The sequence below is a fragment of the Toxorhynchites rutilus genome, chromosome 3 (genome assembly GCF_029784135.1).
Source record: "Toxorhynchites rutilus septentrionalis strain SRP chromosome 3, ASM2978413v1, whole genome shotgun sequence".
Lineage (NCBI taxonomy): Eukaryota > Metazoa > Arthropoda > Insecta > Diptera > Culicidae > Toxorhynchites > Toxorhynchites rutilus.
In genome coordinates, this window is record NC_073746.1 from 136482478 (window position 1) to 136554566 (window position 72089).

The 72089-nt window shown below is 38.6% G+C and overlaps 5 protein-coding genes and 1 non-coding gene across 9 annotated transcripts in view; 3 read left to right on the forward strand and 3 right to left on the reverse strand.

Moving 5' to 3' along the window:
* The first annotated feature begins 2475 nt into the window (after positions 1-2475).
* On the forward strand, positions 2476-26979 carry LOC129779168 (uncharacterized). Of its 4 annotated transcripts, XM_055786458.1 has the most exons (16): positions 2476-2612; positions 2909-3129; positions 3217-3998; positions 4084-4161; positions 4238-4351; positions 4412-4516; positions 4580-4816; positions 22993-23160; positions 23233-23340; positions 23404-23613; positions 25266-25472; positions 25526-25618; positions 25679-25831; positions 25894-26166; positions 26229-26582; positions 26831-26979. In XM_055786458.1, exons 1-16 carry the CDS (start codon positions 2602-2604, stop codon positions 26846-26848), a joined length of 3132 nt encoding a protein of 1043 aa, XP_055642433.1. In that variant the 5' UTR covers positions 2476-2601; the 3' UTR covers positions 26849-26979. The 4 variants fall into 4 exon arrangements, with proteins under 4 accessions (XP_055642433.1, XP_055642430.1, XP_055642431.1 ...); XM_055786455.1 differs by having other exon boundaries at positions 2909-3998; XM_055786456.1 differs by having other exon boundaries at positions 2909-3998; positions 25266-25469.
* A 6620-nt stretch (positions 26980-33599) lies between these two features.
* Positions 33600-34328, forward strand: LOC129773509 (uncharacterized). Its single transcript, XM_055777123.1, has one exon. It carries the CDS (start codon positions 33600-33602, stop codon positions 34326-34328), a length of 729 nt encoding a protein of 242 aa, XP_055633098.1.
* A 5175-nt stretch (positions 34329-39503) lies between these two features.
* Positions 39504-46354, reverse strand: LOC129778037 (fibroblast growth factor receptor substrate 2). Its single transcript, XM_055784673.1, has one exon. The coding sequence runs from the start codon at positions 45958-45960 to the stop codon at positions 44233-44235; it is 1728 nt and encodes a 575-aa protein (XP_055640648.1). The 5' UTR covers positions 45961-46354; the 3' UTR covers positions 39504-44232.
* A 553-nt stretch (positions 46355-46907) lies between these two features.
* Positions 46908-47047, reverse strand: LOC129780936 (U4 spliceosomal RNA). The gene has a single exon (XR_008744043.1). It is a non-coding gene; the product is annotated as a U4 spliceosomal RNA (small nuclear RNA).
* A 1679-nt stretch (positions 47048-48726) lies between these two features.
* On the forward strand, positions 48727-60641 carry LOC129778718 (TBC1 domain family member 20). Its single transcript, XM_055785794.1, has 7 exons — positions 48727-49215; positions 49330-49449; positions 58950-59194; positions 59249-59442; positions 59504-59720; positions 59778-59887; positions 59959-60641. The coding sequence occupies exons 1-7, from the start codon at positions 48951-48953 to the stop codon at positions 60161-60163; spliced, it is 1356 nt and encodes a 451-aa protein (XP_055641769.1). The 5' UTR covers positions 48727-48950; the 3' UTR covers positions 60164-60641.
* A 6416-nt stretch (positions 60642-67057) lies between these two features.
* LOC129778452 (acylphosphatase-2-like) overlaps positions 67058-72089 on the reverse strand; it is a 16871-nt gene continuing 11839 nt past the window's right edge. Inside the window, exon 3 of the mRNA XM_055785347.1 lies at positions 67058-67590. Coding sequence (XP_055641322.1) covers positions 67476-67590 — 115 coding nt within the window. The 3' untranslated portion in view covers positions 67058-67475. The remainder of the gene's footprint in view (positions 67591-72089) is intronic.

Here is a 72089-nt window from a genome sequence, read left to right on the forward strand (position 1 = left end):
TGTGTGTCGTATAAGCGTATAATTTAAATCGATTCAGTACTGTAGAAAATCGTGTTGCATGCTGAAAAAAATCATGAAACAGTAAATCATATTAGATCCTAATAAAGGACATATTACATCATATTGAAATGTCAATGAAATGCTGATGCACTCGGAAGTTTTAACCGCTGTTGAATTAAATTGCAGATAGCCGCGCGAGATAGCTGGTGGATGATAATCCAGACGACCGGAGTTCGAACCCATATCGGAGCAGTTTTCACCAAACATCAATCTGTGTCATTTTAAACATTCATATTCCACTCCCAACACAAGTCAATCAAACAATTATTATTTCTACAAACATAAATACTCATATATAAAAATGGCGATTCGTGAGGCTATAATAAACATTTCACGAAAGTATTTTGCGCCATTTGTTTTTTTTTCTATGTCTGTAATAAATCGTATATGAGTATGGTAAAAGTCGCTATTACAGCCGGTCAAAGTTGCATACTCATCCAAACAAATTCGGTAAGCATTTGCCATGTATGTATATGGCCTCCACTTTTGCATGCATATGCCAGTTAGGCGCATTAGGCGGCTCGCACACCGCAGCAATGAGCAACTAGCAAACTGCAATACGCAATATACAACAGGCAACATATTTTGTTGTTCTTCGCATACCAGAGCAATAAAAACCCCTGACATTATGCAAACAATCGGCTAATGTACGAAACTTGTCAAAATATGGGCGATAAGTTGCTCTTCAACCGACACGCTTTGTTGCTAGCGACATGTGTTGCTCTGTAAAGGCGACAGCAATATCGTATTGCGTCGGTGTGCGAGATCAACAAAAATTAAATGGAATAATCCATTGGCGATAATATTGCGTATTGCATGTTAACAGTTGCTAGTTGCTTATTGCTCCTGTGTGCGAGCCGCCTTATATGCCAACCAAATTTTAGGGCATATGATGTTATATATACGCTTGTTATGCGATTTAATGTTTGCTGGGTAGTGATATGTTATATTTTCTTACTATTTTGTTTTTCTCGGTATTTTCATAGCCGTTTATATCATGTCCTGACTACAGGAACTTCAAATTACGAAAACCAGCATCTTCACCAAGAAACTTGCTCGGAATATCATCCGTCTTCTGGAATGCTATAAATATTTTTTATTACCAAAAAAATACGGGAAAATTATTGTAGTCCAACCGCAAAATTACATATCGAACCTTTTTTTAACACTATTTCACCAGTTAATTTATTTATAGTTTGTTTTAATTTTCGTTTTGACATTTGGAACAAAGTTGAGGGGTGATCAGTATGGATTTTCCATGGATTTAATCACCTCTCGTGAAAAGCGACGATTTTAACAGGTAGCTGAAATGACCTCAGAATCCAACAGTCAAGTAAATTCAAATTTGCTAAAAAATGACTTTCCAATTTTTCATCTTTCCCTATGGTTTTTATAACTTTTTTGACATATAAGCCTGACGCAGACTAAGACGAATCAAATCTGATACTGACTGTTCAAATCTATTACACCTTTCTCAAGTTAAATTGTGAGGAACGGACACCAAATCATCTTCATTTATATACACCCATACCTAACTTTACGGCCTAGATACGTTCTTCGAAACTTGGCCGTAAAGCGAAAAGCCGTATAAGGAATCAGTTGTACATCGACGTCGAAAATAGCTTTTTTGCCGTTATAGCGAAACATTTTAGACCGTAAATCGAAAAAATGCCTTAATGGAAGAGGGCCGTTATAGCGAAATTCCGTATAAAGAGCGGCCGTATAGCGAGGTATGAGTGTAGATATAACTTTTCCGCACTAGACATGATCGGTGTTAAGTCAGATCGGACCATGTGACATTTTTATGATTTCGAGAAAAACTTGAAGTTTGGTGCTTTAAGGGTATTTCATTGAGCATTCGAAACAATTTCGATACGTTATTCCTGCTGTACGCGTGACTTTCCAAATCGGATTAATGTGATATGTAGCTTACGAAATGTTTAACCTGGCGCTATCAATAACTCGAAATTTTCATTTTTGCGACTTGGTCCCCTCTGTCTTAATACCGACCACATGTAATGGATCAGAAATTTCGACCAATGTCAGGAATGAGGATGAGCATTTTCAATTCACAAATGGTCGGTGTTAAGTCAGAGCGAACCAAGTCGCAAAATTAGAAATTTCGAGATATTGATCACATTCGATCGTAAGCTACATTACACATTTATCAGATTTGGAAAATCACGCGTACAGCAGGAATAACTTATCGAAGTAGTTTTGAATGCTCAATGAAAACCCCTTATAGCACCAAACTTTAAACTCGTTTTTCTCGAAATCATAAAAATGTCATATGGTCTGGCTTAACACCGACCAAATGCAAATATTTTACACGGTCAATGGCTTCATCATTTTCATCTTGTCCTTATCAAAATCCAAGGAAATAATTTGGCACCCCTGTAATGAAATCGCGCAAAACAGATTCTTTCGCAAAACAACAAACAATGTTTAAATTTTACTTCGCAAAATGTGAATACATTCCGGTGCGATTTTCTTAGAACATATTGCTTCATTGAAATATTTGAATAACTGACTGTGATCGCGATGGTTTGTAGGTAAAGCATAGTTCATCACATAAATAGTAATGTTTGTACATACTTATTGTGAATTCCGTTACAAAAATTTCCTATTTGAAAGTGTTTTCAGTAGCTAGAATGAATTGTTTGTTTTTATTCGGCATATTTGTTGTTTTTTCAATATTTGTTTTTTTTAATTTAATGTTATCAAGACATTCTCAGTCAAGAATTCATTGTTGCAATAGAACAATTGAATGAAGAAATCCTTTTTAAATAACTATTTTTTCAATGATAGTTTTCTTAACAGACATTTCTAATTTTGGCAAACTTTGTAGAGCTCTGAAATGCAGTACAGCTTTCAACAATAGTATTGTGAAGAAATTGGCAGAGTATTACACGGACTACTGTCGAGATGAAATAACCACATGGAAACGGATCACTTTGGAATTATTAAATGAGCACGAAGACCAACAATACAACAAACTCTCTTGGCAGGATCTCAGAAACTATTTCAAGCGCAGTCTTGTATATCATCTTTCCCAACTGGAGATAGCAGGTAACTCGGAACTTGTTGATCGACTGCAATATCCCTATCTCAGGAAGGTTTACGTCGTGACGATAATGCTTCTTGATCATTACCCAGCAAACACCTCTAATCACAAAATCAATAATTCAATTGTACGTGATAACAAACTTTTTATAAAATACATAACTAACGGGAACTATGATCCATTGGTCGTGGATGCATTTAAGCGCCACGGCAAAAAAGGAGTTCGCGTATACGTCCCCATAAACGTTGAAGATCCAATTTATCAGTTAACCAAGGATGAGATACAATTTCTCTTTCGGGTGGAACAGATCCGCACCGATTACAATAAACGGGGCAAGGAACGTTCGCAGGTTCCCCCCACTGCTTCTGCGACAGCTGGATCTCCCGTAGTTTTGGATGGCGTTCCAGTGCAAATTCAAAATGCAAGCCAGTCAAGAAACTGTTTTTCAGTTCGTAATTTGCTTGAAGAGGAATCATTGACAGTGAACACTCAGGAATATGCTGATATTATAAAAGAATCTTTAGAACAAGAGCTACCACCCCTAGTTCAAAGCGTGATGAATGATGACACGGAAGGTAGCTTGACTTTTGCGAACAGATCGAATTTCAGTTGCAGAAATGAAGTTGTATATTTGGATCAAGATGAAATATTAAATGCAACCGGAATGTTGGTCGTCAATCAGGATCCACTCTATTTGTCCTGCCAATCGAATAATATCAGCAGAAGAACATCTTCGGTTTGTGGCAACGAATCGGTTAATTTGAGTGCTATGTTGACACCGTGCAGCGGAAACAGTTCCAGAATAGACATGCCGGTGTCAGAGGAAGATCCGAATCAAACAACGCCAGTCATCAAACAAGAGGAACAATCATCGGTCAGTATAGTGGAAGATGAATTGTTATATCAACATATAACAAATAATGAATGTAATTTTTTATTTATTTTTTCTATCTGAACAGTCCTCGGACAATTCTCCTTCTGAACTACAAAATCTTCAAAACAATGTACCATCTGAATCGTTCATAGCTGAACAACGCGTATGTAATCATGCGAAAGATTTATTCATTTATTTGATTAATTTGACTCGTTTGACTCGAAAAATCATTGTTCTAGAATAAAGGAAATTTCATCGCGATTAGAGACAGCAGCCAAATATCCGTCTCGCGAAACAATGAGGAAAATGTGTTCCAAACGTCTATTGTTGGTGTGGAACAGTCATGCTCAACGGTAACCTTATAAAACTTGAGCATTTTGATTGAATTAATGTTTTTTTTTAATTTCATGTAGCAATCCCATAATATCATTGTGACATCCGAGAAAGCTGACAATGAACAAAGCGTTCCATGTCTGGAACGCTTGCAACAAAGATCATCCCGAGACTATTTTCCAGACGTAAAACACGAAATTATACTAGTCAAAAATAATTTTTTTAATCAAACATTTTCTTCGAAACAGGACTTTTTCACCGATGATGAGGATGCAGAAAAGGATAAGGAAAGTAACGAGGAGCAAATGGACAACCTGGATAACATTGCAGACGAAAAGATCGTCGAACCATTGATGCTGAAATCGTTTTCTGACCGAACCTTTGATTCGTCGTCGGAAGAAAGCCGTACCGATGACTCGATTGATTCAACATCGAGCGTCGCTGGAAATATTTCGATGTGTAGCCTGTCCTCACCAAATCAATCGGTAACTAGTAACAATAGCTACACCTACACAGAGTTTGTTATTTCCGTATTTCTCGTTCTTGTTTTTGAGTCAATATTGAAATTCCGATGTGCTTAATTTCGTTCTTGTATTCATGTCAAATAACACATACGGATAAATGTTCGATTCAAATAATATCCAAATTCACTGTAGCTCTCTTAGTGATTGGTTCTTAGTTTGTTCACATTGTGAACAATCAGGAAAAATTTTTCGGATTTCCAAATCGACGTTCAATGAAAAACTTGCAAATGTTTTTTTTAGATTCGTTTATTTTTACAGGCTTAGAGCCGAACTCTTAACTATATTTTTACTAGTGTATGCACTCAACAAAAAAAAATAGAGGAACGGAATGCGAAGTCGAAAATTTTAAGTGATTTTTGACATCCTGTAACTTCGAGAAAAATCAACACATACAGATGGTATATACATCATTTTAAAGCTCCAACTTAGAGTTATTAGATACAAGGATTGCAAAGGGTGATGTTACTTACACGTATACATAGGCATTCCCACATATATGCACTCTACAAATAATTTTCTAAAACACCACAACAAACCCGTTTTTGACACTTTTTTTAAATCGATTCGAAAAATTTAATTAATTTGTTTTCGTCAAAGCAATAAATTAACTTTATATATAATTTTGAATTATTCGTCATCAAAGACGAAGGGGTAATTTTTCATTCAAACAGAAATATCAATGTATGGGAAGGAACAGGAACGTTCTAGGAACCAAACGAAAGCAAGTTGATAAGGTTAGTTGGATTTGCTATTGAGTTGTTCAGCAAAAAAAATTGTTAGTCCACAAAATATTTGAAAGAAAAGAAAAAAAAGATTTTTTATTTTTTTCCGATATTGTTGCCCACTACACCTACAAAAACCTAGCTAAACATAAGTACCTACGTAAAATATTCCAATAGCTTAAAGTTGTAGCTTTGAAATTATTTATATCCCATTTGTATGCGTCGATTTTTCACGGTGTTACAGCATGTCATAAATCACTTAAAATTTTCGACTTCGCATTCTGCTCTTCTATCTTTTTGTTGAGTTTATAAACATTTTTGTTCTTAATTCTAAGGTTAATGAAGTAAGGAAACCGATTCGACCTGGTTTATAATCGGGGTTTTACTGTATTTGGGGTATGTAATCAAGCTCTAACCGAATCAACAATCTCTCACCGGCACATTGGGCTGTCTTTCTCTGGCCTGAAAGGAGTTTTCTAAATTCGATCCGGTGACCAGATACACCGCGCACGACCAAGCAACATGTTCGATGTAGTGGTGACCTTGGCCACAAACGCAGAGATAGTTGCCGGCAAGATCGATACAAAAAAGTAGCGCGTCTAAGGAACAGGAATTGGACATGAGTCGGGAGAAGCCCGAAATCCCGACTCTACTGCCCATGTTTGTATAGGAGACATAAGCGACAAAATGAACAAAATCGACTTATTCGCCGTTATGCATTCTACGCAATGCAATACGTTTGCTCAACATGCAAACAAACATTTTTTGTTCGTAAACATTTGTGCAATTCTCAAAAAATGTTTTCTAAAAATCACTGTTTCTACGCATAACGGACGTAGTTCCATACAACTTTCATACATCGTTCGAAAATCAACAATTATCAGTATTATGTGCTATAAGCTAAATCAACATTTGAATCACATTCTCCGTAGAGTACGAACATACGCATTTCATTACGCATTTCGGTGATCTCAATTCTGATCATGAGTTATCCAATTCACTAATGTTGTTTTGTTCACATGATTTCTATGGCAACCGCTTGGCGCGCTGCGGTTTGTTTATTGTGTCCTTCGTGCATAGCAGAAATAAAGTTTCTCTGTGTTGAGTGTGTTGATGTGAACATTAACCCTTTCGCCACGAGTGTCGTCTATAGACGACATCCGCGCGATGAGTTGCGTGTACGAGCGTCGTCTTTAAACGACATGAAAGTGATACCGCACGTCTATCACACCAGCGCGATGTGCATACTTTTCGACGCAGTGCTCCGTACAGCGGTAGCACTCCGGCAGAGCACACTGCCGTATTGAAAGGGTTAAAATGCCCAAGAAAAGGCAATATTCTGAAGAAAACCTAAATTATGAATGGATCAATACGATGACAGTAAACTCAAACAATGATAAATGCAACGGGCCCTATTATAGAAATCGAATCGAGGATTCGATACAATCACTATTACTATCACACCGAGTAAAATCTGGAATTGTAGAAATCGAGGAAAACTGCTCGATTCGTTAGCAAGCTCGAATGTCAGCGGTTGCGATAAAATATTTTGAAACAAGCTTGAAATGTTTCATGAAGCACTATAGAAAGGATGCCAAATCTTTTTTTGAGGCATCTGCTATGAAAATGTATTTCCAAAAGTGTTAATATGGTTATGTTTTGGAGAAAACTGATATTCCCTCAACGAATGAAGCTTAATAGGCGTAATGCATGCATGGATGTGTAATAAAAACGATATAATGGAACAATTTGCTTTACAAAAATATAATTATTAGAAAATGAAACTTTTCATTTATTTTCACAACAGCAATCTATGGAACTCCGTAAGGAGTCACACATAAATTCCACTTTTTTAAGGAAAACATTTTTTTATGTAATTCTCTTTTAACGTGGATTTCTTGTTGTAGCGGCGTCAATAGCTTTATTGTGTTGGGCCACCACCTTTGGCCCTGAATTCTCGCTTGTTGTGTGCTAATGTTTATTTACTTTTCACCTCATGTCAATCCAAATCTGTAATTTAAAAAAATCATATTGTTTTGCAAGACATTTCAGCTTTAGCATATGGTATAGAAAGTTTGGTATAGTATAGCAAGAAAAAAGAAAATTGCTGACAAAAGTAACACGTACTAACATTCTCTGAAGATATGCAACAAGTGAACCAAACAACTCGAAAAGTTCTGACACTTGCATCGATAGCTATCACTCGCTCGGTGCTATCGAATTGCTCGATTTCTATAATAGTAAAATAGGTCTAACGAGCAAAATTCTTATCGCCTCGATTTCTATAATAGGGCCCAACATCTACTTGAAAATTCGATTTTTTTCATTAAAAAATGATGATTTCTGAAACCGAACAAACCGTGATCAGAGGTGGTCAAACTATGATCATAATTTTTCTTTAAGGAAAATCGTTAAAAAACATAAACATTTGAATAATTACAACGCCTTAGGGTATTATTGGCAATTAGAGACTTGGGCCTTTTTTACAAAAAATTAAACTCGTATCGATTATATGTGTTATATTATATGCAAACATGGGCAGTCTAGTCCAGACTTTTGAACAATGGTATTTTTACGAACTGAAGAATAAAATTTATTGAAGACGATTTGACGCTGATAAATATTGCCTTCAATAGCACCTACCTTTGCTAATGAGCCAGCCTTCTCATTACCCTGAATTGAGCAACGTAAGGTACTCTGACAAAGGTGATGACATAACATCATCTGGATAAAGCACTTAAAATTTCTCGTATTTTCATGAGGAAGTACGGCGAGTGTGTTTCCAGCCTCACCAGGGTTGCCACATTTAATTCTGTAAAATTTTCTGAAAAAATCTCTGTCTGTATTCTTAGCAAAAAAAATCTGTATCAAGAAATTAAGGGAAAAAATTAAAATGAAGGTTTATTTTCATTTTGAATTTATTTTTCTCAATGTTTCAAATCAATGTTCAATGAAAAACGAATTTTCAAAAAAAAATTCTACGATCAAAAACATCAGAAAGATCCAAAGAAAAGATCGATTTTCGCGATTTTTCGGAGATCGATTCAAAAAATCGGAAAGGAAAATATCGATCTTCTAAATATCGATTCAAGATCGCCCAATTCTAGTGTGGATTATATATCGAATGAGTATGAGCGTATAATAGGATGCCAATGAAAACGGTCATCTTGAATTTCAAAAAGTTACCCCATAAAAAATGTTCACCACCTCGAAAAAACACCCTATGCAAAATATCAGCTCAATCAGATTTAAGGGAGAGTGTCGCAAAGCGGTCAAAGTTTAAGTTTGTTGAAAATCGAAAAATCAAGGGATTTTTATTATGCCAAATGTCTGAAAATTACGCGAAACGTCGAGGTCTAGTGTCATCTCGATTTTTTTTTGTCAAAAATCAACACTGGGTTTTGACGTAGGATTACGTCTTTCGGGAACATATTGGGGTACTAATTGAAAATCGAAAATCGAGCGCACCGTGAAAATTGTCCAATTTCAAATGCTTATTTCTCAGTCATTTCATGATGGATTGATGAGATTTTTGCGTCAATCAATTTCGGCACTCCATAACAATCTTTTACATTGAATAAAATAATATATGTCATGAAACTTACTATCGAACAATTGAAAAATTTCAACCCCTATCCTAACTTCAACCCCTATCCTAACTTCTGATTGGTCGAAATTGACGACATATGCGGCGGGTCCCTAACAGAGACATCAAAACCAAGCTGCCTGAGGGAAATCGGCATTGCAAACACATGAAAGTAGGGGGAGCTTTTGTTCCCATCGAAATTTGTTCCCTAACAGAGACATCAAAACCAAGCTGCCTGGGGGAAATCGGCATTGCAAATACATGAAAGAAGGGCGAGCTTTTTTTCCCACCGACATGTATTCCTTAACAGAAATTTCGAATCCAAGGTGTCTGGGGGAAATCAGCATGTAAATACCCTCGTGGTCGATAGTTTAACTAAGGACGCGCACAAATGGATAGTGCTAATTGTAACTAGCGTGGACATTGCTGATTGCATACGTGCTGGCGAATAAGTTGGGAGTGATGAACGAGTATTGTTTTTTATTATTTTCGTTCCAATAAGAATCTTTCGATGGGTTGATTGAAGAATGATATTTCAATGAACTGAATAGAACTTATGCTTGATAGAATATAAATAAAATTTAAATTTGGAACTTTTATGTTGGTTGCTTCGTGAAATTTCATTTCAATGACCGATCATGTATTGTGAAACTGTGAATTGTGAAGCACAACTGTAAGTGTAAAATTGTATATGGTAGCTATTGTGTTAACATGATTTGAAATATCAAACGATTTTTTCCCCCAAGGAAAGTTCATGCGACAACCAAAATTGGAAAAATGAAGGAGTATTCGAAAAAGTGATTTCACATATGATCTACATATCGTATTGGGTGCTGTGAGCCCAATTGAAATTCGCATTGAGGCATGTAGCATCGTGTTCCGTTAGGGTTGAAGCGAAAAGGAAATGGGTTGAATAAACAGTCAGAAAATAAAAAAATATAAATTAAATTACCTTTTCCAATTCAAATATATTTTCTCCATACTAAAGTAACTCTTTTTTTTTGGTGAGAAAACTTGTGTTCGATAATGATTATGACCAGACAAAACAGACCCAAATCATTATCGAAGAGTTTAACAATATAATTCTTCAAACATATCCAAAATCAGCATGCAGCAGATAGCCTAACGAAATCCTACGTCAATTATGCGGTCGTGTCTTGGACACAACCCTCCTGTGACTTTTTTTTTCGGTATACGAAACGAAACTTATGGTTTTGGGTGCCAATAAAAATAGTTATCTCGATTTTTCATTCGGAACTTGTTGCGAAATGGTGATTTGCATGATAATATACCCTATACTAAATATTAGCTCATTCGGACTTCACTTACTACACCCAAACTAGCGTTGGCTGAAAACATTTCATCTTTGGCAGAAATGATGCCATTTCGTGTGCTGGACGGTCAAATGCACAAATAATGAGCTGTTTTAAAAGCTTTAAAATGGTTTGTATGTATGCGAGCAGACATATCTTTCTGTTTTCTTTTCTCATTTCATTTGGGATTGTTGGGAAGTGTTTTCTAAGAGGATAAAGAAGAACATGAACGAGAATATATCTTTCTCTGTCTGGGTCGTGTATTTGGCAAACTATACGAAAAGCTTTCATATGCTTTCATTTAAATGTGTCTCCTGTTTCGCTCGCTCATATTGGCTCTAACATATATATTATTCAAATATATATATACATGTATTGGAGAGTAGAACATTTTCTGTTATTTTTCAGCTCATTTATTGTAATTAATCGGGATGTCATAACATGCGCTAAAATTAACTTTGGATGTAGTGTCGCAGACGTTAAAATTAGAGTTTTTTGGAAAAAACGAAAGATCACCGAAAATCGGGGTTTTCAAATTTTTTTGATGCCAAATGACGTAAAATTGCATTACTCGTCGTGATTTATTTATCATAAGTCCCAGATTGTCGATTTTTGACAAAAAAAATTTTTTGAGAAGGCACTAGATCTCGACGTTTTATGCAATTTTATGATATTTGACACTAACATTTTTTTTTTCGAAAACCTCGATTTCGATTTTCAAAAAACTCAAATTTTGACCGCTTTGTGCCACTCTCCCTTAAGTCCGATTAAGCTGAAATTTTGCATAGGGTGTTTTTTCGAGGTGGTGAACATTTTGTTTAGGGTAACTTTTTGAAAATTTAGGGTCGATTTCTTCCCATACATTCATTGGCACCCTAGTGTATATGATATTCGGCTTGAGATGCGTTTCGATGATGGTGGTAATATCGATTTTACGAAAATTACGGAACTCAACGAGCTCAAAATGTTTTATTTATTCAGATGAGCAAGGTTCCAGTTGCCAATTTTCAACACCTCATCGGCCGTATTAGACTACGAAAAGGCCCAGATTGTAGATCTGGTCACCTCAAAATTGAGTGCTCAGTTTTGTCTTACACTATGCGTTTGTTCTGGAACCAATTTCGGAAGATTTATTCGAACGATAGTAGTCAACTCGTCGAGATCGAAAAGGGTTTTTTGTTGCAAACCAAAAACATGCTATCCTATTTGACACAAGAATTCCGTAATATATCAATTATTTTTCCGCGAATACCTAACTCATATCTTCAGGCGAAAAAGAGGGCTCGTTCTAAATAACGGTTCTTTCATTAAAAACTAATATTAAGTTTTTTTTTTTATATAACAGGTTTTTTAAGATATTGAGTTCAAATTTATTCTGGTTCACCACTTACATTTTGAGAATGAAATTCGATATCGGTCATATGACCACTACGGACCCGTTTACAGCGATCGATCCGTTGGACCCATTTTTCCACTACTTAGTGTTGAGCGTTGTCTCTGAGCTCTTCTAAAGTTGCTGGCCAGTGACAGTTGCCAGTAAACATAAATCTAACGGCGTCAAATCGCATGAACGAGACGGCCAATCGACAGATCCATTTCTCGAAATAACCCGTTCACCAAACTTACTTTTCATTAAATCTACGTGCGCTGTGTGACAAATGGCACCGTCATGTTGAAACCACACATCATTGATGTTAAGATCTTCCAATTCTGGCCAAAAACAGTGTTCCAATGTGTCGCGATAGTGCCATTGACGGGAACATGACGGTCGTTTTTTTTTATCCAAAATATATATTTTTATTAAGGCTCATATGGCGTCAGCCTAACGGGGCCGGGAGTTCAATATTTCGACAATGTTTGCTTACAACTATGTTAGTAATATGTAACCGATTACTCGCGGTTGACTCGAGGTTAGTATTTCAAGTGTTCTCATAATTGGTATGTTGCAGTCTTCGATGCTCTGTACGTGTGCCCGACACGGGATACCTCCTATTGGGATGCAGCTGACCATTAATCAGCAACGCCCCCCTAGTCTGTACCCCATATCTAGCGTGGTGCGTCTTTCTCGACTCGAGGAATCCAGGATAGAATGGTCACTAGCCGGCGCAATCATCAGCTCGTGTAGAGTTGTCATAAGCGGTACAACCTTTGGCTCTTGTTGAATGATCAGTGGACTGCACAACCTTTGGCCCGTGTATCTATAAAGAGTGTGTGTATGTATTGCCGCGACTAAGTAAAAGTTTATCGTTTGGATAGGAGGGATATGAAACGGGGACACAACGAAGGAAACATCATTAAACGTTGACATCGGCGTTTCTGAGGAACAGGTATAGATGAAGCAGAAGATCAGGATCACGGCTACCTAAGATAGCCCGGACGGGGATATCCGATTGTCTGCCTTGTGCTCTCAGTGCTCTAGAGAGCTGAGAGCGAGCAGCATGGAACCGGATACACGACCAGACAACATGCTCGATGTCGTGGTAGCCATCGCCACAATCACAAAGATTGTTTGCTGCGAGCCCAATGCGATAGAGATGCGCGTTTAGGTTGTAGTGATTGGACATAAGCCGAGATATCACGCGAATGAAATCACGACCTACATTCAATCCCTTGAACCATGCACTCGTCGAGATCTTAGGGATAATTGTGTGTAACCAACGACCGAACTCATCTTCACTCCACATGCGCTGCCAACTTACGAGCGTATACTGACGAGGAATGTGGAAAAATTCATTATAAGCAATTTGCCTTTCAAAAAGTGTGCCTTCTAAAGCGCCCACCTTAGCTAGCGAGTCCGCTTTCTCATTCCCCGGAATCGAGCAATGAGAGGGAACCCATGCTAAGGTAATCTTGAATAATTTTTCGACCAAAACACTCAATAGTTGTCTTATTCTTGTTAGGAAATAAGATGAGCATTTATCAACTTTCTTTGAGCGGATTGCCTCTATTGAGCTGAGACTGTCTGAAAAAATAAAATAGTGGTCGATGGGCAATGTTTCAATGATCCCTAATGCGTAATATATCGCACCCAGTTCAGCGACATACACGGAACAAGGATCTTTGAGTTTGACAGAGGTACTGGAATTTTCATTGAAGATGCCGAAGCCAGTGGACCCGTTTATGAATGAACCGTCAGTAAAGAACATTTTATCAGATCTAACTTTCCCATATTCTGCCGAAAATATCGGCGGAATAGAATCGGAGCGTAGGTGATCTGGGATTCCATGGATTTTTTGTCGCATGGACAGATCAAAAATGACAGAGGAATTGTAGAAGTATGGGAAGCAAACTTGGTTGGAGATGCCTGGTGAAGGGTGCACGTCGTGGGTAAGGTACTCATGGTATAAAGACATAAAACTTGACTCAGGAGTCAGTTGGAGTAGATTTTCGAAGTTATCAATCACCAATGGATTCATGATCTTGCAACGGATGAGAAATCTGTAGGATAATTCTGTGAACCGAAGAGTAAGCGGGGGTACTCCTGCCAAGACTTCGAGACTCATCGTATGTGTCGAATGCAAACACCCCATGGCTATACGCAAGCAACGATATTGTATTCTCTCCAGCTTGAGAATATGAATCCTGGCAGCTGATCGGAAGCAAAAACTGCCATATTCTAACACTGATAATATCGTTGTTTTGTACAACTGAATGAGGTCTCCTGGATGGGCACCCCACCATGTTCCGGTAATTGTTTGGAGAAAATTGATTCTTTGCTGGCATTTCTGTTTCAAATACGCAATGTGTCTCCCCCAGGTACACTTAGAATCAAAATATACACCCAGGTATTTGAAAAACATAGAGTGTTGGATCGTTTTGCCGGATAGGTGAAGCTGGAATTGGGCGGGTTCGTGCTTCCTAGAAAAAACGACCATTTCAGTTTTCTCCGTAGAAAATTCGATACCCAGCTTGAGGGCCCACGTGAACAGATTGTTCAGGGTATCTTGCAACGACTTTTGCAGAACGACGGGATTAGTACCCGTGATGGAAATAACTCCATCGTCTGCAAGTTGTCTCAACGTGCAGTCTCTAGTTAGACAATCATCCATATCATTGACGTAAAAACTGTACAAGAGGGGGCTTAGGCAGGAGCCTTGTGGTAGGCCCATAAAACTGTAACGAGAAGATTTCGAGCTGCCATGAGAGAAAATCATGTGCTTTTCTGACAGTAAATTGTACAGGAAATTATTGAGAATTGGTGAAAGTCCACGATTATGAAGCTTCTCTGAGAGAATTTCCATGGAAACTGAATCAAATGCCCCTTTGATATCGAGAAAAACGGAAGCCATTTGTTCTTTGCGAGCAAATGCGATTTGGATTTCAGAAGATAGCAGCGCGAGACAATCATTTGTCCCTTTACCTCGGCGGAAGCCAAACTGCGTATTTGACAGCAAATTGTTCGTTTCGACCCACTTGTCCAAACGAAGTAGAATCATTTTCTCTAACAATTTACGAATACAGGATAACATTGCAATCGGCCTATACGAGTTGTGATCGCAAGCCGATCATGACGGTCGTTCTCATCGACGAAAAATACGGCCCAATCATTCGCCCGGCATGAAAACCACGCCGAACAGTAATTTTGTGCGGTAGTGTTTCTTGAAGCAAATGTGGGTTTGCATCTGACCAATAACTCAAATTTTGCTTGTTGACAGAGTCATTTTACCAGAAAGGAGCCTCATCGCTGAAGATGATTTTGCGATGAAATTCATCATTTTTCATTTCTTCAAGATTTGCCAGAGCCCAATCGAAAAATTTCGGCGCTTCACATGGTCAAGTGCCATCTTTGTGTGTTATTCTAGCTACTACGTCCATGCATCAATGATCATGTGATGGTGATCCCAGCCTCTCACTCCACATACGATCGATCTGCTGCATCGGTTATTGGTGCTATTTATAAACACAACAATGAAAGCCTCATATCAACAGTCCCGCTGTGTCCAACTGTGAACATTCGAACAATAGGAAAATCTTACGCAGAAAAAAGACGGGTGGGTAATGTCGGGGACATAACCGGAGTGACGTAGGACTATACAATGGGGACAGCTTTTGTTAAATATATATTTTAAATATATTGTTTTATTTTCTTCTCCTACGTGAATACCCACCTATCTACCTGGAAAATGGATTAGTTTACTGTTTACTCTTTATGAATATGTTGATGGTTCTGGAAAGAACCTTTGGTGTTGTGTTTTTGTTATCACTCGATATTCCCATCTTGTTCGGTTAAACCTTCCTGTTTAGCTATTGCGTTTGCCACTTGCCACAGCTTTCACAGTTGGAAAATTTTTTCCCATCCAGCTTGTGACATATTGTTCAGTAAATTACATTTAATGCGACGTGCCGGAGAAACACTTTGCCACTCACTGAAACTAATTGTTGCCTTGATGAGCGCCGAACCGAAGCTGCTCTGTTCTTGATGCGGGTTTTCTGATTGTTGTGAGCAGCTTTGCAAGCCAACTCGAGCACTCCGACGGCCGAAACTCTATAATCGGTGTTAAGTATACTGGTGCTCCTGTTAGAGATGAACCAGCCTTTGGCTGAAAATCTCTTTAATAAAGAAAGAAAAAAAAAATACTGGTGCTCCGGCACCAATCCGTTCGGCCTAGTTACCCTTGCGGAGCAATCAGTGAATGCGACCAACAGGGAACTGGAGACCTGCACGGTTCGAGTGAGACTTTGCCTTTCCCTTAACTTGTCCTCCTTTGTTACGTCCACGATGCCGATGCCGTACAACCACACGGGTTTACGGTTTGAAAGAAAATAAGATATTTTTTGGGGTCCGCGTGTTTCATACTCTAGCGGTACACACTCACAGGATAGAGACAAATCGGCAGACTAAGCCAGAGGGGCGAGTCCAACGAGACGAACGAATGAGCGTTAAAAGGGAGCGATGGCAAAAAAATACATTCATTATGATTTGTTCGCTCGTTGGATTCACATGCAGGCTAAAAAGGGTACTTTTCAGGATCACAAAATTATCTTCAATCTAAAGAGTTTATTGTTTTGTTATCACTCGATATCCCCATCTTGTTCGGCTAAACCTTTCTGTTTAGCGATTGCATTTGCCACTCGCCACAGCTTTCACAGTTGGAAAATTTCTTCCCATCCAGCTTGTGACACATTTTACAGTAAATTACATTCAATGGCACGTCGCATTACCACCACTTAGTATCGGATTGGAGGTAATTTTAACCTGTAATTGAACATTTGCGATGACAGTGGTACAGTGTCGACTTTCAATGTGGGGTCATAATTTGGACCCCGAACTCTATGTTTACAAAAATGTCCAACTAAATATGTCGCATTACAGGTCCGTCCAATTGGCTAAATGTCGAGATAAGTGTAAATTACTGTACTTTCAATCTAGAAGCAATTTAAGAATTGGTGAAAATCAATAAGCTCAGAACAACTGCCAAATTCACATACTCATCATATCCTGGCAAACAAATTATGAAAAAATCAATTTGTGTTTTATTATTATTTTGGATATTGTTTTAGAAAGCATTGAACTGTATTTCCTAAACTCTTTTTTGGAAGATTTAATGGCCCTGAAAAGCGCCAATTTAGAAAAATTAGTAATCGTGGTTTTGAAAAAAAACATTTCGAACGCCCTCGATGCCGCCTTGTTCTGGATTTGCCACCAAAGCAGTTTGTATAAAGAACAAACTTTTTTATTCTGCTACCTGATGCCGTTTTGCGATTGCGTTTGCCACTCGCCACTCGCTGCAACTGCCTGTTGTCTTGATGTCCATCGAACCGAATGTGTTCTGTTCCGAATGCGGGTTTTCTTATCGTCGCGAGCAGCTTTGCCAGCTAACTCGATCACTTCGGCGGCCGAAACTATATAACGCCGGCTAGGTGGACTGGTGCACTAGTACTAACGCGCTCGGCCTAGCTACCCTTACGGGGAACTCCAGATCAACACGGTTCGAGCGGGATTTTGCCTTTCCCTTCACTTTTCCTCCTTTACCATGTCCAGACATGGCTGCTTGGGTTGGTTTGTTGATGTGTTGTGATGCGAACCGATGTGGTGTACGGTTTGAATGAGAATGATCGTTACAGCAGCGAAGCGGAGATTTTTAAGCTTACTGGCTGGCTCAAGAATTACGCATGTATGAGACTGCGACCGATGTTTCGTTCATTTTTTCCTTTTTCCTTTCCAATCGTGCTTCATTCTATTTCGCTGCTGCTCTGGTTGCCCGTTTTGGTCGGTACGATTTGAGGAGCACAAAATGGACCAATCAAAAATGGGCACATAGTGCATTTTGACAATGCTTGATATTTCACAATTATTCAATTATTTATCTCAAGAAAAATTAAATGTTATTCGTTATGATAGATGCGTAGATATATTTCCTATCAATTGATGCAAAAACCTTTGCGATCTATTGAGAAATGCTCGAGTTATAAGCGTTCCAAATCTTGCATTTTTTCCTACTTGTTCAGTGCCTAGATTTCCATTTCACCCCCTATATCTTCCGGTTAGACGTAGTCCTACGTCAAAATGCGACATGTGTTGTGTATCGATAGAATAGGAATGAATACTCTTACGCCTAAATGGCTTATGTGTTATGGATAAAAAATGTGTATCGATGAGATAGGAATACTTTTACGTTTATATGGCTACTGTGTAATATACAACATGAGAAAAAAAAATATGCACGATATATTCGGCTGTGTTACAGCTGAATTGCTAGATGAGCTTAATAATAAAAAATAAACAGATGAGATAAAAAAAATGGTCAAGTGCCTTTAAGTTCTTCAGTCAATTTGATCTTATAAGGATGTAGCCTAAGGGTGGGTTTAGACTAGTGATATATTCATGTGAAGAAATATGATGAGATTTATAGAAATCGCATCAACCGTTTACACTAGCGTGAACTTCTATGATGAATATATTCATATTTTCGGTGAATTTATTCACCTAAAGTAGAACTGCATCCAACTTTAGTGATTTCTCACCAGTGAGAAATTCACAAGCGTTTACATATTTAATTTATTCAAGTTATCTTCTTCTTCTTCTTCTTCTTCAATGGCACTAACGTTCCTAGAGGAACTTCGCCGTCTCAACGTAGTATTACTTGCGTCATTTTTATTAGTACTTAGTTGAGATTTCTATGCCAAATAACACGCCTTGAATGCATTCTGAGTGGCAAGCTCTAGAATACGCGTGATCACAGTGCAAGTCGGAGGAAATTTCTTTGACGAAAAATTCCCCCGACCAGAACGGGAATCGAACCCGAACACCCGGCATGTTAGTTATGACGCTAACCACTCGGCCACGGGAGCACACTATTCAAGTTATATATACCTCGAATAAGTGTATCATATTTATTCTCACCCGTTTACACCTATTTTCACGTGAATAAATCCATCTATAGCTATAGATCTCCCTAATGTAAACCCGCCATAAGATCTATTCGCAAAATACACCTTCTTGAGAACATCATGCAATTGACTGATTTGGGCAATTTCGGATGGATTCACTTTGCGGCTGCGATATTTTTTTTTCGTTGCTTCGTGCGAAACGGCTTCTCGTTGGCACGGGAACACTCAACAGGGAAAATGTGGACTCAAGTTTGGTCACTAAATTATGCACAGCACAGCACAGCACAGGGAAGATTTTTACGGCCGTAAATTGGAGTAAGCGCTTTTGAAGTTGCAACTACTGACTCCGAATTTCGGTATTACTTTTTGACGTAGAACTACGTCGTTCAGGAAGGGTGCCAAATCAGAAAACAGGTCACGTTTTTGCGAAATAATGTTAACGTTAATAACTATTTTCACAGCGAACAAATTATGATACTTTATACGCCAATGGAATCGGAAATTCTCTAAGATTCGTTTGATATACCATACAGTACAATCCACTAATGCCTTAACAGTTTAAATCATGAAAACAGGAAGCATTTTCATTTTCCCATACATTTGTTCTGTCGATTTGTGTGCATTCCCGAACAGAGCTGTCAATAACGAGCAACATATTTGGTTTAAAAAAGCCATCCGCTATTTGAAGCCACACCACTCCTCGTTTCTTGGTCGAAGCGACATGGTTGCCGCAGAGCGTCGAGCGGGAGAAGATTGTTTTCTTGCCGGGTGAAGGAGGAGTATGGAATAGAGTTTCCTTCCACAAAGGCCCTTCTCAGGGCTAGAGTCGGAAACCAAAAATAGAATAAAATGAAAACACAGATGCGAGTGAGCTAGCATAACACAACGAGCGGATATCATTCATGCCTAATGCTGATTTCACACACATACACATACAGCTCGATACAAGGAGGGGAAGCCCTCTGTATCGAGGTGTGCTACGACAAAGAAAAGCAGCATACGAGAATTTTGACGTAGGACTACGTCTTTCATTTCTATACCGGGGTGTAAAATCAAAGTTTCGAAAACGAAAGCGTTACGTCGGAGACCGAGATTTTGAGTGTGAATAGCTCCTAAACAACTAAACGAAATGGTATGATAAACACTTCATTCGAAAGATAAAATGTCTACGCGTTCTATACTTGTTACTTTCTGATCCAAAAACTTGTTTCAATAGTCTTAAATTTGCTTTCAAAACAGGCTATTGAAATCACCAATCGGTATATAAGCGAGCGAATCCACTCAGTTCTAATTGAACAGCGATTGGAGCATGTTGTCGCTGTTGTGGTGAAGCTCTTCATTTATCATGAAAGCGCGGATGAACGGTGTCACCAAGAGCCTGTTTGTGCACCTTAGGCAAGAAGGGAATCCATCAGGAGGAGAGTGATGGCACAAACGGTTCCCTGGGAAGATCTCCAATCAGCCGCTACACACACACACACACACACACACACATACACGCGCGGAATTCTTTCCGTTTGGATGCCATTCAGCATCGAGAAAGATCCGGAAAATAATCTGCCAGTTCCTTTGGGAATTTAAAAATACATTCACGTGAAAGAGTTTATTTGAATGTTTTCTATCCATGTAACACTGTGACCAAATATGTTTCAATCAAGTGCTATTAACAGGTGGTTATCGAGTTAGCATAAACCACTGGTGGGCTTCCAGTATCGAGGAAAATGTGGAAATATCCAATCGTTACTGAAAATAATCTGCCAGTTCCTCTGGGAATTTAAAATTACATTCATGTGAAAGAATTTATTTTAATGTTTTCTATCCATGTAACACTGTGACCAAATACATTTGGTTTTGTGATTTTTCAATCAATCGCAATCAACAGGATAGCTTCTGAAGATTATTCTTCTCCATCAGTAGGATATTTCCGTATCCAATATTGTATGCGCCCGCAATCGATTATTGCTCAGTCGCCGAAAGTTCCGAGCTCTGAGAGTTCATTCCCCTCTAGTTTGCCTTCCAAATTGCCATCGTAAACCACGCCTTCTCTCGATTCAATCACGCACAAAAAGCATACTTAAGCGATATTCTGGTGGTGAGACGCATTCATTTTTCGTGAGGACATCGACAAGACAACATCGTTGCTGAGGATGCTGGACGGCGAAGGATCGAGATCTGCCCTGAAACGCAAGCAGTTTGTTTGAAACTGTAAGGGAGCACAGAGAAGCCGATCCTTCAGGAGAAGAGAAGGTGACCATCGAAGCAGCCGCTACACATACACATACACGCACGGAATTCTTTCCGTTTGGATGCCGTTCAGCATCGAGAAAGATCCGGAAAATAATCGGCCAGTTCCTCTGGGAATTTAAAATTACATTCATGTGAAAGAGTTTACTTTAATGTTTTCTATCCATGTAACACTGTGACCAAATACATTTGGTTTTGTGATTTTTCAATCCATCGCAATTAACAGGATAGCTTCTGAAGATTATTCTTCCCCATCAGTAGGATATTTCCGTATCCAATATTGGATGCATAAAACCTTGTGCCTCCAACGTAACGCTCTCGTTTTCGAAGTTCTCCAAATATTCATTCATTCAGAATGAATTCAGTTTCAACTTCAAACAAATCATCTCTAAATCAACGATAGTCCTACGTCACCCTTGCGGTTATACTATAGATATAACCCACTTCCTGTTTTTTGTGTTAGTGAGGATATGGAAAAGTATCCAGAATTTCGGAATAAAGATATACACTGCATTTATTTAGATAAACGTATATTTCATGAAAGTATGCTTTCAAATACCAACAGGGTAACATTACTGTTGCATGTTGTGGGGTTCGATCACATCTCAAGCGGAATATAGGAGCAAAAGGGTTCATAGTTTGTGATCGATATCTGAGTGGGAAGGAGAATATCTGATGCGAATAGAACAAAATGAACGAGAAGTAATTATATCTTTCGACTCTACTCCACTCTGTCGAGTGTACTGAAGTAATAAAAAATTAAATAGCTAAAAAGATATTACAAAAATTTCGATGAATTCTAAAATAATATCCGAAGCAGAGCTGCAATTTGTCATTGTCACTGCATATATTTGGGCTATAAGGCGACCATTGCAACATTACCACCAAACGACATGCAACAAAATATAAACCGACAAAACAAATTCCTCACTCTTCAATGCTAAATAGTTTGCCAGAGTGTGTTGACGAACAAAGCATGTAGCAAGTCAGTGCCCTATGATCATCAAGACGGGAAATACCATGTCACCTGATGTAATGGAAGTTTACACGTTTACCAGGGTGCATTTGTTTACGTTGGGATAACTGAATACCGTTATTATATAGAATGCTAAAACTTCGAGGACTAAAACTAAACGGACTTTTAGATACGTGAATTTGGATCTCGGGCAGAAATTTCAACGAAGAGATAAATTTCTTCATTATTTCAGCATGTAGAGATTTTTCAAGCTTCGGTCAATTATATATTTCGTTGCCTAAATGATTTGGTATCGCTCACACGTTATCCCGTGTTCGACATAGTATTTACTTCAATAAATACAAGAAACAAGAACCGGACCGAAAATCGAACCTTTGCTCGATGAAGATAAAATGCAATCTGCGACAATCATCAATTCGTTGCTTACAATTGTACCGCCTACTTGGTCGGTCAAAACGTATTGACGAAGCTCATTAACAGGCATAGTGTTGCATCGTACTCCGTCAGTCACCGTTTGACCAAGATTTTTGTCAGTAAGAAGTGACTAAAGTGGCTCGTCAGTTGTTAGTGACATTGATGAAAAAATGCAGCTCTGATCCGAAGTTATAAACAAGTGAATTGAATATAATAATTCCGTAGTTCTACGTCGAAAACTGCGGTCGTGTCCTAGATACAAACCATTACATTTTTTAATAATTATTAGGCATTGCTCGTTCGTGTACTTCACCATGATGAAAATGTAGATTTTGACTAACGTTTTGACATTGACAGATCATGAAAATGTTTCAAGGGTTCATTCACGCAAAGACACAAAACTGTCAAGTCCCTAATGGATGGCAATTTACTTACCAATTTCACGTAGTAATTTCTAAGTCTATCAGAACCTTTCTTGAACATATTCAGTTTTTTAAAATAATAAAATTTCAATCCTTAATGTCTGTATAATTCATTTTTATTACTCACAGAATAAATCAGCTTCCGTAGATGAAGGGTATTCGTACAATTCGTCTATCTCAAGAGCAAACAATCCTATTTTACAAGAGTCATCTTCAAATGAAACTCAAACTTGCAGAGAACAATTCACCTCAGAAAATAGTAACAGTGAAGAGGCACTGGAAACACCGGAACCACAGGTTTGTATAGAACTGTCCAGTTTCAAGATACACGAAATGTGATTACATGATATAATTCGGGTCCAATTGCAGAAACATTTAGAGGATGAACCAATAACGATTTCGGATGATGATGAAGAATCTGTTGCTCCCTGTACGAAACCTTGCCAACCGAATTCGTCGCGAGATTATTTACCAGACGTATTACATAGAGTTTAGCTGATCTCAACATTGTGTTTAATAATCTTTATATGATTTTAACAGGATTTTTTCACCGATGATGAAGAATCAGAGAAGGATGTAAAACGTGAATCTTCGAATAGTATCGCGGAGGAAAAATATACCAATATAAACATAGATGGCTGCCATATATTGGATTGTGAAGAGCGCAACGATAGCAACTCGGTCAGTTCAACTTGCTTGGACGTTTATAGAATAATATCAGAAAGTAGTTCAAGTTCCCTTGAAGAGTCTGTGAGTATGCTTCTAAAGTGGTATTGCTTTGATCTAATGACAGAACTAGATATTTAAGTCATTTTCATTGATACTTGTTTGAACTATTGATGTTGAATAACACACTGATGCATTCAGGACAAAGGCTTGACCTATCGGGGAATTACTTACATTCTTCATCTAATGCTGATATTGACGTGGGACTACATTTAACCGGAGTATAAGGGGGTGAAATGAAAACCTAAACACAGAACATGCAGGAAAAAATGGAAGATTCCGATTGCTTATAACTTAAGGACCGCACGTTTTGGGGCAAACTTGAACGCTTCATTTGTTCGCATTCCATGAATGAGGTCGTTTCCTTCTATGTGGATGAGACGAAGGCGAGCCGTCGGTAGGTCTTGTTAGATTCTTGGCGAACCAAGGATTTAACCTTCAAGTGTAGAAAACACGGGTTATTTCGTGATCCATTCGTAACAGACGGAACGCGAAACACGAGAAAACTCGTGAGCGGTTCGCAATGTGTTAATAGATCAGAAAGAAGGTTGCATCAATTGTTAGGAAATATTTCTACGCGTCTATCACAATTAATAAAATATTATTTTTCATGAGATAAACAATTGAATAACTGTAAAATGTCAATCGTTATCTAAACGCCCTAACTGTCAAGTTTTGATTGGCCCGATTTACGGTTTCTCCAACACAGACTTAAAAATCAATGTACCTATGAGAATCCGCTTTGTAAATATACATGCAAGTAGGGGATATTTTTGTTCCCACCTAGCTGGGTTTCCCTAACACGGACATCAAAATCATGTGCTTGGGAGAATCCACTTTGAAATAATGCAAGTTGAGGGTGTTTTTGGTCACACCAAAATGTGTTTCCCCAACACTAACTTCAAAATCAATGTATCTGTGGGAACCCGCTTTGTAAATATACATACAAGTAGGGGGTATTTTTGTTCCCACCGAAATGTGTTTCCCCAACACAGACTTCAAAACAATGTGCCTGGGTGAATCCGCTTTGCCAATACATGCAAGTCGGGGGTATTTTTGTTCCCACCGAAATGTGTTTCTTTAAGACGGACTTCAAAACAAAGATGCCTGGAGGAATTCGCTTTGCAAATATATCCAAGCTGCGAGTACTTTTGAACTCGCTTGTCTTCTTTCTTTCTTTCTTTGTTTTTAAGAGGCTTTAAACTTTGCAGTTCATTCGCCTCTATCGCTTGTCTTTGTGCAGACCGGAATATGTATCCCTAAAACGAACTTCTAAACTGAACAGCTTGGAAAAATCGCCATTTCAGTTACTAGAGGTGAATGAACTACGTTCGAAAATTACGTTAACATGAGAGATGCAATAATTTCAGAGGAAATGTAAAATACAATGATCGTTTGACAATTCTTCCGTTCACATATTTTGGAAGTCCTAGGCATTATATCAAACGTAACAGGACGATCATCAAAATTTACTTGTAACGAAGAACATAACTTTTACAATGCATGAATTGATCTTACATGGCAACTGTTCAATATGTTGAATTCAATTGAATTCGGAAATTGTTTCATTCAATCGATAATATAATGAATACAATACAAATGCTTCCTAAGACAACGGTAGTCCCACGTCAACCTTTCGATTATATCATAGATATAACCCACCCATTTTATTACAGGAAACATCATCGCTGGATGAGAACAATGTTGGCTCCGATGAGAGACAACATTGTCCTACTCGCGATGTAGGAACGAATAGAAATGTGGAACCCTCTTCAACTCACACACTGAATCAACCAGGAGCAGTTGAGTTGAATAGCAATGATAAGGACGTAACAACAGATGCTCAAACGTCTAATGCGGTTCTCGAAGAATGTCAATCGGTGGTAAATCCATTTGCGTTGAGCGTTCTTCAATTGTATATATGGATACGTTTTAGGTCTGCTCCACTACCACCGATACGGTTGGGTCTACATTAATCGCTCTAAATCCTCATCCGGTACATGTTGACGGCAAAGATGTTCTACCCGACGTGAGGAATAAATTTGTGATTGTAATCACACCCTTTTAACGTATTGTTTCATTCAAACAGGACTTCTTCAGTGAGGACGAGGGTGGTGATGTAAATGTAGAAGGTAAAAGCAAGCAATCAGACGCGAGCGTATCAAATTCTTCCAATTCGTTTGATACAGTTGTCACTCGTAATACTCCAGATACGACTTCAATTAATCAGGAGAAGCCAATCGTATGCTTTTAATTACTGAAATTACGCTGGAAATTTAAAAACCGAACGGTTTCCTCTTCCAGAGAGACTACCCAAGCGGGGAAATCAAAAGCGATCAACCAAAGCAGGCCCCCAATTGTGGAAACTCCTCTTCGACTGTAGTTGCAGAAACGATTATCGACAATTCAGTGGAGAAATCAAACGGTGTTGACGAAAATATTGAACCATATATGGATACACCGCATTCAACCAGTGAATTAGGTACGCAACTGATATCGGATGCACCATCAGCGGACAGCATCGAACAACTGGATAGCAACGTCCCAATAGATCTTTCAACATGCAAACATAATAATGTAAGCCCTGGACATGGTCATAATAAATCCCATTGATAACTCATTACATTTCTGATTTACAGAGATACATCTCGTCCAATCAGTCGATCTGCTGGAGGTCGACACAAAAACTGCTGATACCAGTCGTTCAGAGTCGTCTTAACATGTACGGGGCAATGCGATACCGATGGCCAGAGTTGTTCTCCAGAGACAAACCCTTTACGAACATTATGGAACTGTGCTCCACTATGACAACAATGTTGTTCTATAATCTGAAACCCGATAATTTCCAAAGGAGCAACGTGTTTATTCAAATGATTAATGCAATCGCTTCTCGAGTGGCGTTTGGAATCGCTACCGATGGTCCCGCACAAGGGTTTAATAGGACGGTCATCCCGTCATCCACTGATAATGATCAGTTGATTCCCGTACGGAAGGTGAGTTGGTTTCAGTTCATCACTGATGTTTTCAAATGAAGTCATTCGTGCAATATGGTGTACTTTCTTATGGCACTCATACAATTGAAAACCATAGTCCTTAGAGACAACCAAATAATTCATTTCATCAGAATGTGCTAATACAATTAATGAAAAAGGGAAAAAATACTCCTTTTGCATGAATGGTTCAAGATACTACCGTTGATCGAACAGCATAGTAACTTTTTTTTATTCCTGTTTATTCGTAGAAACCCAGACTGAGATGAGCAATTGTGTAAAAAACAGCCATTCCATCGATTCGGAACGAACTGCCAAATTCAAATGTGATATTTCGAGTGCCTTTGCACTAAACTATGATGTAGAGCAAATAAACAATTGTTGATTTGTGTTTCAATAATGAATCTTTTTTTCAGAATTGAAAATCTGTATATCCTTGAATTGTATATAACGAAACGAATTTTATATTACCTTGTATACATTTCATTTTGGTTTCACCGTGAAGTGACGTTCGTGATCAAGCCCTTAGTGAGAAGCTGCTTCTTTTGGGAGAAGTTACAGACAGATCGGTTTGTTTTTTTCGTGTTTGGTATTCGTTTGAATCTAGGAAGTCTAGTGGTTATTTTTTCCATCACGATAATGCACCAGTTCACGCCTCAGCAGTTTTGGTCGCAAAGTTAATGGAAATAGGGATTCAACTCGTTTCACATTCCCCATATTCTCAAGACTTGACTTGCTCGGAGTACTATTTGTTCCTCAATTTGAATGAATGGCTAGCGGGGAATATATTTCATTCAAACGAGGAGATGATTGCGGAAACAAATCAACGAATTTCATGCCACTCGACTGGCCGTTGGCAGCACTATTTTAGATAGCAGTGAAACGTTGTGGGTGTAAACACTTTGAGGCAAATGTGCATACTGGAAATATCCAAAAAAGAATTAGGCCAAAAAAGTTTTCTTGATGTTTTACAAAAAATTATGACTCAAAAACTATAATACCTACAAAATTTGAGTGAAAGGATAAAATGTAGGAAATTATTTAAATTTTAATTTTTTTCACAAAAAAATTTTTTTGAAAAAAAATTTCGCTGAAAAAAAAATTATTTTAAAAATTAAAATTCATTTTCCTTAAAAACGTATTTTTGAAAAATTCTCAAAAAAAAATGTGAATAGCCCTTACAATTTCCAACAAGTCGTCCATACATCGGAAGATGGGCACTTTTCTAACAACAACTTTTTCATGTTTTCTTTGAAACAAATACAACTAATCCTAATTTTGTTTCAAGTCAAGATCAGGTCCCGAAATCTGCGAAGGTGAAAAATGAAGACTGACTCTACTCTCAGTAGCTTCGCTTCGACTAGAACTGCTTCGGCAGTCGCCCACAACAAAAAGTGATTTGGCTAGAAAATGAGTTGACTAGCGTTGACTAGTGAGGATGGCTGGTGAACTAGTCCAGTCAGTGGTTATTTCAACAGACTCGACTAATGAATACAAATCTGCCTCTATATTCAACTGACTTCAATCCACATTTTTACTCCCATAGGGACGAAATTTATACCCGTGTAGCAATCTTATTTTTACGTCCATATAAAGAGGAACGAAAACATGATTTCTGATGAAAAAAGAAGTTATCCCATCAATGAAAAATTTATTGTCTACCCATTGTGAACTCAAACCAACGAATTTAGACATTTATCAAGTATGCTATAAAGGTCCTCTCGTTAGTATTAGGCGTGCAAAGTAGCGCACACACACTGCACGCTATTTTATACGTGTGAGTAATTTTCGTGTACGATACAAAAGAATCTAGCTCACCTATAGCGTATGTCAAACCACGTTGAACTCAAACATCGATGCATGCACATGTACATGGAAGAGAGAAAGAGAGAAACGAATTCGTTTTGTGGGAAGTCACTTCAAAATGCAATGAGGACAATTTTACTGGGAAGAATGAAATGATATAGTCGAGTCGGTAGAGGGAGATAGCGACTTAATGCCCGACTGACTGTTCAGTCGTTTTGGCGGAGAAACTGCGTGAAGAAGCCAAAAGTCATTACTAGCTGAATATGGATATAGTCATTCAGATAGTCAGCTGATTATCCTCAGTTGACTATGACTATGCAGAGCCCTAGCCAAGATAGCGATATTGTGTATCAGACAAAGTTTTAGATCTTATTAAAATATGAGCTTTCGTCGAAGACGTCAATTATCTATCTTTTATGGTTTCCGGAATATAGAGTATTTTTGTATGGAGACCTGTGAAAAAAATGATGTTTTATTACATTTTTGTGTGTAAATTCTCACGTTTGACATGTTCTTGACATGTTTCTGAATAGAAAAAAGTTAGCAGAGCATGTAAATCGCGATAATTTATATATACAAACGTTACGGATCAAACATTAAACCATTGCAAGTACAAGAACTTGATCCAAGTGGCATGAAACTTTCTAGTCCATCTTTTTCCCAGTGTCTGTCTCTCCGCTTCTTGCTGCTGCCCGAGGAGCATTCTTGTGATTGATCTCGTTCAATGTTGGTCTCGACATTCACTTGTTTGCCAAAACCGGAAGGGCCGTCCTCCGAGTCACTATCTCCAGCATCCACATCGCTGTCTCCACCGCTTGGGGGCACGATGACAAAGTCAATATCATTTGTTGACACTAGGTTTTCGAAAGCGTCTTCGTCCAAATCAATCAGATAATTGTACGGCTCCTCCGGATTATCGGGAAGCTGATATATCCTATTGAGAAAAAAATATACTGTAGTTGCACAGCGTATGAAATTTCATACGCTCAAAACAAAAGTAAAGATAGAGTTTTTTTGCGGTCTCATAATTTTCTTCGGATTTTTTGCTAGATATCATTTTTTACACTCGTCTAGTAGTGTTGTGTCACAGATTTGAGCAGTTTAGAATCCTTGAGGAGGTAAAACTTTGAAAATTTATGCGACTTTTGCGACTCCATTAAACTCGATCTTTGCAAACTTCAATACACAACAAAACAACAAAAATGACGGATAAAATGTCACTGACACAAAAAAACACTCTTAAATTGTCATGTGGTACCATTTAAAATGCGCTTAACACTTTAGTTTCATCAAAAACAGTTTTTCGAAAACAGACATTTTTGCGTATTGAATTTCATGCGCTGGGCACTAATGGGTTAATTTTTCAAAGAAAAATATGAAAAAGTTGATGTTCGAAAAACTTTTTCCCTGAAAAAGGTGACTTGTTGGAAATTGTATGAGATATTCACATCTGTTTTATTAGAATGTTTAAAAAAACATGTTTTCGATAAAAATAAATTTTAATCTTCAAAATATTTTTTTTCGCAATGATTTTTTTTCAAAAATTTTGCTTCTTATTTTTTAATGAAAACATAAATAATTCCCTACATTTTTTTCTTTAACCAACATTTTGTAGATCTTATAGTTTTTAAAGTAAGATTTTTCGAAAAAAAGTCGAAAAAAATTCGAAATTTCAAAAAAATTCTCACACAAAATCTATCAGATCCACAAAATTTTAGTCAAAGAATGAAATGTAGGAAATTTTTTATGTTTTCATTTAAAAATATCATGTAAATTGTTGAAAAAAATTCTATGAAAATTATTCTCGAAAACATATTTTTTGAAAATTCTGAAAAAACAGATATGAATAGCCCTTACAATTTCTAACAAGTCACTCATGCATCGGAAGATGGGCACTTTTACAGAAAAAAAGTTTTTCGAACATCAACTTTTTTAGTTCTTCTTTGAAAAATTAATGTTTGATCCGTCACATTTGTACGTATAAATTATCGCGATTTAAATGCTCTGCAAACTTTTTTCTATTCAGAAACATGTCAAGCGCGAGAATTTACACACAGAAATGTAACGAATAAAACATAATTTTTTTCAGGGGTTCCATACTAAAAGTATGTATTATATATCGCGCTGGTGTGATCGGTGTGCAGTATCACCCTGATGTCTAAAGACGACGCTCGTAAAGAAAGGGAAAGGGAGAAAGGGGAAAATTAGGATTAGTTATTTTTTTATTCAAAGAAAACATGAAAAAGTTGTTGTTAGAAAAACTTTTTGAGTCATAATTTTTCGTAAAAAATCAAGAAAAAATTTTTGGCCCTTTGAAAAAAGTAGTCTAATTCTTTTTCGAATATTTCAAGTATGCAAAGTGGTTAAGAAGATCCATGAGTTTACTACCACAACGTTTCGCTGCTATCTGAGATGGTGCTGCCAACTCCTAAGACGAGTTGGCATGAAATTCTTCAATGGGTATTTTTCAGACTTGGACAAATCCCATTCTTCGGAAGGAATCGAACAACTAGAGCTGCATTGAACGGAGTGTGTAATCTTAAAAGGAGACTATAATGAAAAATAAAGAAAGATTTACCCCAAACATTTGAGTAGTTTTCTTTTTGCATGGATTTTTCAAACGACCCTAATATTGCTGTTGATGATAAGATAAGTGACTTCGCTTGACCGCTTCACTGTAATATCACTAAGTCTAAGTCTAAACACCACAGAATATCGGAAAAGTATGGTCGGGTAATCAAACGTATTGATTTTTATTCCGAAATATTTCAAAAGCACGTTTGTTGAAAATCGTGCCCCGCATGTTGCAGACCGCTTTCCGCCGAACACCTTCCGGCGTCACATTAAAGAGCAGAAGTCCCCTGTGAGTCTCAACCGACAGATCGCCTGAGATCCGCACCCCGATAACCGATGAAATCTAATTATTCTACACTGCGTTTCATAACCACTAATTTTCTCAGAGTTTTCAGTGATATGCAAGAAGTCGGTTGAATTGAAGTATATAGTGTAGGATATAATACCTATCCTCATTTATAAGACTGGCCATTTGAACATTATTGTTGTGTTCTAGCGCGAAACATTCAAAAAACTGAAATTCCAGTGTTTCTTAACTATAGGACCAGATGGAAAAACTATCACTCCTTTACAAAAATAACGTCAATTGGCCATGAATTACAATAAGTTTCTAATTCGTAGGTCATCTTTAGTTCTCAATCAGTTCAAATAACCCATTCGGAGTGGTTTCGTCCAAGCTGCACCATGTTGTAGTGTGTATCTCGTTCTACGCAGAGGATACTGCTCGTTTAAGTTCTCACTCATACTTCTTGTAAGCTCCACTACTATTCGTACGATCACTCCTCAAGAATTTTGATAGGGTTTTGATCTGGCAAACAAGCTGACCAGCCCAGAATCTGAAGCCCCTATTCATTAAACCATGCCATTACTTTCCGGATTTTATTAATTTATGCCAAGTTGCCCAATTATTTATTTATTTATTAATTTTATTTATTGTCGTCAATCTATTGTACTTATTTATTTATTTTATTGTCGTCAATGTATTGTAGACCGATACATTCTTAATACTACTCAAAACTATTTACTTGAAACTAAAGAAAGCTAGCTGGATAATTTATACGTTTAATTCAAAAGAGGATTTTAACAAGTTACAAAATCAATTTTTTTTATTTATTTCGTCAAACCAGCGTAGACTAAATATGCTGCCTAAATATTACAGTGAAATTGAACTATATCTTATTCTATTCAGATAGTCTTCAAGCAGTGACCTTTGACATGGTTACATCAATTATTTCACTGTGTTCGTTACAGAGGCTCATCATACGATTAATAGGACTATATTTGGCATAATTCGTTCTTCGGTAATCTATGTAGAAAATGTTAGGGTTTCTCAGGTGCCTAATGGGTGCGTAAAAATTTAGGTTTCTAATATTTCTTCTGAGTCTACTCGTTGTTACATAATGTCAATAACAAATAGAATCATGGCAGAGTTCCGACGTTCTTTGATGCTTTTCATATTGATTAGCTTGCAACGTATCTCATATGGAGGGAGATGATATGAAGACCAGCCTAGTTCACAAAGTGCAAATAATAAAAATTGTTTTTGAACAGATTCAATTCTGTCTTCGTGTGAAGTTATGTAGGGGGATCATACAATACTACAGTATTCGAGAATTGATCTATCGTATGTAACGTATAATGTTTTTATTGGGTACGGATCCTGGAAATGGTAGCTAAAGCGTTTGATGGAGCTCAACATATTATTTGCTCTATTATAATTGTTTAGGCATATCACCCCCCGGATGTCGATATGAGATGCTGTGAGTTTATCCCATCACCCTTTACGAATCTCGGTTATTCACAAAAAAACAATAGGGAATTCATCGATGAAAGACAATAATAACAGTCGGAAAAATAACTAGTCGGTCGGAATCCATCAGCATGTCCACATAGTTTAATAATATGTGTTAGAATAAAATATGTGTTAATATTCACTTCGACAACCAATTGGTGGAATACATGTTTGCTGAGCCCTCCGAAAAACCAGTACACGGAAAACCCATCCAATCCCTAATCAGCTGGTCCTTCGAACCGGATTTCCAATACGGTAATTGGAAAATCCTGGAAACATCCAATCCAAAGGAAGTTTACGCCATTGTCTTCGGAAGAAACAATCACAATATTGGCTTAGCGGACAAAAGAAGGATCCATTTTTGAGATCGACTATTCATCGAACGCCATACTTGGCTATCAACAACCTTTGTTCCACATTATATTCAATACAAGGCCTGGATAAGTGGATAGCATGTGAGTAGCTTTCCAAATCAACTAAACAGTTTCCCTGTTATTCCGCTTCGGATTTTCTTTCCGGATTCCCTCCAAGGTTTATGCAACACATTGTTCGCATCCCAAGTAAACGGACTACATCATCCATCGCAGTTCCTGGAATATACCCATACAAGGATTCTAACCATCATCCGGACATTTTCCCTAATAAGTTCTAGGCACGAATTTATTAGGAGCAGGTTAGTACCTCTCCAATCACCACTTACCATCAAAAGGTGCTTCCTATTTTTTCTTTCTCCACTTCTCGGTTCTCGGATCAACAATCAACGCTTATGCTACAAAATGTCAAAGTTGCGGGTCAAACAAATTCGTCTTCGTACTCTGATGACATCGTTTAATGTAATATATTCCTTCATGGAGGAGTATGAAGCCAATGAACAACACCAAGAGCTGACGTCGCGGTTGGAGAAATTGGAGCCACTGTGGGAGAAGATAAACGAATCGATGACTGAGACGGAATTGACCGATACTGAAGCGGATGAAGCTGGAGAAAAGTACGTTAAGGAGCGTGCAGATTTTCAAAATAAATTCTTTACATTAAAAGGATTCCTGCTATCCAAGCTTTGGGAGAATCCCGATCAAAACGCAGCCATGAGATCACCCCAGGTTTCGCAGTCCTCTTCTACTACGACTTCTCATCCGCATGTGAAATTACCATTGATAAGTCTTCCGAAGTTCTCAGGGGACGTAGGAGATTGGTTGACGTTTCGAGATCTATTCCTGTTCTTGATTCATCTGTCTAATGAGTTGCCTGAGATTGAAAAATTTCATTATCTTCGGAGCCAGTTGGAAGGAGAAGCTCTAGCAGTAATATCGTCTTTGCCATTAACGCAAGCTAGCTACTGTATCGCCTGGGAGCTTCTTGTGAAAAGATATTCTAATAGCAAAATTCTTCGTAAAAGGCAGGTGCAGAATTTGTTCGACATTCCAAATGTTAAGAAGGAATCGGCTGTAGAGTTACACCGATTGGTAGAAGGCTTTGAGAAGGCAACCAAGATTCTAGATCAGTTAACCGAGCCAGAACAATATAAGGATCTAGTTCTAATTCATTTGCTTAGCACAAGATTAGACGAAAAAACATGACGCAGCTGGGAGGAAAAGTCATCAACTTTAGAAGAGGAAAAATTCAGTGACATTTTGAAATTTTTACATCGCCGTATTAAAGTTCTGGAGTCTTTGCCTACTAAACAAGCAGAACCAACACAAACATCCTTTAGAAAGATTCAACCCGCCAAAATTACTAGCCACGGGGTTTTCCAAACGAATCCGAGCAGATGTTTCTCCTGCACTGATTCACATCCTTTGTTTACTTGCCCAGCGTTCGGAAAAATGTCAGTAAATGATCGGGAAAAGATTATTCGACAGCATTCGCTGTGCCGCAATTGCTTCCGCAAGGGCCATCAAGCGAAGAATTGCGTTTCTAAATTTTCATGTAAACTTTGTAAGGAACGTCATCACACGCTTGTCTGCTATAAAACAGACGAAGGATTCAAGTATTCGCAACCAAAAGGGTCCGAAAATCAAACGAGGGAAGCGGGAAACGCAAGCATTACCGAAAGAGTAGTTACAGCCGCAATAGCGGTGGACGAACAAGTAGTCAATACCACGAGCGAATTAATTAGTAAAGTTCTACTAGCCACTGCGGTGGTTTCGATAGTCGATGAATCGGGGTGTGAATTTATGGCACGTGCACTCCTCGATTCGGGTTCCGGTTAAACATTGAATGTTCGTCAACACCCACCACAGAGATGACCAAGCGAAAAGTTCTTTCATGCATCGCAAGAATTTTCGATCCCTTAGGTTTGGTTGGACCCGTGGTAACAAAGGCCAAAATATTCATGCAGCGCATTTGGGAACTAAAAAATAATGCCAAACAACCCTTAGGCTAGGCGCAAATTGAGAAGCGTATAGCGCTCGTAAGCGAACGTGAGACTACCAACACGACTCATACGTGCCACAAACGTAGCGTGGTGGAGCGCATATTGAGTCGCAGTTTGGTGTAAATAACATGCCACTCGCATACAATGACTGATTAACACAGAGTTGCGCGATATATTTATTTACTAACACAATCACCCGACCAGTACAGCCATACAGTGTCAAACCCACGGCGCTATATGATTGTTCACCAACACAACTACCACAACCGGCATGACCAGCACGAGAAACTGTGGTTCAGCCACAGCGTCGCGCGAGTCGTGTCTCACGAGCGCTCCACCATATCGCGTCATCTGGCCAATTTGCACCGTTCTATCTGTTTTCATTAGCCACAAAAACAGGCGCTGTATCGCGCCAAGTTACTCGCGTTATATGCGTCTCAATTTGCGCCTTGCCTTAGATTGGGATGAAATACTTCCGCAACCATTATTGAATTATTGGATGGAATTCCATAAAACGATTCCAGAGCTGCATAAACTTCGCATCGCAACAACAGTTATCTACAGAATTTGAAAACTCCAGATGCTAAGCGGGTTCGTTCTGTGCCACTATCACCCAAAGAATTACTGGCAGCAGAAATCCGACTTGTCCAATTGGTTCAGCAGGAAACTTTCTGTAAAGAAATAAAGGCATTGTCGAAAGGCGAATATGTACATCATGACTCCAAATTAAGATGGTTTAATCCAAGACTTTCCAGTGTGGGAATCATTCGCATCGGAGGAAGACTAGAGAACGCCGAACTGTATGACGATGTAAAACATCCAATGGTGATTCCAGGAAATCATCAATTTTCAAAACTCCTAGCTGTCAGCTATCACAAACGATTACTCCATGCCGGACCGCAACTTATGTTAAACGAAATTCGTCAAAGATTCTGGCCATTGGGGGGACGAAATTTATGTCGGACTACCGTGCACCACTGTCTCAGCTGTTATCGAGCAAAACCTCAGCTACTACAACAATTCATGGGGCAGCTACCTGTTAAACGCTTTACTGCTTCACGGCCGTTCACCACAACTGGGGTAGATTATTTTGGCCCAGTGTTTATACGACAAGGCTATCGGAGAGCTCCGATCAAGGCTTATGTGGCAGTGTTTATCTGCTTCAGTACCAAGGCGGTTCATTTAGAATTGGTTTCGGACTTATCCACCGCTAAGTTTATCCAAGCTCTCCGACGTTTCACTGCTCGCAGAGGCAAATGTTCCCATATATATTCCGACAATGGTACTAATTTTGTCGGCGCACGCAACGAATTACGAGAACTCCTTCAGAAATTACAATGCCGTAAATACCATGAAGAAATACGAATTCAATGTGCACAAGATGGAATCAATTGGCACTTTATTCCGCCAGGCGCTCCACACTTCGGTGGATTGTGGGAAGCTGCTGTGCGTTCCGCCAAAAAACACCTTCGAATTTTAGGGCGCTCTTCTGTATCTTATTAAGATTTTACAACATTGTTAGCCCAAGTAGAAGGTTGCTTGAATTCGAGGCATCTCACATCGCTTACGGACGACCCCACAGATCTCCAGCCGCTTACGCCAGCTCACTTCCTTGTGGGATCATCACTGCAAGCGTTACCCGACCAGCAGTACACGTGCACTCCAAGTAACCGGCTCGCTCATTGGCAACAAATTCAGCAGCAACTTCAGAATTTTTGGCGTCGATGGAATCTTGAGTATTTGGCTCAACTTCAAGCTCGAGTGAGAAACTGGCACCCGCCAGTAAAAATAGAACCAGGGAGACTTGTCATCATTGTCGACGAGAATCAGTCGTCGATGAAGTGGAAGATGTATACGGGCCATCCAAGTGCACTCAGGAAATGATGGTATAGTTCGCGTTGTAACTCTGCGTACTTCGAGTGGCTATTTGAAGAGACCAGTTACCAAAATTTGTTTACTCCCAGTTACACCAACTACTGAATCGGTCGAAAGTGTATCACAAGATTCAACTGAAATTCCTAATTTCAGGGGGGGTCGGGATGTTTAGGCATATCACCCCCCGGATGTCGATATAAGATGCTGTGAGTTTATCCCATCACCCTTTACGAATCTCGGTTATTCACAAAAAAACAATAGGGAATTCATCGATGAAAGACAATAATAACAGTCGGAAAAATAACTAGTCGGTCGGAATCCATCAGCATGTCCACATAGTTTAATAATATGTGTTAGAATAAAATATGTGTTAATATTCACTTCGACAACCAATTGGTGGAATACATGTTTGCTGAGCCCTCCGAAAAACCAGTACACGGAAAACCCATCCAATCTCTAATCAATAATGATCAACGAAGGTTAGTTTCGAATCTAAGACCACGCCTAAGTCTCTTACTCGTTGACATCTATTGATGGTTTGATTTCCCAGCTTAACACTATTGTTCAATTGTGTTCTTTTCCTTGTAAAAGTCATCAAAGTGCATTTCCTTACATTAAGCTGTAATAAACCCTTAGTGCACCAATTATAAAAGATGTCAACTTCATTTTTGAATGTTTGAGTCTTCTTCATTCTTTATTTCCATATACAGCTTCATATCAACTGCGTAGATAAGTGCTTTAACACTGATTACCATTATCCATTGCATTCAAAGTGAATGTGACAAATTCCAGCAAATTTATTGTTGTTGAGCGTCCTTTGAAAAAACCGTGTTGTTTATTCGTAATATAGACACGAAAAAAAATGTAATCTTCAAAGGCCATTTTAACAGTTCAGTTGAGCTGTTTGTAAATGTTCAGATATTTTTCGAGATTAGCGTCAGATTTGTATTTCTTACAAATTTTATGTTTTTTAAAATGAACAGTCAGAAGTGCAATGAAATATTTTTTTTAATTATTTATTTGAGAGGCGTAAAAATTAAACACATATAAATCCCTTCGCGAAACATAACTTAACAAAGAACTTGCTGTTTGCTTGTTGGACCAGATGACAAGGATGTCCCCGACCCATGGCACCAGGCCAGTGAAGAAGAAGCCGTGCTGTCGGAGATGCCGAAGTGTTCTTATTCCCCTTCATAGTGGAGGGGAAGGAACAAGGATCTTCTTGTCTGATCCATTGTTCAGACGCTAGATCTTGAAAAATAGTTCGACATCTTTTAGGTAGCAGACAAGCGCTGCTACTCTTGCTGAATCGTCCCTCGAGATGTCTCTTACACTCCCGCTGATTCCATGAAGGTTTCGCAGATCATCAAATTTCGGGCAACCATACAAGAAGTGCTCGACGGAGTTGTGGATTTGGCAGAGGTCGCAGAGTAGATGGAAGGGTCCTCTATTGAATACATGTGAGACCGAGCAGTGACCGGTCTTCAGTCTGGACAGGATTCGTTGTTCTCTCATTCCTTTAACATCGTCAAACCTACCAATCGTGCCCTTGACTTTTCTGAGGAACTGCCCCCTCTCTGCGAACCACCTTTCGGTCCAAAAGGTGCGGAAAGAGTTGGTGATCCACAACTAGTTGCAATGAAATACTTCAGAATCATGTACTGCTGTTGCATCCAAAACAATGTAATAATTAATAATTGGGTAATATGGCATCAACTCATAAAACCCGGAAGGACATGACATCGTTTAATGAATAGGGGCTTAGATTTTGGACTGGTCAATTTATTTACCAGTTCAAAACCTTTCAAGAGCTTATGAAGAGTGATCGTACGAATAGTAGATGCAGCTTACACGCAGTATGAGTGATTTGAAGAGCTCAAACGAGCAGTATCCTCTGTGTAGTGAGAGATACACACTACAATATGGTGCAGCTTGGTCGAAACCACCCCGAATGGGTTATTTGAACTGATTGAGAACTAAAGATGACCTACGAATTAGAAACATATTGTTATTCATGTTAAATTGACGTTAATTCTGTAAAGGAGTAAAATTTTCCCATCTGGTTTTATAGTTATGAAACACCGGAATTTGAATTTTTTGAATGTTTCTAGTCTGAACACAACAATAAAGTTCAAATGATCAGTCTTATAAATGAAGATAGTTATTGTATTCTACACTATATACTTCAATTAAATCGACTTCTTACATATCTCTGGAAACTCAGAAAAATGGAGTGGTTTCATAGTTATGAAACGCAGTGTATGTAACGATTTAGATGGCGGCTATGGAGTCTCCAACCATCGCATTATCGAACCTTTTCAGCATATCACATATCTCGTTACGATGTTGAAATTGCGGACTCTCAATATTTCTGAAAAAATATTTCGCGGGTACTCTCAGGAAATTGAAAGACTTACTTTTCCATGTTTCCATCTTCAGTTCACGTTCTTTGCTTGGCTTTAGTTGGTGATATTACACTTTCGAAATGAACTAATCGTGAAAATTGTTTTGTAATAAACTAATGGTATTTATTTAGTCTCACAAACTTACTCATATAATCTTATACATTCCTGTACTTCGCATTGTTCATGCTTATCCCTATTTTGGCAATTATATTACATTTCGGTCTTCTATAACGAAACTTTGTATTGAAGCATTTACTCATACACGTTGATCAACATACGCTACGTTGCATAGTTATGTTTTCTTATGGTTATATCTATGTTGGTTATTAACCATATTCTATTATTCACGTAAATCTGCATAAACTATAAAATGTGCCTTTGCATCGAATTGTGCTAGTTGGCTAATCAAATCAAACTTATTCAGCGTTGCAAATGTACAAACAAAAAGCAACTCGATAAATTTCACTATTAAATACCTATGTTTGATATAACTGTGCATAATATCATTCCTTTTATTTGGTATTTTCTTTTTTCCGGTAAACTTCGCAATCAATCTGATTTGGTCGCTCCTTCAACATTTTTTTTTCTTCTTGGGATCCTCTTCTGCCTCTTTATCATACTCGTGCTAAGCCTACGGTAATCAAACCAGGTTGAATAGAGTTCGTATTCCGAAATTATCTCACTTTTTGTGCTAGAATTAATTATAGTTAAAACGTGTTTAACACAAAACAGTCACTAAAATAGAGGCAAGGCTGCTGTGGTACGTAAAGTGGTGTTAAAAAATTGTATTTAATCGTTTGTATTTACAATCACATATCTTGTTTCAAATATAAATATCGTGTCAACTTTAGTTAAACCTATACAAATCCAAACATTTTTCTACTCTGTGCAAGTTTTCTAAAATAACATATTTATTGTACAGACGAGAAATTATATATTTTCGTTGATTTTTGCTTCGGTGATTTCGTTTGGAGTAGAAATTCCTAACGCCAATTTCGATCAGAACTACAAGTTAAACTCAACCACGCTCTGCGCTGCGTTCGCTAGGTTTGGTCTTATTCAAATTACTAAAACAAATCTCTTGGAGTCAATATACAATATAACATTCTAACATTGTATTGGGTTCGTATCATGTGAATAACTGCAAATATTGTTTGAGATTGGAAGTAATTTTTGATTTTTTGGGCGTGCCTTCTACTATCCAGTTGGTTCGCTAGGACGTTATTCCGAAGGAACATAATTTATGGAAGTAAATTTCACTATTGCAACAAAAAGTGCAGCAGAATTTATCCAAACGTGGATATTTTCAGTAAGCATGCCCTGTCGCATGAAACTCATAAGGATGACCCCGTAACGGAGGCTGGTGAAGCCAGGGTAACTGCGCAAATAACAGTCACTTACTGGCTCTTCAGTCTCTTCCCTGGAACTCCTATATTTACCTTCTGAAGGTAAATATGGGAGTTCCAGGGAAGAGGCTGGATGTGGACCTTTAAAAGCCAATACAGTGCTTTGAAAGGCTTCGAGTACGGTCACACCAAGGTAAAATAAAAAGTTACACCGACGTAACTAAGGTCCAGCAAAGATTTGCTGTGAACAATAACGTAAATAACCAAGTCGTTAACGAAAACAATAATCATTAGGCCCAGATTGAAAACTGAAAAAAATAGATCGGAGAACTAGAGTCCACCATTACGGAAGTTCAGAAAAAAAGATATCATCTAATAGTTCGGGATGAAGTTTCACAACTCATGCCATCAATTAGGTATAGAGATGGCAACAAAACGGACGAACATCAATTCTAGCAAATAACATAACAAAAAAAGAGAAAAGATCCCCTGAGATCTCTTCTCCATTGAGAAAAAAATAAAATAAGTGGGAATATTTCTAACTCTGATTTCACAAAGTGACCAGATGGCTATATAAGAAATAACAAGCTATTCTGTAATGAATTATCACAACAGATCTACACAAGATACACTAATCATACAGTGTGGCAGATTGGAGAGGCAAATTAATTGCAGTGTTTAAAGCCTCTTTAATACAAACAAGGAAGGAGGCAGGCAGATTGCCTGCATTACAACTATTGGAGAATGAACATTTTCCCATTAGCACTACAAGAAACAATGTCACCTAGTATATAAAACAACGTATTAGGCGAACGGTGTGCTCCCATGGCCTAGAGGTTAGCGTCACACCTAAAATGCCGGGGGTTCGAGTTCGATTCCCGTTCTGGCCGATGGCATTTTTCGTCAAAGAAATTTCCTCCGATTTGCACTGTGGTCACGCGTTTTCTAGAGCTTACCATTCAGAATGCATTTAAGACGTGTTATTTGGTATAACAATCTCAACTAAGTAATCTCAACAACCTGATACCAACATCCGCACAAACCACTTGCCATATAATGTCATATTTGTATTTTTTGCTTTTAAATTTCATTAAATATAATAAACGTTAACAATGAATATTAGAACTCACAATAATGCATTGAGTAATGTAGCATACCTGTAGGTTACTTCAATATACTTTGGGGACAAACAAATGCAAGCAAAAAAAACGGCTGTGCGCCGCAGGATGTCTGGTGATTTTTTCAAATGTATTCACATGGTACTAGAAAATGTCCTCAAATGTTTCACCATAATATCGGACGAAATTTCTTCAGACAAAAACGGAACTATGATAACTCAATTTGTTTATTTTAGCTTTGAAATTTTGGTTGTAACTCATACCATATCCATAAAACGAACCGTTGAAAAGGTATGTAACCGAAAAACCTTCGATTTGTGAAGTGGTCGTTTGAAAGATCTAGGTTAATCTATTGTATAGTATAGGCCCGAAATAGGGGTTCTTCGTAGCCACTTGGTTATGCGATCGCTTACTAAGCGATCAATCGTGAGTTCAAACTCAGGGCCCTCAATTGACCATCTTTGTGTTGTTATAGAATAACTACGTCCATGCAACCATCATCAGCTATGTAGATCGATCCACGGTGGAACAAAGATCGATTCATCCATACAACCGCTCTGCTCTGCAAGAAACATCGGGCTGCTGTTCTATAAATAACCCAACAATGATCAATATCAACTGGATCCGCTGTCCGGTCTACTGAACAATGGAAGAACAGATAGAATACCCTTACGCTTAAATGGCTACTACTACTACTGTGTAATTTACAATTTATAGAAACATAAACATGTATACATGTACACGATAAAAACCCGGCTCTGTTACAGATAAAATGTGAGCCTGAAAAATAAATAAATGGGATAAAAAAAGGCCCGAAATAATAGAAATGCAATGTCATAATTATTCCAATTTCGAGTGCAATGTCTTCTAGAGACAATATGTATTCAGACCGCTTCGTTCACTGAGACTAAAGCCCTACTTTTTTGACGATATTTTCGTCCAATAGTTAGAATTTCATGGAAATAATATCTCCTCAAAATCAAAGTACGCTATCACAGTGAAATGTCTTCACATATTCCATAATATCTTCAAAATGTCTTCACAAAATCGAATGTCTTCAAACTTGGCATCTCTGGTGCGCCGCAAAGTGGAAGAAAGACGAAATCGCTAGAAAAGATTGCCTGATTAATTTCCAACAACGATGAGAATTTGAAATTTTCATTAATTTGTTTTTTTTACTTGACAACATGATGTTTGTTCACTGTTTTTGTTTTGATTTAATTATTTAATGAATAATAAAGGAAACTTCTAATGGAAAAACGCTTGTTACTTGATCAAAAAGAACATGCCTATTATTAGCCAAATTACCCCGTGTGTGGGGTTAGTTGGTCAATTTAATCTGAAATATAAAGACGTTAAATAAAAGAGAAGTGTCAAATAAAAGATAATCTGCTTATTTTTTATTGAAAGGGTAAAAGGTAAGCTTCATTGTGGTATAAACATTCTAACCCAAAAATTCGTACTACAAAGTTATAATCAAATTTATCCGAAAATGACCAACTAGCGCCACCCTACCCTACTAGTAAAATGACGCAAGTAATACTACGATGAGACGGAGAAGTCCTCTACGAACGTTAGTGCCATTTAAGAGGATTAGGCTGACGTTGTGATTGCCACACAGTTAGGAAAATGCTACAACATCACGCCACCTGTACTGCCCAAATATGAATGGTTGACGTAAGCGCCATCATGACCAAAATCCACTTTTTGACTGATTCACATTCTTTATTACGCCAAACATACTCGAAACATATAACCATGGTATGTTTGTTCGAAAACAATTGAGAATTATTGAGAAAAACATTTTGAAGTAACAACCATTTGTACGCAGTAATGACGTCGCTACTAACAGATAGCAATACTCCATCATCACGGTTAACAAATCAATCCGTCCTGAACACCTAAAATGTGAATTTATGAGAATAAAGACTAGAAACTACTTTCCAATACCAATGCAGTGCCTTAAGTACGGTCACCTCGATTCATTAACCAACAAGATGCATATTTAAGCGAACGACAGTCCTACGCCAAACTTGCGGTTATACCACCGATATAACCCACTTCCTGTTTTTTAAATTATGATAATAAAGTTTTTTTCATATTTGACTTAACCAACACAATATTTGCAATCATTTCAATCGTGATACGAATCATCCATTCATTTCTACAAACATGTCATCGTTGAGAACAGGTACGTCATTCGTTACTAGCGTTATGAATCAAAATGTGTACCAGGTTAGGCTGTCCAAAAACTGCCGTTCGATGAATCGCTTTCAAAATAAAAAATACAAGAACCGAACCTAAATTAACACCGATACCTTACCGAACAATGATCGCAAGCGATACAGTTCCCGCAAACGGTTCTAATCGCTGACCGAGTTGCTCTGTCGCGTCAGTGGCGTTACGGTGGAATTGTGGCGGGTTTTGCGCGAACCTTCGCTGTCCAGCTCGGACGACGGTGTGGTTGAGTTGCTCAAGGCAAACGTTTTGTTGAAATCTATGGTTGCGTAGCCGAGCGAGGCCTTCTTCGGACTTTCCGGCGGTAGTAATCCTCCGGTGACCGGCACCTGCATGTTGGAAGGTGATGCTTCGTTCGGATTGTTCAGATTGACTACCGTCGGGTTATTGTTGTTGCTGCCGCCGGTGGGTGCGGTTCCCGTCGGAGAGGTAACCAGAACCGGTGCGTTCGTGTTGTGCGATGAGTTTGCCTGGTCAAGATCCAGCACGATGTAATGAACCTTCCGATTGACCGCGGTCGGTGTGCACGGTTCGGAGTTATCCAGCGGAAGATCAACGTTTGCGAATATGTCTGGCTTCGAGTAGCGGCCACGCAGGAGGACAGATTTCAGTTCGCCGGGTTCCAGATTTTCGTAGAAACGCGTCGGATCTATCTGATATGCTGAATTCATGCGTAAATGAGCAAACATATTCGGTCCGACCGAAGTTGGTGTTTTCACATTCTGATACTGATTCTCGTCGAATGAGTTGCTGTTATTGTTGATAGAGATGAGACTAGAATTACTTTTACTGGCTGCTTTTGTCTTTGCCTTCGATATATTTTCAGATAGACACGCAATGTTCACATTCATGTACATTCGCGAGGGATCCGCCTCTGGTGTGGCTTGTTGGAGTTCTAGTGGTACCGAGCTAAAGTCGGAAGTTTTGGTTGAGGATGTTGCCTCAGCTTCAGCGGCTGGTGCAGTTTCCTGTGGTGGTATGTCCAAGGACATCCGATGTGCAGTAGCATTCGTTGCGTATCCGACAGCTCCATCTTTCACGGGGAATTCTTGATAAAGATTGCTCACACCATGATGAGCACCACTGACTGCATTATTAGCTGGCAAAGGATTGAGTGTTGTTACCTCCAAAATGTTAGTAACGCTATTGGGAGAACCGGGTGATGTCACGTCCGGACTAACGGGTCCACTACTAACAGAACTTAGCCTCAGACCCTGCTGAAATCGAGTTGTGACTGTTTGTGGCTGTCCACCGGGTCTGTTAGGTGTGGGTTCAAGATAATTTGTTTCAATTGGAAGTGTGTCAGTGCTTCGGCTTTGGTTCGAATTCGAATGGATTGTACCATTCGGACTCAAAGATTGGCTGGTCGCAATACCAGCACGATTCACAATGTAACTGCCAGTTCCAGTTCCATTTTGTTGACCACTCCGAGTGGCAGTATTATTCTGCGAAACACTTCTCGCCGCAATCGATGGTCCGGTCGACGCAACTGGTATCGGATACGGATCGTTTGGATTCGTATTCTCATCGCTATAGATTCGGCCTTGTATGTACGACTGCACTGTGTAGAACAAAGTTTCCGCTCTTCTGCACTTGAAGGCATAAATACCTTCTCCAGTCGTACATCTCCGGCCGGCTTCAAAACTGAATTGATCCACATTGTAGCCGTATCTTCTCAAACATTTTAATGGCCATGTCGTCGGATCTTTTCCTTTCCTATACAAGGTTAGCTCTGTTCGCGACACCTCCAGTTGTCCACTCCACAATGGTGTACCGTCATCGTCGATGTTAATCACATAAAAAATATTCGGGTGTACATCATTGATATCTTTCTTTGAGTTGATACACCCCATTGTATGCCTGGTGTAGTCGGGTGCCAGCTTCTGGCTGGACAATCAAATCATTTCCAGAGTATTAAGCTTACTTGATGTTTTGTTTTATTTTTCCACTTTAGTGCCAGCAACAACTGCAGTGTAGGGAACTACCCTTCCTGTGCTTTGTAATCATTTCCCCGTTACTGTCGGTGAGGAAAAGTGTCACCTCCTCTGTTTGGCGATTTACCACCACTTTGTATACTAACGATTACATCACATTACTATCTCAGTTCAATTAGATCGAAATGCAACAATTATTCTTTAAATTTACTAAAATATCACTAAAATGGAAAATTTTATTTTCATAAATCTCTGCGTTTTTGCTTTTTTCTTGTACTTTTTCCACAGATGACTGATTCGCATGCAATTTGTTCTAAACAGTTACGCAAGCTGTCAATTGAGTTTGTTTTGGTGCTCTTGAATGCGTTTAATCGTGTGTGAAATTTCTTGAAAAATCTGCACTTTTGTACACTGTAATAATTTCATCGAACGAAATTATGTTTGCTAATTGGGGGTATCAACATTTTATGTTTAGATTTTTGCTTTTGTTCACTGAAGTGATGCATTGTAACTTCAGAGCAAAACTGACATAGAATTTTGAAGGATAACTACTTTTAAATTGGGCCCTACTTTCCCTATACGCACCTCCAATTCAAAAGCACCCTAACTAGAATACTCCCAATTAGCGAGCATGCGATTTTCAACCATCAAGTTCATTCATATTGAAAAGGATATTCAAAATATCTATCACAAGAGGAGATGATCGATTTTGATCGTCCGCATATTAAGCAAATACACTATCATTCGTTTATAAAGACCCCCTTGGGAATGGAATGCGATCAACAATTAGATTATTTTTTCCAAAGAGGCAATTCATCGAAACATAACGTAATCGTAACGAAATGTAACAAATCAACTTTTATAAAAATCATAGGTGGGTTATACATATGATTTAAACACAAAGTTGACGTAGGACTTGCGATCTTAGTAATCTTTTTTTTTCAACTAGAAATAATCGCACCTCGGATGTACATCATTGGTTACGATATTGCCACTTTGCAAAGCTATCATTTGTATGTATTGATTGAACTAGTGAATGAAGTAAATAATTTACGAATTCAAATGCAAACAAAACCCAATTTAGGTCAATTCATGTGTTGTGATAGATTACGTTCTTCGTAGCAAGTAAATCTAATGACCAATTGGATCGGAAGAATTGTTAAACAATCATTGTATTTTACATTTCCCTTTGATGTTATTGTATCTCCCAAGTGTACGTACTTCTCTAACCACACATTTGCTTGAGTTGATAAACTCCAGGCACTCAGTTCCAATTTTTACATGCACGTTGAACGCATATTGTTGAAACAATCAACGTTCCCAATTTGTGAATATCCAATGATTTTTTTAAAGAACACCAGGTTATACATTCTTTCAAATAGATTCGTTTGAAAACAATGCGCAATAGCACAAAAAGTAAATATTGTGAATGTCAAAATGTAATCAATCGAAAACTTTTTTACAGAAAATGGAATAAATTTCAGAACAATGAAAAAAATCTTTTATTCGAAGGGCTTGCTTCACTGATGATGAATGGGCTTTTTACTTTGCTTATGACGATGATATTTGCATGTCATTTTTGAATAATAGATAATAAGGTATAATGTTCAGTTGTCACTGGTTGTCACTTCTGTAAAGTTGAATGTCACCGATGTGACATTGTACAGGGTCTAAACAGATTAAATTTTAATAACTTCTGCAAAAGTGAACCGATTTTTATTTAAAAAAAAAACGAAAATAAAGCTTGTTTTAGGACATTTTCGATGTAACCACCCCATTTTCGATAACGCGATTTAAACAGTGAACAAAATTCTTCATGCACAACTCTAACATTACGAAATAACTAGGGTTTTTAACAACATCGATGTTGTTTGACCTAAATTGGGTTTTGTTTGCATTTGAATTCGTAAATTAAAAATCGTCTTCCCTGTAAATTTTTGTTCGGAGAAGGCCGGTTTTGCAACTGGGCGACACTATTGGTCGACCAGAATATCAGAAAATGCAACACAAAGTGATTTCTGTTGATGAAAACGTTCCGATACACCCAGGATGAGCGATCAGAGAAACGGTTGATCTACTCAATTCGGATCAACTATCACATGTGAATTAATTATCAGACTATTTCCGATTACCATTTGTTTTCATCGATGAAACACGCACTCGCTTAACAGCAGAATTGAAGATTCTTATGAAAATGTGCGAAATAGACTTGATGACTGGTTTGGCTCAAAAAACATATAACTCTTATAACAAGGCATCCATGAGTTGACTGATAGATGGGGAAAGGGTTCAGCTTCCATTACTGGCCATTACTTCGAAGAAAATATTTTAAATCATTCTAGGACAATAAACATATTTTTTTCGGTTTCATATTCCGTAGAAAAAAAGATAATTCAATAAAGGCAACAAAAACTATGTTACATTTGAATGTTTTATTCTGATAAACAATTTAAGTGTGTATCATCGGAATTAAAACACCCATCGACACTCACACCAAGGCGCCTAGAAGTATATACTTCTAGGCGCCTTGACACACACTATTGTATAGTCTAACCGTTTTCTGGGTTTTCTGCATTTCGAAACTTGTGCTCATTCAACATACAATCGTGCCTCGCAAATGTGATGGTGAATATAGGCCTATGTTGAATTCCTTCGCTCGAGCACTTCGTTGTACTAAAACTGTCGAAAGACGACTGAATCATTTGTTGTTTTGATAACGTATCGGGTGGCAAAACATCAGTGAATTTTGCGGAGTATCATTTTGCACTTGGTGGGGTAATCGATAATCAATAGGTGCATTTCTGTTACGTGCGGTCAGTCTCGAGAGTTTCTGGCATGTGAAAGTGTTTTTCGACCGGATCAGAAGGATTTATCGTGCCATTCTACGCTGCAAATTGTAATGTTTAACGATGGAAAGGGTTGAGCTTCTGAACGGTTCCAGCAGCAGCTCGGCAGAAGATCATAACAAATCGTTGACATCGATTGAGGCTGACTACAGCATTGAGGAGTTTTGCGATGAAAACAGCAGATTGGTGGAGTTAGGCAACTCTCGTGAATCTAACAAGCACAATGGAAAGACAGAAGTTCCAGCAAAGAATATGGAGAACAACGTATTTGGGCACTCTAATAACAACAGAAGGGCGGACGAACCGACGGAACTCAGTTTTGAGAAATGTATGTATCCGTATCCGAGAGAAGTGATAATTACTTCGATGCCAACCAATGGCACTATATGTGAATGATTAAATAAAAGATTCACAAAATGGTTAAGATTGCATTTTTTTGTAGTTCCTGAAAATCACGAAGAAAAATTAAAGCGAATCAAGATCGAAAATGCATTGGACGATTCCACGACTACGCAGGATGAGTGGAGGGAATTTGCGAAATCGGAGTATGGTCTCATTAATGGTGAGTATCCATCATCGCGCATTGTTCTCAACCTTGTTGTTCGTTTAAAATGAATGTGTTAGGTAAACAACAATTTTCGAAAATGGGAGGGTACCACCAAGAGGTGTTGCTGGTCGCGTTTTCCTTATTGTAGCTTTGAGTGCGTGAAGCAAAAGAGATTGGCCTGGAAAATTAAACTCATCGAAATACGAAGGCTTCGGCGTCGAGTATTATGTTACAGCGCTGAGTCATTCATGCGAGACATGAATGGGTGGCTTGAAGGAATCTCCTCAGCGGAAGGTGATTATCATTAAAGTAAAGTTAAAGCTTTTAAAGATATTATGGCCGCGATGGTATTTCAAAAACTTCATTCAAACAAATAGTTGTTCTGAACCACTCAAGTTTATTTTTTTTTTTTTTTTATCTTCGCTTATTTTTCGTCGGCCTATTTCCGCCACTTTAGTGCCAATCACCGACATCAGGGAGGCGACTCCACCTGTTCCTACCTATCAGACTCAACAACTCATGAGCCGGGCCAACTTCTTTTACTTCCGCTCCGAAGGAAGACGTAACCAGAGATTTTTCGCCTCAGAAAATCCCAACGACGCCAGCTGGGATTGAACCCAGGCCGATCGGATTGTGAGGCTGTTACGCTAACCATACAACCACTGGCGCCGTCCACTCAAGTTTATGTCATGATTAATTTCTGTGAAAGTATCTCACGGAGATTTTCGTCAAGCCAAATACAATATAATTTTAAATTGCTCATAGCGATTGTTTCCTAATTATGAATTCGGGCTCGAAGGTTAGTCGAAATATATATATATAGCAGTTGTATTTTGTTTTGGTTCTTTTTTCGTTGTTTGTTTTGACCTTTAAATTACGCTTTCACAGAAGTTTTCAGTAAATTGGCATCGTATAGAATTTGAGACGACAAACGTATAATTGCGATTGTGTAGAAGCGATCGTATGTAGTTATAGTTCGTTCATGTTTTTGATTTATAATTAACATATTTTTTACAGATTTTATATACTACACCTTATGTTCACATGCAGTGCATTCATTTGCTTGCGAACAGGACACAGTAGGATATGTAGCTTGAATTCCTTCTAACAAGATCGTGTGATATTGCTGTTCTTCCATATGCTAATGCAACAAACTTTCTCAGTAGGTACTTGGAAACGGAAGTAATCGTATTATGTGTCAGTTATGGTGTAATTGCGTCGACCTAATTCGGTTTGAAAGTAGCAAAAAAGTCTAAGGCAGAAACTGGCGGTTGAAAGTGAATCCTTATAGAAATAGTAAATTTACAGAAGAAGCGGAAGACGGAAGTGATAAATTGTTTTAAGAAATGAATCTCATGCAGTCAAAAGTACGCTGCTGTTCGATATAATAACAGCAGTGTATGCCGATTGATCCTTTCACACAGCAGCATTCTTTTGCTTTTACGTGCTACAAATTACGACACAAAAGAGAACGAGACAACTCTGCACTTCATGACATACAAGCTGACAAACCAAAACCATCATTTACGGTTTCAGTGCAGAAGTTTATTTCCTTCTTTGCTTCTAACATATACATATCGAACCTCTCCATGCATCATGAAACAGCAGGATCATACGATCCATTAGTCTCAGCGAGATGATAGCGAATTCGTTTTTGTTTAATTTCAACCCCAGTGCCACACTAACTGCTGTCAAAACGTTTTTTATTCACTCAGTTTCCACCCAGTGTAGCACTAGGTTCAATTCGAAAGATGTTAGTTTCCGAGATGGAAAATGAAGGGTGGAAAGATTTTTTAAAACTGTGACGTCACAGATTTTGTTTATGTGTGTTACTTTCCTTATAATAGTCCACTACATAGGAAAAGTGTTGTTATTAAAAATAAAAATAAGCAAATGAAAAGAACGATCTACCTTTTTTTTCTTCCTAAATCAATGCTAGCGTTCAAAATCATAAGGGCCCGACATTTTAACAGAAACTGAAATTTCAGTATTTTTGAAGTGTTCTAAACTTAATTTCAATTCAATTTTACTTCTCGTTACGTCGACCAAAAACGTTAACGAATAAAGTTAGAGTCACACAATCTTTTGTTCCTTTGACGAATAAACATTTGACAGTGCATGGGAAAAAGGTTGCAAGTTTTTTCATGTAAAATGAACTTGAAAAATAAATTTAATTGACTCCGTATGACTTAGATTGAGACAAAACAATTCCGCTTGCGTCTTAGTTTCAGATGACTGAAGTTTCCAGCACCCTAATTGTGGTTGTGGTTGTTTACTTCGCACGATTGCATGCGTTTAGTGCAGCCTTATTTTCGTAAGAAGCTGCAGGCAGTATCACCGTAGCCTAGGGCCACATAGACCACATAGAATTGTATTGGTGTGGTTACATTGCTTCCCACTTGCTTCGTTCGAGTTCGCCAGCTTCTATCGAACAAAATTGTTTGTTTCTCTTCGTCAGTTATCGCACAATCAAGTTTTCGTGCGTACTCCGATCCAATGTGACCTTAGCCTTAAGCTTCGTGTGCTTTCATTGGGAGGCGAAAATAATTATGGATTTTCAGGTGAAATAAACATGCTTTCAAAATCAAAATTATGAATGAAAATTTACTTTAACGCATCGAATACTTATTTTATGTGTTAAAATAAAAGGTTTTCCTTCTGAAATTGCTTTATGTGATGAATAAGAGCTTTTTTCGAAATTGCAAAAACATATTGAACGAAAACTGTGTCTGGTTATAATTTTATATTATATTAGTAATTATTTGTGGAACAAACAGGAAATGCATCGACAAATGGTTAAGTGAGTGTCAGTACTACATGTGTTAGGTAATCAAACAATATGAAGTAAAAATTTTCATTCAAACCTTTTAGAGCCCCGCACACTACAGACTTTTTTTTCAATCGCCAGTTTGGTCGGATCGGCCTACTGGTGCAAAAACCGACCCAACTGAAACGGTGTAATGTGTGCACATGCATACCTCTCCGTACTGATTAAGAAGCTGACCGAACTATCGGTCGACAAGTCAAACTGCACTGCACATTTGTCATCGCAAATATAGGGTTGGGGAAAAAGAAATGTCGTATTTCTGATCGAAATTTGACGCTTTATTTAACATACTTAAAATTATCCAATTTAAGTCAAATATGCGCCGTTTCGTTCGCAAACTTGTTCCCATTTAGAAGGCTACTTCATTATCCCCCCCCCTCCTTATTTGCAAAAAACTCAGACTGCCAGTAGAGAACCGAGTTGAGGGTCTGGCCATAGTTGAGCAGCTCATAGTGGATGATTCCCTTCCAATTCCACCAAACACACAGCAAAACCTTCCTGGCCGTCAATCCGGGCTTGGCGATGGTTTGGGCCGGCTCATCGCGCTTCGACCACGCCTTTTTTTTGGAATCCAATCTTCTGCAAATGGTTCCAAACGGTTTTATGGTCTATACCCAGTTCCTGGCCAATCGAGCGAGTGCTCACATGCCGGTCTACTTGGATAATTTCAACGATTTTATCGGTTTCCACGACGATTGGCCTACCAGTACGGGGTGTATCTTCGACAGCCACTACACCAGATCGAAATCGATCAAACCAACGCTGTGCTGTGCGAATAGTTACAGTATCGGGTCCATAAACTACACGAATTTTTTCGGCTGCCTTCGTTGCAGTTTTACCTCGCAGGTAGTAAAAACGTAAAATATGGCGAATTTCTTGCTTAGTGGACTCCATCTTTGAAGCGCTATAACTTGAAACTGAAAAGGACAATCACAACACTGTGAACACTTGTAGCACGGATTGTCGTCTTTAAATAGCCGTATAGTATGACCCGATTCGATAGGTACAACACAAGATATGTTTAAGTGTTGCCATATATTGACAATATATTACATTTCTTTTTCCCCAACCCAATATAAACAAATTAGACTTTATAACGCACACCAACAAACCGGCGCATTCGTGAACCTGAATACGTTTTTTTTTATAACAGAGTCAGTGCGGCACTAACTAATAGCGAATAGCGAATTCGTTTTTAAAACTGAGCTAGTTCCAAGTTGATGCTGTAATAAAAAAAAGTTTTCAGAACGGTTTTTTGTGCGGTTTTTTTTCTACGAGGTACGTATCCCCCGCGTAAAAAAAACTGGGTGTAGTCTGATTTGTTTATATTTGCGATGACAAATGTACAGTGTCGACGTCTGGTGGCCATATTAGTGCTTGGGAGGTAAATTATTCTCTATCAGATCAGAAGGGCCAAGTGCAGTGTAACAATATAAAAGTTGTAACCCGCGACGACGGGGAAGCGTGCGAGTTCGTCGCGACCGGGGATTTTGCGCAGATAAGCGGTCGGCTTAAGCACCACTCCCTCGAGGGAGACCGACCGCCGTGTTTATTCTTGACCGGCAATGGGACACCCACTGAGGGCGGGTTTGTCCTTTTTCTCACAAACCCGGTTATTTCCGTTGGTCCGCGATCCGCGATACAACCACAAAACTGAGAACCACGGCTGGTTCCGAGAACACCGCTTAGGCCGAGAATCTCATCATAGGTTCACTCAGTTCGAGTGCATCGTTGGTCGTTTTCTGCTTGCAAGATATGAAATATGACATGAACATGTGGTGGAACAACTTCTCTGTAAAGGGTGACCGTGTGGTGGAAGCTAGGTTGAGCACTGTCTCGTCATCCTGCATCCTGCGTATGGTGTACGATAGAGAGCATGATGGAAAACGTGCGGAACATCGACTTGTCAGCCTGCATGCGAGATGTAAACATAACATAAACCTAACGACGTCAAAGAAATTTGTCGTCTCTCTGTCCGGGTTGTAGGCAGAGTTGCCAATAATAATTTTCAAAAAACTGGAAGATCGCTCTTTAAAAAACTGGAAGAAAACTGGATCCTGTAATATATTTTTTCTAATTTTTCTTTCAGTGCAATACACTGAATTAAAATCTCTACTGTCAACAAATAGATCGTTTGAGACTAGCAATTGACCAGAAACGTCCAGATTCAGCCAACAGAGGAGGTATTTTGCTCCATAATGACAACGCAAGGCCACACGACTCCAGGAGCTTGATTGTTTTATGTTTTAATGCATCCACAATTTAGTCCAGACCTGGAACCAAACGATTACCATCTTTGTCTCGCATTGTAAAATTTCCAGAGTGATAAGAAAAGAGAAGACTGTAAAAATCTATTGCATGAGTTTTTCGCCAATAAGGGCCAAGACCACTATGATAGAGACACAATAAAGCTATCTTTAGAATGGCAACAAATTTTCCAACAAAACGGTGCATATTTGGCCCAAGTCGGACAATCCGAAGCATATTGAAAATAGTTTTGAATTTCACCCAAAAATAATGGATTATTTTTTCCCCAACCTAATATTATTTAAATACTAAAAAGAGCACATTCAATACCAAAGCAACACTGCTCAAGTGTGACTGTGGTATTGAAAATATAAAATCTTGTATTGAAAAGCTATTTCTCTCCAATTTTGATATTATTCTTCGGTATTTTACTTTTATATCAGACTTTGGGTATCAAGATCAAAATGAGGTAGCCTTAAGTATTTCCTCCTGCTCGAGCATATACTTTTGGCAAAATACCAAAAGTATACATACTTGCTAAATAAACACTATAGTGCTTATGTATTTTATGCAAAGTATGCATTTTTTTCGAAATATGCATCAAATAGGAGAGGTTAGATCAGGGACTCTTAAACTATTTTGGGCCATAGACCCCTTCTCAGAATGAAGTGATGCCATCGACCACCATAGTCAAATTAAAAAAAAATATCTTATTCAAACAGAACTTACCAATTCAAAAACTTTACGTTTGGTTAAGTGAGTAAACTTGAAATCATTTTCTTATCAATAAGTAAACACAAAATTCAGTAGTTAGTTATTAATCCAAATTACAACAATAATACTTCCTACTAAAATTAATATTTTAGTCATTCTTATTACAATTTGGTTCACGTAATAAATTAATAGGGGTCGATTTATAGATATCGTCGACCCCGAAAAAGAATGTTTTGTATGAACTAGAATATCTGATTTTTATATAAATTCAAAAACACTGCGCACATACCGTATCAAATTCGGAAGTATAAGCAAGATGAAAAAAAAACTGAGTTGAGTGTGAAATGAAAGAAAGGATCGATCTAAGGTAAATGCAAATTGAATCGAACGAACGATAAATGTAAAAAAAACTAAATTGGGCCAGGGATAGGAAGGTTGAGTGAGGGGTATTGTTTATACATTTTGAATTTTATTTTACATAAAATGGGTGCTTCAGACATGTAGAAACTGGATAAAACTGGATGATATTTGAAAAAAACTGGAAGATTTTAGGGTTTAACTGTTTGGCTGGATAGATTGAAAAAAACTGGAAGAATCCAGTTTAAACTGGAACATTGGCAACGCTGGTTGTAGGCATGTGGAAGAAGCTACAGAGCACGTAGTGTTTGTATTTGAGGTAAGACTATGTCTTTCATTTCTGTTTCGGGTGTAAGTTCGTATATAAGCTGGCGCCCGCTCGGTAATCTATTTAGTTGTTATTGAAAAGTGACGGGAAGTCTTCCCGTTTCTGCAGCCGAACTGAAACGAAAACCAAGGTATCGATAATAATTTGATACAGATGAGTTCCATTGACTATGAATTTGGTAGTGGAGAATATGAAATGTTTGATATGGTGTAGCGAATATTCCACCATATCAAATAAACCATATTGTTTGATGAAAGTAGGAGTTTAAATATCATTTGTTGACGTACGCCACATTCGATCGATGTTTCTAATTGGCTGGGAGTGGAATATTATTTGTGCTGGATAGTCTCGAGGAGAAATAGATTCCTCCTTTGAGCATTAATAATTTTGTTTCAGCTAAACGAAGTGGTATTGTAATCATTTCATTCAATAGAGTTATGTGCTTATTAATTATTGACTTGTTCCAATAGCTTAAAAATTGCTTTGGAAACAGGCTTTATGATTTCAATAAAAATCTGTGTAAGCTGGTGCCCGCTTGGGAATCCATACAACAGATCTTCGTTTGTTGGTGCCGAAAGCAGACACGGTTTGCTGAGGAGCGTCGAACGACAATGAAGTGTCTTTGTTAAGGCAGGTGGAGAAAAGGTTTGGATTGAGTTGTCCCCTTCTCAGGGCTAGAGACGAATGAACTGAAAACGTTTAAAATCTCTATAATTCAACAAGAAGATAAGAAGAAGAAGAAGAGGAAGAAATTCATTTAGTTGTGATTGCAAAGTGACATGAGAATGGTCTTGCTAGCTCGCCAATCACTATGCTTGAACGGAGCCGCATTTTTTGGTCAAACCAGCAGGTTTATTATCGAATGTTCACGAATGCTGCTATCGACCGATGATTCAAATTATCGGGCGCTATCTTTGCTCCAACGCGCGAACTACTTTCCGGCAACTTCTGGCCAGCTACCGTTTCTACCGTGAACCGCTATCTCGATTCAGTAGCTAGTTTTGGCTGATAAGAGTAACGCAGTGATTTTTTTGTCGCGTCACAATTTTAATTATGGAGCAGAGAGCCGCCATTAAATTGCCTCCAGGGCAAAAAGAAACAAACACATGAGGCACATGATATACCATCAGCAAAGTGGTTGCAAAAATATTGTCGAAACTACAAAAAAGTGGAGAATGTTTTGATCATCGAGTTAGTAACGGAAGTTAGAGTTGTGATGAGGAGCACAGTGCATAAATCTTGGTATAAAGTACTCCCAGGTTTTTTTTACGCGGATTTTCCAATTAATGCGGTTTTTTACGCGGATGTTCCAATTAACGCGTTTTTTTTACAAGGTACGTATCCCCCGCGATAGGCGAAGTAAGAAATGCTATTAAACAGTTGAAGAACAACAAATCAACTGGCAAAGACGGAGCGGAACTTATCAAGATGGGCCCGGAAAAATTGTTTAGTTGTCTGCATCGGCTGATTGTCAGAATTTGGGAAACAGAACAACTACGGCAGGAGTGGAAAGATGGGGTTATTTGCCCTATCTTCAAGAAAGGGGACAAACTAGACTGTGAAAACTTCCGTGCAATCACCGTCCTGAATGCCGCCTACAAAGTGCTTTCCCAAATCATCTTCCGTCGTCTATCGCCACTGACAAACAGATTCGTGGGAGGTTATCAGGCCAGCTTCATCGAAGGCCGGTCTACTACTGACCAAATCTTCACCTTGCGGCAGATACTCCAGAAATGCCGTGAATCCCCACGCACCATCTATTCATCGACTTAAAAGCCGCATACAATTCAATAACAAGAAAAGAGCTATGGAGAATCATGGACGGCTTCCCCGTGAAGCTGACAAGACTGATTAAGGCTACGATTGATGGAATACTGTGCTGTGTGCGAATTTCGGGTGGATTATCCATTCGAGTCCCGCAGAGGGCTTCGACAAGGTGATGGTCTCTCTTGCCTACTGTTGAACATCCCTTTCATGATGGACATCTAGAGGGTGTTATGAGACGAGCGGCGTTTAACTTGCGTGGTACGATTTTCAATAGATCCAGTCAATTCATCTGCTTCGCTGATGACGTAGACATTGTCGGCAGAACATTTGAGACGGTAGCTGAACATTACACCAGACTTAAGCACGAAGCAGAGAGAATTGGACCGAAAATCAATGCGTCTAAAACCAAATACATGCTGGTTTTCGGATCCGAGCACGACAGGACCCGATTAGGTAGTAGTGTAATGATCGACGGCGATGAGTTCGAGGTAGTGGACCAATTTGTCTACCTTGGCTCAATGGTAACGTCTGACAATGATACCAGCCGCGAGATCCGGAGACGCATCATCAATGGGTGTCGTATCTACTATAGTCTCCACACACACCTAAGGTCAAACAGACTTAGCAGTTGTGCGAAATGTTCCCTGTACAAAACGCTCATAAGACCGGTTGTCCTCTACGGGCACGAGACGTGGACAATACTCGAAAAGGACCTGCGAGCACTCGGAGTCTTTGAACGGCGGGTGTTAAGAACCATCTTCGGCGGTGTACAGGAGGACGGCGTATGGAGGCGAATGATGAACCACAAGCTCACGCGACTCACCGGCGAACCCAGTATCCAGAAAGTGATCAAAGCTGGAAGGATACGCTGGGCAGGACATGTTGCAAGAATGTCGGACAACTGTCCTGCAAAAATGGTGTTCATCGGTAATCCGGCTGGTACGAGACGACGAGGAGCACAACGAGCAAGGTGGTTAGACCAAGTGGAGCATGACATGGTGAGCTCGTGGTGCCCGCGGAATTGGAGGGAGATAGCCACGAACCGAGTTAATTGGAGAAAAATTGTGAATCAGGCCATGTTGTAAAGACGTCAAGCTAAAATAAATAAATAAAATCCCCCGCGTAAAAAAAACGTGGGTGTATATTATTTTGAAAGTATTTCAATTTAAAAAAATAATCCAATGATAAATTCATGAGCTGTGTGGCAGAATTTGTTCTAGGTTAAAGTTCGGTGATCATACATTTTTCTCGACTAACTTCGACCGTTCATTGCAGACGATCTGAGGCGTAAAGTGTGGCCGCTACTGGTCGGCGTCAACCCAAAGAAGGTAGATCCTGCCCCATCGCTCGAGGAACTCAACAGTCATCCGGAGTACAATCAAGTGGTGCTTGATGTCAATCGCTCGTTGAAACGTTTTCCCCCTGGTATTCCCTACGAACAACGTGTCGCCCTGCAAGATCAGCTGACGGTACTTATTTTGAGGGTCATTATGAAATATCCTCATCTTAAATACTACCAGGTACCAAACATGTTCCACGATATATGTTCGATTACTACTTACATTCTTTTATAGGGTTATCACGATGTTGCAATAACATTTCTGTTAGTTGTAGGAGAAGAAGTAGCATTTCATGTAATGGAAATTTTGTCAACCAACCATCTGGTCGAATGCATGCAAGAAACGATGGAACCAACCCAGAAGAGGCTAATGTTTATATATCCTTTGATAAGGAGAGAGAACCCGGCTCTTTGTACCTATTTAGAACGGTGAGTGAGCGTTTGGTCAAGTTTGAAGCTTACATTTTTTATTTATATTCATTTTCTGTAGATCTACCGTGGGCACCTTGTTCGCACTACCCTGGTACCTCACTTGGTTTGGGCACAGCCTTAACTCGTACCGATCCGTAGTGCGGTTATACGATTATTTCCTAGCCTCTGATTTTCTTCTGCCTATATACGTGACCTCGGCGATCGTACTGTACAGACAGAATGAGATCTTCCAGGAGGACTGCGATATGGCATCACTACATTGCTTATTGTCACAAGTATAAAATATAAATAATAATTGGAAATCAGCCGTTATTTTTTTTTTCATTCTATAGCTGCCAGAAGATCTGCCATTTGAGTATCTTTTGAAAAGTGCCGAAGAACTGTACCGTAAATATTCACCCAAATCCATAGAAAAGGATGTAGAAAACATGATCATTCAAGAGTAAGTTGAAGAGCTGAAGAATCTCGCGCGATATATTGATTGTGGATTATTAATTTATTTTCTCAATGCAGAAAGCAACAGCGCCTTAAAGAAGAACGCGAACGCGAACGGAGGAAGGCATACGGAGTGGCTAAGCCTGGACATCATTCGATCATCGGCCGAATTATGCCACATTTGCAATTGACACGACGATCCGTTTTTGTGACAACTGCCTTCTCCATTCTGGTCGGATTCTGTGCTTACTATTATCGAACACATTTTATGCCGATCAGATGAGTAGAGATGTTCCGGCGAATTCCGTCGTCCTTTACTGTCGTTACAGGTTTACTACCAATACACTGTGGCTGGAACTTTCCAAAGGTACAGTGAGCTGTTTTGGTGGACTCAACGATCTGAAACTAGTGGCAAGCATAATTAGGTTCGACAGGCTCACCGGAACAGAAACAAATATAACAACAAATGTGATTATTATTGTTTTCTCATCGAGTTGATCAACCATGTTCGCACCAATGTTCGCTTTGTTATCATGTAAATATCTATATTGTGTCCATTAGCATGGGAACTGTGTATCTGAAAGCTTGTAGGGGTGACCGTCATGATTTATAGCTATATTTATTTTCACCGATCACGCATGAGAATGAAACCAATAGATGCAATCTATTGCATTGTTATTTAATAGAATCGAAATAAAATATATGCCAAGCTCATATTGTTCAATTGGAAATACATTCGAAATCATTAATCGTAATATAAATCGTATATTGTTTTAATACGAAGAGTAAGAGAAAGCATAAATTGTTTTTAATATGAGAAATAACACCTAAGGGTGGGTTTAGATTAGAGATATATTCGTGTGAAGAAATATGATGAGATTTATAGCTAGCGCGAACTTATATAATGAATATATTCATATTTTCGGTGAATTTATTCACTTGAAGTAGAACTGCATCCAACTTTAGTAATTTCTAACCAGTGAGAAATTCACTAGCGTTTACATAAGCCTGAATTTATTTTATACACTCTATACATATACACCTCGAAGAAGTGTATCATATATATTCTCACCAGTTTACATCCATTTTCGGGTGAATAAATCCATCTATTGCTATAGATCTCACTAATGTAAACCCGCCATATCGCAATAAGCTCCCGGTTTGCATAGAAAAGGCAACACTGTTATCAGACCCACACTGGAAGCCTTTAGATGATGTGATGTTTTATATGGCAAGCAGGGCCCACCATTTACGAAGGCTCAGTCTTAGCCGCTTCGCTTCGAGTAGGTCTACTTCGGCGTTCGTCATCAACATGACTCTTAAGTCATCCTCGCTCTTAGGCTAGGCGCAAATTGAGAAGCGTGTAGCGCTCGTAATCGAACACGAGACCAGCAACACGACTCATACGTGCCACAAACGTAGCGTGGTGGAGCACATATTCAGTCGCAGTTTGATGTAAATAACGTGCCACTCGCATACAATGTCTGATTCACACAGATTTGCGCGATATATTTATTTACTAACACAATCACCCGACCGGTACGACCAGCACGAGAAACTGTGGCTCATCCACAGCGTCAAGCGAGTCGTGTCTCACGAGCGCTCCACAATCTCGCATCATCCGGCCAATTTGCCCCGTTCTATCTGTTTTCATTAGCCATATCGCGGCAAGTTACTCGCGCTATACGCGTCCCAATTTGTGCCTGGTCTTAACGCTCGTCATCTAATTTCTAGTTAATTCAATTCTAGCAGATGGTCATTCAACGAAAAAGCCCGAATGACTTGGATCATGTTGAAGAAGCAAAAACTCATTTCCAATTGAATGCGAAGGCCGATGGCTTCATAGTCCCCTTACTATCCTCAGTTGAATATGACATCACCGAGCCCTGATGAATTACGAAAAAAATGGATTACAAAACCTACCTCCGCGTGTTAAATACGAGGGTCGTTTGAAAAGTCCGTGCAAAAAATGAAAACTACTTAACAGTTCGGCTGACAAGTTCATAAGGTTGACGTCTAGATGGCGCAAAAATCTACTTGACTATCACAAAGCACCATCTTTCGATGGATACGTGTCAAAATTTGACAGCAATTGGTCGATCGGTTCGTGAGTTACAGAATTGAGAGTGAAGCAGCTTTTGTTGTTGTGAAAAAAATGGAAAAATCCGAATTTCGTGTCTAAATGCATGAATTGGGCATCGAATTGCTGCCGCATACCAGATCTGGCCCCAGCGACTATTTTCTGTTCGCAGACCTGAAGAGAATGCTCGCTGGTAAGAAATTTAAGACCGATGATGAAGTGATTACCGAAAATTAGGCTTATTTTGAGGAAAAACCGAAAGAGTACTATAAAAATGGTATCGAAAAGTGGCAAGATCGCTATAATCGCTGTATCGCCCTCAAAGGCAATTATGTTGAATAATAAAATTGAAAAAAAAAAGTTTTACATTGTTACCTTATAAACTTTTCAGCCGAACTATTGATTGTTTGGGGTAAATATTTATTTATTTTTCAACATTAAGCTTATACACATTGTCCAACGCGACTCTAATTTGTTGATTTCTTCCGAATAATAGGATTAATTACTGCAATCACCTCCTCGTTTGAATGCGTACATGTTCTCTAGTACGTTTTGACTTGCTTAGTATTTGGCACTTATATGCGATATAACACGAAGGAAGTCGTGATCAAATTTGTATTCTCGTTCTTACTTTCTTACTTTCTGTTACAGCTCATTCAGCAGGGTCGTTACCCCAACGCTCAACTACGTCAACTACTAGACGTCAGTTGTGAGCTGATGGGAATATAATAATGAGTTATAAACACTTCTCAATGTAAGGAGTCCTCAATCTCCTCCTAATCTGTTCTCAAAGGCTACGATGGTCCCTCTTTCTCCCAAACTGTATTGGGCGAGGCTTGGTAACTCCTTTTTTAGTTCGAGGAAGGTTATAGGGAAATGATAGCTCTAATGAAGATCAATTCGAAGGAAAGTAGGGGAACTGGGGGGAATGTGGTCACCCTAAGGAACCTGCCTATTTCCTGTGTCCACATATCACTAAAATTCCCCTTCTTAGAAGAATATTGTTGCTCAACTTATTGTAGTTAGTAAGCGATTTTTATTATGAAAATTAAAAATAGTACTTTTTTTTATTAGAAAAAAGGTTGAAAAATCGGACACTTTTTAATTGAGGAGGTGAAGTGGTCACCTGTGGGGGCAAAGTGGTCACTCGCACATATCATGCTAGAAGAGATGGATTTAAGCGTGTTTCCTTGGCCAAATTTGTTTGAATCATTATTGAAATAGTAGGTACATGTATGAAATGAGCTAGGCATATTCACCTAGAACCGTAATTGAAATTTTCTCATACGTACAAAAACGTAGTAGGAAACACATAACGTTTTTCAAAATGAGGTTTGGTTTTGGTTGGGGTGGAATATTTTTCCTGGGTCAAAACCATAAAAGGGACCCCTTTAAGAGCAGAAGGTGATAAGGTATATCAGCAATTTAAAACAGAACATTGTCAGTAGTAATCCTCCACTGATCACATTGCCCCCCAGACAACGAAATGCTAAAAATGCGAAATAATCGCTGAAATTGAACAAAATATCTGTCCGCTTCCCCTAACATATGTGAACAGTCGTCCAAACTGTTAATTTGTCGCAAATATCAGGACAAATGAACTAAATTTAACTAGAAATTCCCTCAATTCGAAACGTACAAAACTACGGCCGAATGGCTACCGAGAGAGCGTTTTTTGTTTTATTTATTTCTTGACATGCGACAGCTCTACTGTAGTGCAGGGTGACTCAAAAGTCATGAAATTCTTCAAACATAAGATGACTATCAATACGGTGTCAATAGTCAATAGTTATGCTACCAAACAAGCAGGTGACCACTTTATCCCACGTGACCCTATTACCCCTACTACCCCTATATGTGTTTTATTATAATGTCAATTATAATATAATTTTTATGTGTTTTATTATAATGTCAATAAATATAATTTTATTATAATGTCAATTATAATATAAGATTGTTCGAACGTGTATTTTCTCCTCAATTTCATATTTTAATCTAGTCCTACTTGTGACATCACATCTTTTTTTTTATACATGCGCAAGTATTAAGCAATGTGGTCAGGTTTGAAATTTCGGGTATTCCTCGGTGGCGGTGGTTCGTCTTTTATTATCCACGTGTGTGCTGTGCATTATGATGATGTCCTTTTCCTTTCTGTCCAGATGTCCTGTTCACGAATTTGCGTGTAACGAGAAAATGTCCACTGTGCAGACCACAGTCCAGGTTAGAATGGATTGAAATTTATCTCACCTTTTCTATTAAATATTCTGTTCATATAACCTTTCAGGCTTTTAAACGCATTTTCAGGTACGTTTGCGTTACACTAGTAAGTATTTTTTTTTTATAAATTCTAATTTTTCTTTTCAGGTTGCGGCCGGATACATCATCAGATTTCTGAGGTGGTATCTAACATGAAACACACAGATTATCACATATATTATACCTAGAACGAAACTTCTACTATTAAAACTTAAAGTACAAAAAGCGCAAAGATCAATTACAATTTTGGATTTCACACGACGCGTACTTCTACTCCCGATTAACCCTTTCGTTATGAGCGTCGTCTATAGACGACATCCGCGCGACATCCTGTGTGTACGAGTGTCATCTATAGACGACATCCGCGCGACGAGCTGTGTGTACGAGCGTCGTCTTTAGACGACATGAAATTCATACTGCTCTTCGATCACACGAGCGCGATGTGAATACTTTTCGGCGCAGTGCTCCGTACAGGGGTAGCACTTTGGCGGAGCACACTGCCGTAATGAAAGGGTTAAAGCTCTAGACAGAAAGACAGGATATCACAATACGCCTAGTCTGTCTCTGTCAGGATGAACAGGAAAACCCCAACTCCGACAAACGGGTTTTGGCATCTTTTGGCTTATGGTTGAGAACCCTGCTCATATAGTACACAATGCGTACACGTTTAAACGGGGAGACACAATAGCTCAAACCAGCTTAGCTTTTCGGAGCCAATGAGCAGGGGGCTGACATGCTGATGCATTTTTGTTTATCCACAGTATGGCGTGTGCCCTTAGAAAAATCCTCGGTCGAAAATTACTAAATACATTTGGTAATGCAAAATTAGTAGAATGTACAATTTTTTTGTACATATTGTCAACAAACCCGCATCCCTACCAGAGATTAGTATATTTTACTCGATAACATTAGTAAGCTTGGATATTGTCATATCTGAAAACTGGTGAGAAAAGCGCGTATTAACCATTTTCATTGTTCCCATAAGGCAATACGGAGGTATAATAAGGATATAATACTGATACGTGCATTTTCGGCGAGAAAATGTAGCCGATATTGGGCTTCCGAATCATGTTTCTGCTTGACATATGTGTTTATTAGTACGGTCGAAAACGACTATAGATTGGTAGTATTTACCAAAAAATTCGTTATATTTACTAATTATTTCTCTCAGTGTGGTAGCTGAAGTGTGTCTATTATGTATATTTGTAAAGTGATTATTCAATTATGGAACCGAATGATATTATATTTTATAACAAGCTTACATCTAAGTTGCAAGTACATTTGCGTTCTGAAATTCGTTGGACAATACATTCATCTATAAATTTTATTCAAGAAGTTACATTGAATTGGTAGGAAAATCTCCATTCTTAACATGCGATTTTATTTGTTTTTCACAAGATGAATTATCTTCATCACTGTTTGTATGTCATTTTTATTATTAATTATTTAGTGTATTTTATGTATTATTATATTATTATGTATTATAATTTGAAGATTACTTCTTTGGAAATTGATTTTTTTGGGAGAGTTTAGCTAAGAGATACTGAAAAACTACTTGGATATTCAATACGTTCAGTGTTCCAATTTCGCTTTAAACAGCAAGCAATGAACAGCAAATGTCACTGTTGAGAATTAATTAGTAAAAAATTGTTCAAGATTCCGTAATGTTTGCTCTTGTGGCAATAGTTTTGTAGTCCTACGTTAACAATGCGGCGTATCTTGGACTTGAAAAAAAAAATCAGTGTCAGTCCTCACGGAACGACGCGTGGCTCAATGTGATAGAGCGGACTTGGAGTTCCAATGGAGCGAAGCAACGTTTCACGTTCCATGGGTATTCTTGGCATTCGTTAGGGAACACTTACCGATGCATTTTATTCGACTCAGATGTGAATTCGTTCCCATTGCGATTCTTTTCGTGTGATCTACGTACAATCACTGTACGTATATTCGGGTAGGAATGGCCATCATGGCCATGATATACTTAAAAAGATTCCCGGAATAAAGCGCAGGAGAAAACGACTGCAACAGAAACCACCGCTTATAAAATGTGTAGTAGGCTATAAATATTGTGGCGCGGTATTGTATTTCAAAACAAGAATTAACCGGGCAAACGTATCGCCCCAGGCAAACGTAACGCCCCGGGCAGACGTATACCGTCCGACGCTCGCTAGAGCTCGGTCGGACATTGCTAAAGGATCGTATCCTATGTTTCAAACTAACCGGGCAATCAGTGGATCCCAGGTTTGCGTGCGAGACACCGCCGCTTCCGACGGCGGGTCGGCGGTGGACTCGGATTGCGTCATCTTGGCGGCATGGGCCGCCTCGATTCCTTATCCTCGCCAAATGGGGACTTCGTCCCCATTACATTGTCCTCAGAATAAATTTCGAAAAACGAGAACAAGAGAATAAATTTATAATAGAAATGTGAGGCACATGATGTTTTTCCCGCGCCAAATATTTCTAGCCTACTACACTTTTTCTAAGCGGTTGTTTCTGTTGCAGTTGTTTACTGTGGCGATTTATTCCGGTCACCACTTAAAAATCAGTGTATTCAGCGAATGTTTGGCGAGGATAAAAATATTAGACATGTTATTTGTGTTTGTATTTAATTTCGATTTCAATTTTCCTTCACGAATCCATTATGACATGTTAAACGCAAACCACTTGATCAAGGGAGCCACAAAATATGTGCACGAAAAATTAAATTCCTTAAATTTAAAGACAAAAGTAACTTTTAATGACGCAAACTGTACATGTGTTTGTGGAAAGTTTAATAATTTATCAACTATCATCGAGAGTAATTTGTTGCTATGATTTCGGAAAGCTTAATCAAACAAGTGATATGTTCAATAGTTTATTCCATTCATACTTTTTCTGGCTATGATCATTTCAATAAGTTAAACTTAATAACTAGACAGCGCTGCCACCAGACATTCTGTATGATTGAAGATGAAAAAAGAAATAAGTTTTAAAGCCTTTGACCTTCGTTTGCGTTGATACCGGTATATTACAATAGATTTTTTCTGTTTGTTTTTTTCTGATTCGTTTCTTCATATAATTAAAATTAACAATATGACCTAGTTATGACGAATATACATATAAGAAATACACCTCCGATTGGTTATGATAACCTGATGATAGCATTCACGTACAGGCGCTAAACTAATTAACCATATATAATTTAGTCACAATTTACAGAGCTGCATCGCAGTGTAGGACACTATTTTGCTGCATTATTAAAATTAATTAGAATAGGTGCCTAAAACCTTATGGCGAAATCGGTGAACGCAAACCGCGACAACGTGCCCCAATTGGTGAACTCTGACTTGTCGATCTTGCATCCGGGTGAGCCAGTTTTAGACAGCCAAGTAACCCTGGAAAACAAAAAAAAGTGTGAATGTCAATATTGAATTCTGAACAATGGAAAATGGACAATCGCGGAAAAAAATCGTCTGAAGACGCTTTCAAATAAAGGTTGAAGCAAAGTTATAACTTGAGCTTATTTACTCGATCAGTTTTACTTATTTTATTTGCATTTATCGCTACAACTTTTCCTTTAATTTTCCAGAGAGAGATGGATTTTACGGAAAGAAAAACATGCGCCATCGATCAAAGCTTGATCCACATCGGTTTCAAGCAGATTTTTTACATGGATTCAAGGGCAAATTATTGTCGTACCTCAGCTCGTGAGTTCTTGGATACCATAAGAAATGATAGCTTGGAATCGAATGTATTTCATAATGCGACGGCGGGTGATCTCCATGAATGAGCCAAAAGACAGTCGGGGAAATATTTTATAAAAAACTGCACTGACTACACCCAAAATTGATTTTTAGCTCATGTTTTGTCATCCCGATTTATTACATTAAACGAGCGTAAAAATAACAGAAAATGTAATGACTCTCAAATACTGGTGAGCATTTGTATAATATACTAGCTGACCCGGCAAACTTCGTCTCGCCCAAAATTTATTTTTTGTTGTCACATCCACGTTTTTTTATTAAGCACTCGTTAATGGGGTTAATCGCAAAAATATTCATTGATTGACATTTTAATCTATCCTTTAAAATTACCTTTTACTATAAAATTCCTAGTACTTCCACCAAAATTCGTCATTATAAAATCAGATTATTTTCAGACACAATTCTCGTTCAAGATTTTCCAACCACTTGCAAATAACATGTTTCTCGGTTACATGGAATAATTGTTTGATACAGAAAATATGATAGAATAAAGACAGCCCTAAATCGGACAATTCCTTTCTAGAGTTTAGCTCTTATCAACACATTCGGTGATCAATTTTAATTTATATATATATATAGATGAATGACGATATAGGAGTGTGTTTTATCACATGTTTAACAATCCATTTCCACTTTCGAACGAAGATCAATTTCGTTAGCGCAAACATCAAATGGACTAATAACGCTTGTCAATATGTAATTGTAGAACATATGCGAATTGAATTTTTCGAACTTTTCCATTTTTTTTCAGAGTTTTCCGAAAATTTTCAATTATCATGTTTGGTTGGAATATGTTTGGTTGAAATATGTGTATTTTTTTATGGCACCTCCTCTACATTCCAGAGGAAGGAGGGGTGTCATACCATCATAGAAACATTTCTCGTACCTAATATGCTTGATTATTATTGAGTTATACAGAAGTTTGTGTTTTATTTGTATGGCAGCTACCCCTTAACGAGAGGGGAGGAGTGTCTATTCACCATAGAAACATTTCGTGCCCCCTAAAACCTTCACATGCCAAATTTGGCTCCATTTACTTGATTAGTTTTCGAGTTATACGGAAATTTGTGTTTCATTTGTATGGTAGCCCTTAGGGACGGGGAGGAGTGTCTAACTACTATAGAAACATTTATTGCCCCCTAAAAACCTTCACATGCCAACTTTGGTTTCGTTTGCTTGACTAATTTCCGAGTAATGCAGAAATTTGTGTATCATTTGTATGGTAGCCCCCCCTTAGAGAGGTGAGAGGGGTGTCGAACTACTATAGAAACATGTATTGCAAACTAAAACCTTCACATGCCAACTTTGGTTTCGTTTGCTTGACTAATTTCCGAGTAATGCAGAAATTTTTGTATCATTTGTATGGCAGCCCCCCCTTGGAGAGGGGGGAGGTGTGTCTTACTACTATAGAAACATTTATTGCACCCTAAAACTTCCACATGCCAAATCTGGTTTCGTTTGCTTGACTGATTTCCGAGTAATGCAGAAATTTTTGTTTCATTTGTATGGCAGCCTCCCCTTAGAGAGGGGGGAGGGGTATCTAACTACTATAGAAACATTCATTGCACCCTAAAACCTTCACATGCCAGCTTTGGTTTCGTTTGCTTGACTAATTTCCGAGTGATGCAGAAATTTGTGTTTTATTTGTATGGCAGCCCCTCTTTAGAGAGTGGGGAGGGGTCTCAAACTATCACGAAAACCTTCCGCGGCCCCAAAAACGAGGTGTCGTTGTAAGCGCGTAGTTCTAGTTGTATTCATTGTATCGAGTCATACTAAAGCTTGTTGGAAAGGTATTTTTGCGCGCTATAATATAGTCCTTGACAGTGTTTTGTTTGGTTAAGTCGTTCGTGAGTTATAGTGTCGCAAATATGGAGCAAAATAAAGAGAATCCGACATATTTTACAATACTACTATGACAAAGGTAAAAATGCATCTCAAGCTGCCAATAAAATTTGTGCAGTTTATGGACCCGATACAGTTTCCATTTTCACCGCACAACGATGGTTTCAACGTTTTCGTTCTGGTGTAGAGGTCGTCGAAGATGCGCCACGCTCCGGAAGGCCTGTCGTCGAAAATTGCGACAAAATCGCTTAATTAGCCGAGAAAGACCGGCATAGTAGCAGCCGTAGCATCGGCCAAGAGCTGGGGATAAGTCATCAAACCGTTATTAACCATTTGAAGAAGCTTGAATTCACAAAGAAGCTCGATGTATGGGTGCCACACACGTTGACGCAAAAAAACATCTTTGACAGTATCGACGCATGTGAATCGCTGCTGAATCGCAACAAAATCGACCCGTTTCTGAAGCGGATGGTGACTGGCGATGAAAAGTGGGTCACTTACGACAACGTGAAGCGCAAACGGTCGTGGTCGAAGCCCGCTGAAGCGGCTCAGACGGTGGCCAAGCCCTGATTAACGGCCAGAAAGGTTCTGCTGTGTGTTTGGTGGAATTGTCAAGGAATAATCTATTATGAGCCGCTTCCCTATGGCCAAACGCTCAATTCGGACCAGTACTGCTAACAACTGGACCGCTTGAAGGTAGCACTCATGAAGAAGAGGCCTTCTTTGATAAACAGAGGCCGCATTGTCTCCCATCAGGACAACGCCAGGCCACACACTTCTTTGGTGACGCGCCAGGAGCTCCGGGAGCTCGGATGGGAGGTTCTTTTGCATCCGCCGTATAGTTCGGACCTTGCACCAAGTGACTACCACCTGTTTTTGTCCATGGCGAACGAGCTAGGTAGTCAGAAGTCAGTCACAAAAGAGGCCTGTGAAAATTGGCTATCCGAGTTTTTTGCCAATAAGGAAGCGAGCTTCTATAACAGGGGTATTATTACGTTGGCATCTCGTTGGGAACAAGTCATCGAACAAAACGGCGCATATTTGACTTAAAACAGAAGATTGTAACTAATTTTATGAACAAATGAAAATTCAAAAAAAATACCGCAGGACTTTTTTGACAGCCTAATATATTTATAGATTGTATATGGTACGGCAATATAAGATTAATACGAGCCATATATGTACACGGCCCAGACCGAGATTAATTTTAAATTAAATTAGTAAACTAATTACTAAGAGTAAAATTAGAAAACACTTTCCAACTTCAATTTGTAATGAGATGTAATACCATCACACTTCTGCGCAACAGCATCATTAGCTATGTGGATAGCGTGGTCGTGTAAAACAGTCTTGCATTCCAGCCGGCCTTGGTTCCATCCCCGTTGACGTCGTTTTGGCTTTTTTTTGGGTGCAATCCCAAAAAAAAAATGAAAAAAGAAAAAAGAATTGTCTGCTTCCATACATACAAACATTTTAAAGCGTTGAGGGACAGATGACATTATTTACTCATTTGACGCAACAAGGCATGAAAAGACATGGTTTCTGCCGAAAATGAAATGCAATGCTAGTTTGAGTGTGTTCTTCAGATCTGGCCCCAGTGACTATTTTCTGTTCGCAGACCTGAAGGGGATGCTCGCTGGCAATAAATTTAAGACCGATGATGAAGTGAAAACCGAAACCGAAAGAGTACTATAAAAATGGTATCGAAAAGTTGCAAGATCGCTATTATCGCTGTATCGTCCTCGAAGGCAATTATGTTTAGTTTTACTTTGTTACCTTATAAACTTTTCAGCCGAACTGTTAACAACCCGTGCCAATTTTATATTTCTTAATTTGCGTTGGTTTTTCTTAAATTTCTACCAACATGCGACTGCGGAAGATCTCCATGAGTGGCAGAACCTAATCCAAACAATCCGAACTACATATTTCATTACCTCGATTGAAATTCAGTTCTATTATGGGTGATAACCCGATAAAAACCATACACGCCATCTTTTGAGTGTTCGAACTTAGTGATCACGTTATTATAATTCTATTCCATCAAAAGCGATATCGATTATATACTTGTACGCGCGGCGCAGAAATACCTATTTAGTTTTCTGCAAACAAGGTTTCGCCCTTTCCAGAAAATAGTTCAGAATAATTGTGGGAAAATGAAGTATGCGAAGAAGCAGGAATAATTCTCATTTTCAAATTTATAAAATTCTGACACAGCTCTGTCAACTTCGAGGCGAGTTGGCGCGAAATCAAAAAAATGCACTGAAAATAAACAGAACAGTACAAATTTG

Excerpts from the sequence above, each read along its gene's own strand:
- LOC129779168 (XM_055786455.1), top strand. Across the intron at positions 4,162-4,237 it reads CGTTCATAGCTGAACAACGC|AATAAAGGAAATTTCATCGC; the intron begins GTATGTAATCAT and ends TCATTGTTCTAG. Across the intron at positions 25,473-25,525 it reads TCGAAGAATGTCAATCGGTG|GTCTGCTCCACTACCACCGA; the intron begins GTAAATCCATTT and ends GATACGTTTTAG.
- LOC129773509 (XM_055777123.1), top strand. The coding sequence starts at position 33,600 with ATGGAGGAGTATGAAGCCAATGAACAACACCAAGAGCTGACGTCGCGG.
- LOC129778037 (XM_055784673.1), bottom strand. The coding sequence starts at position 45,960 with ATGGGGTGTATCAACTCAAAGAAAGATATCAATGATGTACACCCGAAT.
- LOC129778718 (XM_055785794.1), top strand. The coding sequence starts at position 48,951 with ATGGAAAGGGTTGAGCTTCTGAACGGTTCCAGCAGCAGCTCGGCAGAA. Across the intron at positions 49,450-58,949 it reads GGAGTATGGTCTCATTAATG|ACGATCTGAGGCGTAAAGTG; the intron begins GTGAGTATCCAT and ends CGTTCATTGCAG. Across the intron at positions 59,195-59,248 it reads CTCATCTTAAATACTACCAG|GGTTATCACGATGTTGCAAT; the intron begins GTACCAAACATG and ends ATTCTTTTATAG.